The 70856-nt window shown below is 41.0% G+C and overlaps 1 protein-coding gene across 1 annotated transcript; it reads right to left on the bottom strand.

The window, feature by feature from the left end:
- Positions 1 to 36107: 36107 nt before the first annotated feature.
- On the bottom strand, positions 36108 to 43205 carry KIAA1551 (KIAA1551 ortholog; the record flags this gene model as incomplete). Its single annotated transcript, XM_026863562.1, has 3 exons — positions 36108 to 36754; positions 37918 to 37992; positions 38747 to 43205. Coding segments are annotated over 3 exons (4677 nt in total), but the record flags the coding sequence as incomplete, so codon positions are not given.
- Between the last annotated feature and the right edge of the window lie 27651 nt (positions 43206 to 70856).

The raw sequence follows: 70856 nt of genomic DNA, 5'->3' as shown, positions 1-70856 counted from the left end.
GTCGCGTCTGGTGGTCGCCGCCGCGGTGCTGCGTGTGCGGGGCCGCTCCCGAAACGTCCCCTGTCCCCTTCCCTGCGCTCCTGGCAGCGGAGCGGGGCTGCCCAGCCGTGGTGCGGTTTTAGCGCCTCTTGGTTTCCCTCAGCGTATCGCAGCGATGGCCACACGTGAGCGGCGGTGCTGGTGAAAAAGCGAAGGGGGGAGGCAGCCCAGTACACTGCGGGAGCGGGAGGACAGCCTCCAGCGTGCCGCTGCCGGGCTGCGAAACCGCGAAGGAAGAGCCACTGGCTCCCTTCCCCGTCCCCGCGGCGTGCCCATGGGGACGGGCAAGGAAACCCGGGTGTGAAACAGCAGCGGGACCGGGGCGCTGAGCTAAGGCCACACTTCCATCACCGTTCGTGCAAGATCCCTGCGCTACTGGTTAGACAGCAGGACAAAACCGATTCAGATCAGATGCGGTCACAGCATTGTTTCTCTGTCAAATTAACCGGAGGACCTGATGCATAGATTATGTCAGTTTTATGCTGGCTTTATGCTGGCTGCAGAAAGACAGATGCTACTTGTCTAGCATAAAATTAGAGTGGTGCAGACAGACAGTAACTGATCTCATACAAAGCCTGCCAGTAAAAAGTTAACACCGGATTATGGGTGTTTTACGTATTTGAACTGGAAGAGTGAGTTCATCCTGGATCAATGTCATCATGTCCCATGTCACAGCCCATGTTGTTTGGTACTAGGAGTCTTAAACCCAAACTTACTGTTTCTTCAAACTTTGGCCTGTAAACAGAGACCTGATCCTATTGCTATAGACCAAGTTTTGCCTTAAGTACTAGCAGGATTGGGTTTTCACACTTTACAAACATTTTTCTTTTTCTTTTTAAAATACGAGCAAAATTAGGTTTTTAAAGTTTAACAATTGAGTTAGGATTTCCAGGAAAAGGAAGGAGTTTTTTTAAGAAAAGTAACTTACATAGAGGAGATGGATATCTCTCCTCACCAATGGAGCGCTGTATTGGAAATCAAAGACATAGATTCCCTTTCTTGCTGAGCTATTATTATGGTTTTAAACAAGCCACATACCCTTTCTACCTCAGCTTCCCCACATCTAAGAAAGGGGTTAAAACATTTAGACTCCTCAGGAAAGTGCCTTGAGATCTGCAAATGGAAGCACTAACTACTTATGCAATATATGCATACAGTATATATCTATTTTATAAACATATATGTGCATGCATACATAACTGACATATTGTAATTTAGCCTGCATAAACACTTTTTCTCGTTGCCTAGAGAACATAAATGGAAGAAGTAAGTAAAGTAATAGATGTTCTGTCAATTCCTAGCTTGAAAGCAGTTTGCAAAAATGCACATTTTAAATAAATTCCTTTGTGGAAGCAAGCATGAATACTAATAGGAAAGAAATAAGTGTGAATATTAATAAGAAGAGTGGCTCTCAATAATAACTGAACCTCAAAACAGAGAGGAAAACACCAGTACTCCAACTGTAATTCCAACTGTACACCTTATCTCAGAATCCGCTTCTTAAAAGGGAATGAAAGATTCCACAAATCAGAGAGAAAAAGAACAACCCAAAACCAAAGTGGGAGCAAAATGTCTCAAGAGCTTTTACAAGTTCTAGTCTAGCTGTCTTCCTCAGCTTTTGACCTAGGCCACTGTGCAAGCAAGCCTTTCATGAACACTCATTCAGGAATGGGTTGGAAAACAAGCAGCTGAAGACCTGCTGAAAATGAGCAGCCTGGGCCAAGGACAGTGTGGAAAATGACTGAAGCAACTGGATGCCTATAGTTAATCTAGCCTTGGTGTAATTACACTTAACATGGTTTCATTGACAATCTCTCTCACAACCCAGGGGCAGCCTCACCATGTCTGAACATCTGCACCCCAGATGGGTTAATCTGGAGTGTTAAAATGTGTCAACTTTTCTGCCATACCTCACCAGAAAGCGAGCAGCACAGTCCAGATATTGTGCACTGTGGAGTTTCCATAAACTGGAGGTCCTGTAGCTACTCTAAATTAAAAGCACACAGCATCCCATGATTTGCAATCATTAACACCCATTTATTCTGCGTCTTGCCTCCTAAACATATGCAATGTCAAATCTGGCTCCTTTGGTGGTATTTGTCTTTGTTTTAAAAGTCTACTTCTTTAAAAGTCTTTTTTTAAAAGACCCCAGAGTTGTCAGTTTCTCTTCACTGACTAGAGAGGACCTGGGGTGGCCAGCGAAGACACAGATGTATACATTCAGACATACACATTTAGTTAAATGAATCCCACCTTTTGCATCAACATAGGTCTTAAAACTAGCACCTACATTCTACTGCCAAGACTTCTCCATCTGTATTTATAATGGATTACTAAGGTTGCTGATGGATCTGAAAAATAATCAGGCTCATTTCTCCAATATAAGGAGCTTTGATTCACATCATTCCTGACTCGGTGGAGATGAGAAAAGATAGATTGTCCCCTATAAATAGCATTGCAGTGATAGGAAAAGACATCCTTAAAGAAGGATGTGTTACAGCATGGCCCCGAGGTGGTCATTCCCTAGTGAGGAGCTCATAACCGAAGCAACAGGACCTCCTTTGATGGAAGTCTCATGCTTTCTGGAGTGCCTATATTAATGTGTGGATTCAAGTGACTGTACAATGGTGCCAGCAAAGTGCTGGCCTCAGTCACAGATCTGGTACCTTTAGGAGCCTACTTATCAATTCAATAGCCCTAAACAATTATACAGGCTTTTTAAATAATTTCATTGCCCAGGTATGCATCACATGACAGTGGTTTAAGTCCTGCTACAATGTTCTTACATTTTCTGCCTCCCTCAGCTCGAAAAGGATGCCCTGATTTTATTAAAGGTTGGCATATCACCCTGCACTGTTATTTCTCCTTCATTTTGCCCTGCTGCACCCTTTTCACATGAATATTTCAAACCAGTCTGTAGTAATTTGTGACATTCAACATACCCTCATAAAACAAGCCTCCTGATTGCATCCATTTCATGGGCAGAAATTGCCCTTTGAATTCCTGGCATGTGATACTAGTGGACTCTTAAAATAAGGATAGTAGGTTCCAGTAACAAAAAATGCTGTTCTGATTACACGTTTTTTTGAGACAATCAGATATTCAAGGACAGCCAAAATGTTACAGTTCAAATCTTGCTCAAGAGAATATTATCCAAATTTCAGATCATTTAAGAAGCATTTAAAGACCCATATGAAATGAACTACTGGTTCTACATCATAGTGGAAATGCAGCTATAAAAGCCACCCTGTACCATATATTGCAGATGGCTGAACCCCTGCGCCCACAGCATACACAGAAATCACTGTGAGTCCATTTGTATGGAGCATCTCAGAGGACCAGAGCCCAAATCTAACAACTGCTAATTAGTAGTGTTTGGCAGGCTTGCCAGAGTGACCAAAGGGGGAAAAAAAAAAAAAAAAGGGGGGTATGAGGACCAATCTGTCATTGTTAGTAAGAATGGGATTGATTTCCTGGAAGTGAAAAGAGGGGAAGAGCGCTGAAGGCAGGCAGTAGGGTAACTGTGCTGGGTCTGGTTTGGAAATAAACAAGTGACTGACTGTTACGCTGCCAAAGCTTCATCTTTCTCGAGTGCTGAATATAAGCACAACATTTGTAATGAAAGACCAGCCTAGAGATAAAAGGGAGGCAGTGAGAAGAAAAGGAAATTTTAAAAGGTATTTCAAGATTTTAGCGCATTAGAAATGGTAATAGGTTTTAAGAAAATTAGTTTATAGGAAACGTTAAGAGAAGCTAAACATAGGAGCTAATAAACAATAATGCATATAATGAAAAGTAAGGATGTTATACTGATTAACATGAGCATCACTATTCAGAAAGAGGCTTTCAAACAGTAGTGTCCTTATGTGAGTCCTCTGAACTACCTTTAAAGGATCTGCAAAGGTAAATAAATACCTTTTTTTTAAAAAACAAAAGCCTATTGTCAGATGTACTTAATTTGTGTACAGGATCCTGGAACCCCACCAGAATAATTCTGGGCCCCAAAACCCCAAGAAGGCAGAAAACCACTCATGTAGAACAAACAGAATCTGAAAGGAAGAACAGGATAAGCCAGAACACTTCAACAAGGAAATCACAAAAAAGGACATAAATGGTTTGCAGGTTGTTTCATGTGTAATAAGCAGGGGTTAGAGAATCAAAAATGAATTTTACAAGAAAACTACCAAAAAATAAAGTGTAAAGACATTTAGAAAACACAGTCAGCAAGAACTAAGTGTCAAACTGATACCTGCAGTATAGAAGAACTACAGACTGTAGCAAAGAATGCGAATTATTATTCTGTTAAACTGAATAATATCACCTCAGCCTGCAAGGATGTTGCTTTCAGCAAGTGTTGCACATGGGTCTTGATTTAGCTCCACAGACTCAGCTGAGTCTTTTAATTGACAGCATTGCCCCCGGGCTCAAGACCCAGGACAGCTCTTCCACTCTATGCAGACACTTACAGTACAAAAAAGAAAAAAATGGTTAAAAGAAGCACAGACAGGATTATGCCTATTTAAACTACTAGGTGCTTTCCTGTGACACAAGAAGACCTGTCCACTTAGAAAATACTTTGTCCAAACAGCTTCTCAGCAGTTTAGCCTAGGTAAATCAGTGTCACAGTGCAAACTGTTCCTTACCAGACACATTTAAAACCAGGAGAAGGGAGAACAAGGTTTATCTCAGATGAACAGCAGAAACACCCATTGCCAAGAGAACCACTACAGTCTGGGCTTGGGCAAACTAAAAAGTAGCCAGTCATCTAGGGCAGCAGATTGTTATGAGGGATGAGGGCAAAATAAGTGTATCCTGAAATGCCTTTTTACTTTTGCCAGGGCCTCGGAAAACCAGGCACCCACTGAGAGGCAGGTGATGTGGCGAGGCAAGGCAGCTTATGTTTGGGAGATTGGATCCTTCCAGCAGCGACAAGTTCAGCTCCGCTTCCCCTCTCTGAGCTTCAGCAGAGCACCAGGACAGTCTCCATTGCTCAATGGCTGCACTTTGCACCTTCCTGCCCCTTTGTATGGTCCCTCCAGCATCTTTGCCTTCCGCTCACTCCTAAGAAGTCCCAAGTGGCTCTGTCTCTGCATTAGAGACATAGAAGGCTAGAAGGCATCTTAGAGGGTTGTCAAGTCAAATCCCACTTGTAGATGGGATCAAATGCATCTAGACCATTTGTGGTTAAGGTTATCTAATATATTCTTAAAACCCTCAGTGACAGATATATAACAAAATGTCTACAAAGCCTTTTCCAGTATTTCACCACCTTCACAAATGGAAACTTTTCTAATGTAGAGTTTAAACTGTTTTCACTACATATCAAGATGATCTATTCCTATCCTTTGGTAGACACCATGCCCTTTTCATCAATTCCTCCAATGTCCAAAGGCTGTTAAGTTTTTTCTTTTCTTCATTAAGCAGATTTCCAGCTTTTCCTCAGACCCCTCAGTCTGTCCTTGTAAAAGATCCCTTCTAATCCCAACCAGAGCTCTGGATGGCCTTTCCTGAACTGTTTTATTTCTTGCTCTTTTATGCTGACCATAGTCCCTCAAGGTGAAGGCTACCCCACTACTGTGTAACAAGGGTCCAATATCTCCCACATTGCCAGTGTACCACTCCTTGTACTCCATCCTATGTTTAAGAAACCACAACACATTATTACTTAGTATGTACTTTGCGGTCTACCATAGCTTCAGGATCTTTTTTTACCCTGATGCTTTTCGAGCTACTTACCTCTTTGCATTTATCTCTGCTGAGGCTCATCCTGCTGACTTTGGATTACTTATTCAGTACATCAAGTTCATTTGAATATCCTCCTCCAAATGGCCAACAGTTGTTTCTCGTACAGAGGCATCAACAAAGTCATACAAATGCGTGATCAATTGCTCCTTGTCTAAAAATTTTTCTTTCCCAAAGAACAGTATCAGATCAGGGAGTTTCTTCACTACACACAGTTGAATTTGCCACATTTAACTCAAATCCAGCATGGTAACAGCATGTTAATTTTTTGCCATCACAACAGCTGAGGGGTTTTTAAGCAGAAATACTCCAAAACCTTCATGGAACTCAAACACTTCTGAGCCTGCCTGCTGGCCACAGTCCCTACCTCTCCCTGCTCAGTAATGGCTATCTCCCTCCTGCCACAGCTGCCCCAGCCCCCACCAGCCCAGCACTGGGCCAGGGTTCTGCCTCACTGGTGCCCCTGGGTGCATGGGGGTCCTCCCCATGGCTGCCGGGCAGTTCACCCACTGCTCCCAGCACCCCTGGGTAGAGCTGTCACAATATCATCAAGCCAACAATAACAACTCCTGAGATGGGTAAGAACCTATGGAGATTAACGAGGGGCTTTGCCATCCACAGCACCTGATCCCTCCACACAACAGCGTTTTTTTCCTACAACAGTGACCCAAGCCTCCTGCTGCAGCTTACTCACTCAGCCAGCTGCTCTCCTTAAAGCAGAAAGGGGCAGTTCCGATGCCCTTTTTTCTTGGCAGTTCTATCCTGGCATCCTCGCACTTTTTTTAACTTTTTTTTTTTTTTTTTTCCCCAGACTCTCACAAATCGATTGTTCAATCATCTTTAGTGTCTTTCTGGGAAGTGAAATGAGGCTATACATTATTCCTCCAGTGTCCTTCTTCCTTTTATTACCTCAAGTCCCCGCCAATATCTTTGGAGTGAGTAGATGTGCAGAGCTGCCCAATTCCCAGGCTTCCTCCTACCACCACAGCATGGGCAAAAACAGCTGGCAAAATGAGATTACTAGGTAGATTTCCTGGTTGAAATGGGGGCTGACTATGAAATAAGAACCAAACTGCAGCTTATTGGTCCCATTTTAACTGATTTTGCTCCTCAAAAGTGATCGGTTCAGGAGAAGAGTGAATTTGTATTTAACAATGTACCTTGTCTTGAAATTGAAAGATTAGGATCTGCAGTGCACCTAGTAAATATAGCTTCAAAAATAACTTATTTCTGCTAAAGTTAGCATATGCCTTAGATTCCTTATCATGCATCAATGACTAAAAACATTTACAGACAATGATGGCTAAGAGAGAGACTGACATTTTTATGTGGACTCTAATTATAATGCTGTGTTGATAATATTAGGAAAATTTGATTCAGATGCTAAAAAAGGCATGCGATTTTGCTTTTTTTAAAAGGAGCTATAAGCCAATATTTCAGCACTCAGGAATAGGTTGCTTGTGGGCTTCTCTCAAATGCAGCTGCTAAACACAATTGCAATGAATGCAGAACACACAACACAAAGAAAATTACATTATGTTTCTATTAAGTGAGTGTGGCATTTGGGAAAGGTGCCAGATTTATGACACTACCCTATAGACTTGGGTTTTATTAGATTTTTGTCAAAACCTAATACAGAACAGGTGGTGTGTATTAAAAACACTAAAATAAAGGCTTACAAAGAAGGCATCTGGATCAAAGCTACAATTTTTTTCCTCAAGTGAGAGAGCATTCAAAGCACAGTTAGGAGATTAAGATCTTGAACTGGAGATTGACTTCAGTGTGAATTTTCCCACTCGTGCTTTGTATGTCTTGAATGAAATGACTGGTCTATCATAAAGCAGGGTATTGCAAGCTTAACTACTTAGAAACCTCTAGAGAACTTTTTTTCAATAATTTATACTACAAATGCTTCTTCTTACAGTAATCACATTATTCAGCACACAGACAAGTGTTGGAATAGCTGAAACAAGTACTGAACAAAATTTTTTCATGTGAATTCTCTATTGTCAAATCTGACCCTTAAAAAAAATTGAAATCCATAAAAAAATCATAAGGGTGGTTTATTTGTGGCTTGTTTTGCCACAATATTTTTGGCTATTTTCATTTGCTTGATGTTTTCTGAGCCAGGTCAAAACTGGCTCATACTTGGTTCCAGTTTTTTCTTACAACCAAGAGTTTTATTTAAAAAAAACACCACCACCACCACCACCCACCCCCCCAAAATCCCCAACAGATGATTGAATGAACTTTTGGGCCCTAGGAGAGATGGACTGTAACTAAATCTGCAAATTAGCAAGACATAATGAGAATGAAGCAGTTGCCAACCCTGACCTTACAGACCAGAAAACACAACTGAATTCCTAGAGCTCTCCCAGTGGGAAACATGCTAAGGTTTTTGGGTGAAGCATTTTTTCAAAAGAAAGTCTTGTCAGTGAGGATATGTAGAAAAGTATCATGTTGTATTTTAACAATAGCTGTCCAAATGTGTCTGGCTGAGAAACAATAATATGGTGTAAGAGTAGAGTAAACCAATCCCACAGTGCCAGAGCCTTTCCTGATATGTACTACCATTTAGCAGGGAGATAAAGTTAATTGGGAGTTTCTGCGAGGTTGTCTCCTGAGGGGTTTTCATTCCTTCGCAGATGATTAGGAGTTTCTGAAAGTGCAGCAGATGGAGCTTGGCATGGGGAGTCTGTGAAACGGCGGTATAACTACCTTTGGGTGCTGAATGTTACTATTGCTTACAGGAGTTCCTGGTATAACCAAGGGAAAAGGCAAGAAGAATGCTGCTATTTGCCTACCTTTGTTTGCCCAACTGGGCAGCAGAGGATCAAGAGAAAATAGGAGAAACAATCAAATTCTTGCCAGCATTGCACAGAACTGGGAAGTGAAATAACAGATGGTAATTCCTTTGATGCAAGGAATGCATCTGCTACTGCTTTCCCCATGAGCTCCTGGAGATATGATGTGGAAAAGCTTCAGAAACAGCCTGTGAATGGCAAATGTGAATGTGGGTTGCATAGGAGAAGATGGAAGAGAGTGTAATTCTGCTTGTGGAAGGGAACATGACAAGAAGGGGAGCTGTACTTCTGCTTGGCTCTTGGTAAGTCCCAAAATAAGCTTGTGAAAAGCCAAAACAACTCGGCTATATAAGACAACATGCAAAGCAACTACTCCCTGATGTCCCACATTGAACACACATGCGTGATAATGCCTTCTCAAAACCTAGTTAAAAGCAAAGTCCACCCAAAGATCATACTATAGCTGTGGTACCAGCCTCTACAGTCCTGCAGAACATCTCAGTTCTGCTGTTGACATCATCTTTGATCACGCATCTCATTCTTGCCTGCTTTCATGTGCAAAGAGGTAATAGATCTTGATGTTATTTAACACTGACACTTGATGATTACCATTTATTATTCATTTTATGATTAATAAGTTCATCAATCTTTCTGGTTTTCAGGCTGTCTGAAAACTCAGGCAGCTGTTATCACCACATTTATCTGTATGATATGAATGGAACAATCTCTGCAAACACAAAGACATAACTGAAAACAAGACAGTACTTTAGAGCATTCAGTATCACCATGGAAAAATAAATGTGGGCACCTGATCATCCTCCTGCTTCTGCCTGACTTCCAGCTGCTCTGATATATGCTGCCAATCACTGAAAGCTGTTGTTGACAGGCAACTGAATGAATAGGAAACATTCTTCAATAAGAAAATTCACCACCATGGAGAAGACAATACAAGCACCCAGCTAAAAGGAGAAAATAGAATCTTAACCCTCCCCCCTACTTTTCTTTAAGAGCATTCCCTCTCCTTAATATTGTGAGAAAATGGCAGCTGCTGCATTTTAAAAGATTTGGCAATTTACTGATGTTAGATGCAGAAAGGAAGGTTAATTTGCAAACTTGTCACAGATTCTCTCTGCAAGGGATCTGTCAAAGTAGAAACATGTTTTGAAAATGAATTTGTAGGATAAGGGACTTGTTTTGAACATGGGATTGCTCATAGGAATGGTCAGGGGATACATATCTCTTGGCTGACCTCTACGACCCTTAGCTGGTGTTCTTTGACCACAATCCATGCAAAGCTGGAAGAGACGCACACTCACACATAAGCTTCAAGGTTATCCAAAGAAAAGGGCAAGCAGAATTTTTTTTTTTCCCGTCTTTTACACAGGGCAGTTGAGATTTGGTGTTAAGTAAATATAAAACAAGATTTAAACACCCACAGGCACACATTTATTTATATACTTGTTTATAAATAATGATATTACAGGAGCATCATGACTTCGCTTTGATCAAGGGTTGAGCATAATGAGCTATAGTTGATAGGATAATGCAAATGACTGAGTGTGATGAGCCCTGGGACAGGCCATGGATCAACAAGTGACTGGAGAACAATTATCTGAAACTGCTGGGAAAGTGGTATCGCTATAGACAGATTTGGCCAGTGGCCTGCGTTGACATCTGGCTGTAAGTCCCCCAGCACTAGACAGTAATAGAGACTGGGTGGGGGGGCATTGATCTGAAGATGACCAACATCTCATGGAAGCAGATTGCTCAAGGTGGAACCACCACGTGTTGGTGCTGAGCTGCTGCCCAGAGCCTGACACAGGGACAGGATGAACAGAACAAGAGTCACATTCCCCTGGTCTTGACTGTGCCGACTCACTGTGCACGGTGAAGGTTTTGGTTAATTCTCTGTGTGCACATGCCCATCTGTGTAGCTTTTCCTGATACAGCATGTCCCTTACTTGGTGAGCTAAGTAAGTTGATCTTGGCAGTATCATGTTGTCTTGTGTTTCTTCTCAACCTGTGACAGATAGGAACTAGAAAAATAGAGAAAAGGAGAAAGAGGGATGGAGGATGACTTTGGCAATATGACAATAAGAAAATAAAATCAGAAAATGTATAGGAAATGTGTGAGACTTCAGTGACTGGCTGAGAAGTGAATTGGCAGATCAGAGACAGAACTGACAGTGGTAAGGATTTGTCCATCCAGCACAACCTTCAGGAATGGCAACCTGCCATCTGATCCTTGTCAGCAGTGTCTGGTGATATGACCGGAGACTGAAATGGGTCCTCCCTTCCTGACCCTTCAGGAAACATGGCCAACAGTAATTGTTGCTCCCACACTCATGGGAAATAGATGTCAGGAAAAGAGCTGCTTGAGATGACAAGCCAGCTGCCTGCTCCAGTGTGTAGCTCGCTCTTCAGTCTGGGGCTTCATGTGCTCCAGATTCTACTGTCTCAGAGACTTGAATAAAAATATCAAGAGAAAACTGACTTAGGTGACTAAGCACTAAAAAAAAATGAAGTGAGAGGCTTATTATAGCCAGCCTGGTAGACAAAACTTGATCTTAAAAAATGAGATTATATATGAGAAAGTTGTTGGCAGCCTAAGGGGAAAAGAAACCTCACTATTAAGAAAATTTTCTTTTAAACTATTGCTATTAATCAGCTGTGGTTCTAAGGACTGGATGCAATAAATGTAGGTAGAGGTTACATTAGCTGCTCTGACACTCCCAATTTTCTTTTTAACCAGTGATCTACTTAAAGAGAAAAGCAAAAAATATTACAGGTGACCAGAATTTCCCAGTGGATCATTTCCCTGACCCTGTTCAGTGCACAGCATCATAAGCTTCCAGACTGGCTCAGGGGGCAGGAAGGATCAGGACTCTGGGAGCAGGCGCTACCCAAATACCCTCCCATCCAAACCTGACAGGCTGTCTCAATTCAGGATTAGTTTAGCATGGCTAAACTGCTTCTTCTGACTGCAGTTAACCTCTACACAACTAAATACTTAAATCTTAGGAACGTGAGGTACTGACTGGCAGTGTGAATTTTAAAAAAGCTTTTAAAGATAAATGTCTCTGCTGCCCTTTGTTTCATTTTCTCCACATCACACAGATTTGATGTTTTGACTGGATGGCCTTGAGTTAGGAATGGCATCTGAAATAAATCAGTGCTTCTCTACACATTACCTCATAGTGAATGTTGCAGACCTGCTGATACATGTAAAAGATCACATTTACCTGTTCCACAGACCACCGGACATCTCATCATCTTAACCACTAAAGCAGCTCCATGCTGACACACAGGACAGCAGAACTGTACAATACCCAGGGTGAGTGTTTGGTCTTTCGAAAGACCAAGGTCAGTTTCTGTGGCAAACTCCAGATGTGTTTCTGCACTTCCTACTGCATCATTTGCAGACATTTCTGAACAACAGGTAACAGCGGGCAGGGACAGCTCATGTCTACTGCCAGAATTATTTGCCATAGGCATAAATGCTTTACATATCTGCTCTCTGTTCTTCCTTGTGGGTTTGTATGTCGATAGTTCCCAAGCAACTTCATTTGGTTCCCTTGGAGGCAAAAAAATCTGCTTGCTTGGTCTTTGAGCAGCTTTCTTTTCCTTAAATCCCCCTTTAACACTATGTAGCATTCTGTTCTGCACATTCCTCTTCTTTTTGTCCTCTCTCCTTCCCCTTTATACTCCCTGGTTTCCTCAGGCTTCTCCTGCTGCCATACCACTGACAATACTTGATTGTCCTGCAAAAGCTATACTTCAGGTAATTTAATTTCATATTTATACTGCATAAAATAAAAGACAAGAAGCCTGTCTTCTGCAAAGCTGTTAATAAAGTGAAAATTCACAGCACTTCTATATATAAACTCTAATCTAAATAATACTGTCATCACTGCTGAGTTCAGCTCCTACATACTGACAGGACACTGATAAAATATACATGTGATGTATCCCCATTCTTAAAAACACATATAAAGGAAGCATATACCAATGAGACCAATTATTTTGCACTCCGTATAATGAAACATGCCAAAGCCAGCAAGGACTCGTTGTGAATGTATCAATTCCATGTCTAAGACTATTCTCGTCACAGCATCAGAGGATATCTCAGACCTCTCATACACCTCCTCTCCCCAACAGCAGCTGTTCTGCCATTCCTTACAGCTGTCTATCTAGCCTGTTCTTGAGAATTTTACTCATGTAGACTCCATAGTCAGGGAACCTATCTGTAGCTTCTGCCTTCAGTTTATAACTGAAGGAAATGGTTTGCCTGACAATGTGGGAGGCAAAGTAATTTGAGAAAAAAGAATTCTTCTATTTATCTTTGTTTCTTTTACTCTAGGCTGCTTAACAACTGGAAGCAAGCACAAGGAAAAAAAAAAAAAAAACCTACTTCTGTGAGATGTGGCATAAAAATCTCTATAATTTGGGCATTTAGGGTTGGGTTTTTTTCCTAGAAGGGCTAGTGCTTCAGTGACATAATTGAGCTTGCTAGCCAGGAGTTACAGAAAGATCTCCCAGTACTGTGTGGCTAACAAAGTGGCAGAAGAAATGCAGCATGGATGAAAGCAAAGCACAGCACATGGTGAAGCATGACCCTAATTCTATGTTCCCAATAGTGAGTTCTCATGTCAGCTTTTATCACTAGGTAAAGTATTCTACATCATCACAGATAGTTCTTTGGAAGATGAAGCTTCCTACTCCCCAACCATCAAAAAGACCAGGAAGGGAATAGAAACTATCATCTGATACTCCATAAAGCCATGGTGTACCCAATCTTGTGTGAAGCTCTTGTCACTTAAAAAAATGAGATTTTACAACTAGAAAGTATACAGATAAGGAGGGTCAGACTGGTCAGAAATAGGCAACAATTTCTGCTGTGGAAGAAAGTGATTTGGCTTCTTCCGCTTGAAAAGAGATTACTGAAGATATGATAAAAGTCTAGAAAGATATAAATCACGTGGAGCAGGTGGTAAGGGAATGATTAGTCATTATTTTTCATGAGACAAGAACTACAGGGCACTAAATGAAATCATCAGTCAGAAGGTCAAAGACAAATGAAAGAAAGCACTTTCACACACAGTGCCTAATTGCATTGCCGGACATAACATCCTGTTTTGTTTGGATGCTCAAAGTATAAATAAATTCCAAAAGCTACTAAATGAGTTCATAGAAGAAAGGTCTGTCAAGGACAGATGGACAAGATGATGTAGATACAATCTGTAGATCAGAAAGTCTCTAAATCAGAACTTGCTGGAAACTGGAGGAGTATCTTGGAAAAAATGAATCCAAGATTGCCCTGGTTTTATGGCTTTTTCTTTACTAACTACCACTGGCTACAGTAGACATATAATACAGCAGATGGGGTGTATGGACATCTGTCCTGATATAGCACAGCTGTTCATCTGCTATTTGGTCAGAATGATTATTTACAAACAATATATAGTCAGAAATGGGAAAACATATTAGAATAATTTATGTTGATTGTTTCACTGAGACCATCAAACATGCAGAAGCAACACTATTTTTCCTTTAAAGAAAATCTATGTATCTTGAATAATTAAAAAAGTTCAAAGTTTTTAAATTGGAGAAGTGGAGACATGAGAACAATAGAAATCTGTACAAATGAGGGAAAAAAAGAAAAAAGGAAGTAGATCTCCTCTCTGAGGTTGAATCTGCACTTAAATGAAATTCTAAGTTTTTCCATTGTTTGCAGCAAGACTAGGATTTAAGGTGGAGGATTACATTTTGTGAGGAGTCAATATGGCAAAATGATGACAACAGATCTGTCCTTTTTCCCCCTAACCAGGGGTAGGAAAAATTAGAATTATTTAAAAAAAACCCAACAAACTGAACTCAGAATTTGGTAGCTAAATTATATGAACTGAGGAAATGCACAGAAATGATAAGATGAATTGAAGACTGGAGCTCCCATGTACACCTAGTCATTTTCTTCACATTATTCCATCACCATAAAGGTGATGCCAAGGAATTTAAGAAAGTACTACCTTATGCATCAGTATTTAACTTGCCTTCCAGCTCACATCCCAGCCAATGTCAAAGATGTATTAGGAAATCGATCAACAAGAGATCTGATTCCCATTATGATAAGTAATGATAATTAGGAGGACCATCTTGACAGATAGGTACTGTTAGAAATTAGTATTACTAGAAGACAAGACTATTTCCTCAGCTAAAATAATAAACTGTTTTACCTCAGTGTCTCTATAACAGACAGAGAAAATATTCAAATAATACATGCATAGGAAAGATTTTAATATTCATCTCCATTCACAGGACACCTAGGATTAATTATTTCAATCTAAAAATTATTTCGGATTATTCAGGTACATACTAGAAATTCTCTATATCCCCACTGAGCCTTGCAACTTTAGAAAGTTGTTTGTTTAAAGAGGGTGATTATTTATCTCTATTCTTATTAAACTTATTACTGAAACTTAATCACATTACCATGTATGGAGACCTAAGTAGTATCTTGATACAATGCAATGTCCACTTAATTGGCCTAAATACACAGGAAAGTTTTGCTTCCATTTAATGTCTGTATTTCTTTAAATACTTTCAGAATCTAAAACTTAGGAGTAGGTGGTAGATGTTTTCTTTGGGGTTCTTTTAGCATATTTCAAATGAAATGTTTCAGCATATTTCCTTGGGAGGGAGGTCATTTATACATTTTTTAGGGAATCCTAATAGATTACATTTTCCTCTTTTCATGGGATTTTCCTGCCCCCATAGACCTGTATCCCTGATGACAGTGCCCAGACAGAATGTACATATATTTGAAAGGTGTGTTGGAAAAGGAAGATGTTCTCTTCAAATAGCTTTTTTTTTTTTTTCAGCTGCATTTTTCTCTGCTTCTGTGATTTGCATTGTTATTAAACCTCACTGGTGTCAGAAAAGCAGCGTGATCAGGTTTTATTTTCCAACATAATTTTCGATATGGGTCAGTCTTTTTGGTCTCATAATATTCTGCAGCACTGGAGAACAAAAGTCAAATGATCATCAAAACATGGAAGCTGGAGATAGATCACTGGAAGTTTCTGGCTCCAATTTTCCTCTTATTCAACACAAAATACTTTATTTTTAGATTATACCACTTTGTACCCCTTCCATAAATACTCTTATCTTTTCATTTGGATCGCAAGTTCATAATTAATTTATATTAACACAGTTAAATCCAGAACAAGCACCCATGTAATGATTTGCAGATTTTAGTAGTTCTTTGCCATCTCTGTCTCCTCTTTTATTTATCATCTACTCCCACAGTTTCTTACCAGAATGAATAAACTTTAATCCAACTAGTGAAGCCCTGGATAAGCTTCATCTTCAGAAGCTACAATGCTGACCCCAAACTTTTAATTTCCTGTACCATGTACAGATAAGTCTAGCTGTTTCTCAGCATTATGTCCTTCGCATCCAGGGCTCTTAGTTCCTATGTCCAGTAAATGCTCTGTAGCCAACAACTTGATTTAGTTCAGCTACCTAACCCAGAAAACAAGTACTGGCTCATTCATATCTTACTGCAGCTTCTCCACACCCAGAGTACCCCAGGCTGTGTCTAGTTTCATGTTCATGGCTGATGTGATAGCATAAGTTACTCACAGAGCCTTAAGAGGAATGTCTAAACACAAGCTTTACTCTAAAGACTGATCAAGAAATTATACAAAGCTAAGGGAAACAGTAAGACCTGCATGCAATTCCTTTCCTCAGCTTTTTTCAACATTCCACCCCTCCAGTCCTCACCCTTCCAGGCAGCCACCTTCTGCTTTGCTCTACTTGATTCCAGGCCAGATCTCCACCTTCTCACTCTCTCCAGAAATAGACCAAAGAAATCCTTTTTAAAAATTCCCTGTCTTCTGCTACCAGATGGCTTTCCCCAAGGACTTCCATGCCTCCCCACTTAATGCAAGGCTTGTTACAAGATTAGATAGCTGGATAGGTTTCTCAGATAGGAGTCAAAATTATTCTGATTACTTTAACTAGCTCTTTGTTTATTTACTCTTCAGAAAATATTAAAGCAAAACCAAAAGATTTAAGGTTCTAGGAGAAAGTAATTCATTATGACTCTTTCTGGTTTTGCTAGTCAGTTTTTCATCAAGTGCTATCAAACTGGCAAGTAATATATTTCTGATTTTTTTCATTGGCCCATTAGAATAGCATAGTTACTACAGGCTATTTTCTGAACCCAGCTGCATCATTTGTGTCATATCAACCTTACTTTGATTTTTCCAGTTCGCATGGGGAATTAACTTTTGATAACTGGGTCAAGAGGAGGACAAAGTTTAATTACAGTTCAGTGTACTTGTGATCATGTGTTTCCTTCTTTCTGATGAAACCCAAATAAGATCGAAGACAACGCGTTATATTTTCTGCAGTATGGGCCCTTTACTGTTAACAGGAACAGTCAACTGCAGTCTTTTGGACACTGAACAGTTAGATCATTTCCTGATATAAAAGCAGCTTTTGAAGAATTAAAATTTTTGATTAGGAAAAACTTGTTTACAATTGGAATCATTGAATTGAAATATTATCTTCATTGAACTCAATGCAGAATATACTGAAGTTGAAAAACAATTCCATATTCTTCAGTGACCCAAGATGTTTCATTCTGAAGCATTTCTACAATAAACTGCAACTGTTGATTGCAGTGCATTGTATGATACAAATTAGAATGCCAATCTACATTCTTTCTTAATGTCTTGGTTTCCCTCACATAATTCAGTGTGGGTTTTTTTAAACAACATGGATGGTGCATTGTGGGAGCCACAGGACTCTCATAGTGCTATGGAAAATGTATCTGACCAAGAAATTCTTTATAGTGAGCACCAGGTTGCTCAAAAGCAACATCCAAGATGTTATGTACAATACTGGAAAAGCTGTATGTGACAAATTACTCTAAGCAAAGCATTTTTAAAATCAAGAACAATTTTTCAGGCAATATGACGAAGTTACTCACATGGTTATTATACAGTGCAGCAATGTTCTGTTATCAGTCACAGCAAAATTACTTTAAGTGTGGTTGCACTAGCTTACCTAAAACCAGAATTTTGTCTGTGTTACTGTAGTTCCATAAGAAGTTACAGCAAAATGTGTTTCCCTTTCAGGAATGTCAGGCTGCTTATTTGATGCAAATTTTTAGCACTTCTAGAACAAAATCTTGAGGGGAAAACATTTCATATTTGCATTCCAATTTAGGTCAAAACTAATGCTGCATTACCAGGTTTTCTTGATCTCTCTTTCATCCAGCTCTAGAAATTACCTCTTAGAGCCTCAAAGCCTGCCATGTGAGTTGGACTAGGGGACTGACAACATTTCTGCCTGCACATTTGCCTCAGAAGCTCCACTGATCCTGAGATCCTAGGTAGCTGTTGGTGTCCTCTTCACTAGAGCAACTTATTTTTATGGGACTCTTCCTCTGTGTTATAGTGCTGCTTTTCTTACCACAGTTTGCGTCATTATTCTTTCTACTGTGACTTAGAAATAAAGTTATTTTCATAAATAGCAATCCAGTGGTTTTTGTTTCAGCACCAAGGAACTGAAGTACATGTAGTTTTATTAAACAAACCAATATATTTCTAAAAGAACAATAAGAAAATCAATAAAAAGTGACCAAAAATTATATAAAGATCTGATGCATACTTAACATGAATAATTTTTCTCTGAGAAGATTACCTAAAATGAGATATTTCTTTAAAAAACAGGATTTTCTAGATACTTAATTCTTTGTTCTGCTGGAAAATTAAAAAAATTTTTGGCAGCATTGTGCAATCCAGAAGTATTTGTAAGTTTATACTGCACTGCAGTGCAAGGTGTCTTTCCTTGCAATGTCCAAGTACACAGAATTAAGCATGTGCACATTCAGAAAGTACTTAACATGACAATTCTTAATCCAGAAGTACCAAGAGGTTTTAAAACATGGCATTTTCTTTTGTTAAAAGGTCAAATTCTGTTCCTGCCTACAAACCACTGAGGTGTGCAGGAGATCAGGCCTTGGCCCAGCCAAGAGGCTGCGACCGATGCACTGAAAAATAAAAGCAGATAAACTTGATTATCCAGGTGGTGAGACCCTAGATTGCCTAATCTGGATGCAGGTGTGCTTTTACCCTTGACTGTAGGACTGCATATATACATATATACACCCCCCAAATTCTGTGTCCAGCACAGTTTAAATGTCCCCCTCCTAGTGTCCTTTGATGTCTCCTTCAACATGGGTAAGACCAGGCTAACTAAAAGAAGACAAATGTTTTGCCTTAAGCATCTATCATAATCTCCTCTCAGATGATGTCTCTCACTATAATTTCAACTACAGTATCTTGTAAAATGTCTTTTACTGCTACACAGTTTTATAAGACAGGCATATATTTATAACTCACCATGCATCGTTCATAGCATAAACTTTCCTGGGGTCTACCACATTCCCTGTACACTGCGCTGACAAAATGAATTTACAGTGTAGGTGTTGGCAGACATCTCACTGGAAAAATAGGAAGAGGGAGCCTGCGACAAGACGAACCCGTCAGGAAAGCTGCTGCAGTCCCAGACTGTTCATTGCCCCTTCCAGAGGGAAGCAGTGTCACTCCAGAGGACTGCTTGCTTTTGGCTTTGTTGGGCTGACATCAGAAGCTCCCCTCCCTTCCCCAGTTTAAGGGTTGTAGAAGCTGACCCCAAATGTTTGACAGTCTAAAAAAATAACAAGGTTACTTTGTTTTCCATTCTAATTTTTCACTGCCTAGGCTGCTCTGCTGGCAGGCAATTTCATGAAGATATGGTCTGATAAACTGACTTTGAACACTGAATCAATTGTGTGATTTAAAGTTAGAGCCCAAACTCAGCCAGCAAGTCATAAAGCAAAAGATTCATTAGAAAGAGCTGCAGTAAGCCACTCTAATAAAGGGCATCTAATAGTTTTTTGTTCAAAGTGGCCTTTAATGATAAATAATACTGTGGTTGAGAAGTAAAGAGACTGAAATAATTGTTTATGAAATTACAATATATGGTTAATTTAGAAGAAAAGGAAGATTCACAGACATCCTGATTTTAAATCCTTCTCTGCACAACTCTCTGATCCAAAGGCCATGAAAGCCTATGGGTTGGTGGTTATTAAGTGAGATCACTCACAGTATTTCTTTTCCTCTTTCTAGATACAGAAAGGGTGGTAAGGAAAATTATACTGACAAATCTTCCCCTACATGGGAAGACAAAACAGAGTAAAAGAAAATCCATCCATTCTCAATCACCGAATTTCATGTTAGCCCATATAAGGACAGGTTTCTGCAGCACATGAATCAAAAATCCTAAAACCCTGGGTGTTATAAAATCCCCAGGACAACTGCCAAATGCCAGTTTCAAGGCATCTGTATCAGGCTAAGACAAGATTCAGGGCACTTTAGGATTCCAGTGAGTGGTAAACTGCACCACAGTAAATGGCACAACAGATTAATATTTCACATCTCTTGCAATAAGGCATTTTTTTAATAGGGGAGAGTTGTGGAGCAGAATGGAAGGAGCTGATCACCTTAGCCCCACAGCTAGCAAGCAGATGGTTTGTGCCCTCCAACTGGACAATTTGTACCTCCCCAGCACTCCTGCCCCAGGGAAGCCATCCCAAGAAGACACCACTGTAACTTGTCTGGGCTGGACTGCAGGAATACAACTGAAAACCATTAATGTTGCAAGAAAAGGGGGAGAATAAACCATGGAACTGGTGTAAAGCATCAGAATATTGGGGTGAAAATGTGTCCAGTCCTATAAAATGACGGATATTTGGGAGAACTAAACAATAAAGATCACATCTATCAACTTAAAGCAAGGCTAATCTCAGCAACCAAGGTTTGCAGACTCATTAACATATATTGCCTGTATACTGATGGCACCTTTTCAGAACAGTGTTGTCATAAAAATTACATTACATATATGTATATAACTTTATTTACATTAAACTAGTTTGCACTGATTTTGATTCATATACAGTCTTTGCTTCCGTTTTCTTGTAGTGTAAATCCCACTTGAGTATTAAATAGTCTGTCATAACTTTTAGGGGTCCTTCACACTGCAGCTACAGTGATAATATCTATACACTGGGTTACACCATATCCTAATTGGAAGGAGGCTGTGTGGAGAAACTAGTGCTATAAAGGGAGACCTGCTGTGTTCCCCAGGTGTTCTTACCTTGCTTTGCTCGTTATCTCATACAAAACTGGAAAAGCCACAGAAGCCAAAACTGTACGGTGCATCTAATCCTTGTCAACCTGCTGTCTTCTAGTCTGTTCTTTACAGGTTTTCTTTGCTGTAGCAGTTGGCAGTCCCTGGGGAACAAGGTTGGCAGTCACTGTCGGAATGCACTGACGCAGCAATGGGAAGAGCTCACAGGGTGCAAAGAACCACAAAATAACAGAATAATTTGGGTTGAAAGGGACCTTTAAAGGTCATCTAGTCCAACCCCCCTGCAATGAGCAAGGACATCTTCAACTAGATCAGGTTGCTCAGAGCCCCATCCAACCTGACCTTGAATGTTTCCAGGGATGGGGCATCTACCACCTCTCTGGGCAACCTGTTCCAGTGTTTCATCACCCACATTGTAAAAAAATTTCTTCCTTATATCTAGTCTAAATTTACCCTCCTTTACTTTAAAATCAATAACCTATGTCCTACTGCAACAGACTCTTCTAAAAGGTTTGTCCCCCTGCAGGATTGGCTGCAAGGCTCAGAAGAGAGATAGTGGCTGTTCCTTCATCCTTTAGCTCACTTTCCATCATCACTCCCTGATTTAATCCAAGCCCCCAGATATCTAGGCTAAGGAAAAAACAGCCAGTGCTGGAGAAGTGACAGTTGATTCTTTCATGTCATTGTTACCTTTACTGTTAGTACTGACCAAGACCGCCATGGACACACGCAAAACCCGAGCACAAGCAGAGGCACATCGCAAACTTTTATTTTCTATCAGAGCAGTGAGACAATGCCAACAGGCCTGTAAAGGACAGATGTTGCTGGGGGATGAATGCAGTCTCCACACTGTCATCTAGTGGATATAGTGGTGATATCCAGAGCTCATCTTAGTACTACACTGTAATTTCACTGGACACACTGCAGCTAAAACACTTTTTTTTCTGTGTGGTTTCTGCCTTTTCTCATCCAGTTCTGTTGGAATTGCTCCTTTCTGAATCCCCTTTTTACAATAATTTCATTCTTTCCATGTGTACAATAATCACTTTTTCTTTGGTTTACTGTAATTGCCAGGCAGGCTCACTGCCAGCCAGTGACTGCAGAATGCATGCCGGCCTGCATTCTTTCCTTCCTTTTAGGAAAGTATCCCTTTTCCTTACAGGAAGGCAGAAATAAGTTTCTTGTCTGTGAAAGACAGATTATAGATTTACTTACAGACACTTATAGATTTAGTCTAAGTGGTGTAGGTGCCCTCTGATACCCCCTCCAGTCTTCAAAGACAGATCTACAGACTGAACACACAGGGTATCTGTCTCTTCACATGGCATCCAGCCACGGCTCCAGTCCAGCCCACACTGTTTGCAGTCTCCTACTCTGAGAAACAGGGGTAAGGAAATTATGACATACAATTATGCCAGCTATGTTTGCCTAAACCTAACAAGTATGTAACCACAATAAACTTAGCAGTATGCAGGTATGATAAATGTTAGCAAAGTGGTGTTATTAGCACAAGCATTCCCAAAATCCCGAGTTCTCCCAGTTCAAGAAGGTCTGCAAGATGCAGCTGTTGGCCCTCAAGGTCCACATTCATGAGGGGTGTCTCATCTCATGCATCAAGGTGGCCTGGAAAAGATGTTAGACTTTGTAGCTGTGGATTCCCACAGTGAGATCTTTAATGCTGATCCTATTCTGCTGAGCCTACCTCTAGGTCTTTAATTTTCCCTTTAATCCTCTCAGTTTCAGTGACCTGTGACCTTCTGTACTTCTTCATTTATGCAGCCAGATTGCTCATTATCCCTGGGGAGTCAGCTCTGTATCCATTCAAAGGCAACCCTTCACTCCATCTGCACCTGCAGCTGCCCCCCTGAGGAGTCAGCTCCCTGAGCTCACCCAGAGACAACCAACTGCTTCACCCTTGCTCTGCAGCTGTTTTTAACCACAGTGGTTTTACAATATCAACCCTACAGTCTACCAGATGTTAAATCAGCAATTACCTAAATATACTAATGCCAGGTCAGCAATTCTATTACTGCTTCTTTGCAGTTAATACTAAGTCAGTGATTTGGCCAGTCGCTGTCCCAACAGAAGAAATGCTAAATATGTTTGTGCTGGTTTGGCAATTTTGCCACTGGCCCATCTCGGCTCAATAGTCTCCTTTATGTAGCAAGTGTTTGTGACCCCCCCACTGCCTCCAGCTTTTCTCATATGAAAACTGAGAAAGGGAAAATGACTTGTCAGAAGTTGCAAAGGAGGAATATGAGGCCACTGACATGCAACAAAGGGGAATAAGACTTTTAAAATTGTTTAGTCTAACAGTTTACAAACCACAAGCTAATAGTCCAGACAAGCTTTTTTTCTCTAAAACTGTGCTTCTGCATTCACATCAGAGGTTCTATCAAAAACCTTTTGTATGAGTGCATTCTGAGGTCATTTGTAATAGAACTCTCCAATTTACTAATGATTTTAACAACCCTCTCCCAAAAATTCCAGAGGCTAGGGCATTGATCTAGTTGGGAAAGGGACTCATTGCCACATCCATGTCTGACTCCTAGACAAAAGCTGTGTGCAGAAAAGCAGAAATCAGGCAACCTGCTCTAGAGAAATCTTTTTCAGCAATTAATTTTCAAGAATTTAGACATACTTTAATGATAACAAGTAAATTAAGCAGGATATGATGCACAAAGGACATAAGGAATTCAGAAACTGGTGTATGTACTAGATACAACTGGAAATTAAGTCTGTGTTAAACCTTGCTAGCAGGTGGCTGCTCTCCTAGAGATGATGACTAACCTGCCCCGCCACTGGGCCCTTACTAGAAATCTGTCCCTGTTGAAAGGACGACTGGAGTAACATAATTCAGGACAGGAGAAAAATAATTTCAGAGCAGAATTCTCCTTCTATAATCTTATCATGAATAAACAGTCTCCCAAGTAAGGCAAGTGGATATTCTTACTTCGTTACTTGTAGTTAAGTTCATTTTTGGGGGAAGTCTTGGTCCATTTCTCAATTTTGATATGGCTCATTTCTGAGCTCTGTGACACTGCACTATTTCCAACTGATATGATTTGGTCTAATTTAGTAAAAGTGTTGCCTCTATAAATTATCATTGGTAAAAATCACAATAGTAGAGTTCTAAATGTCCAATTCACTCTGCTATAAAGCATAATTGACATAGTAGCCATGGTTAATAATGGTGCTAGTAGCCATAGTTACCACACATATGGGGACAATTACGAAGTTTTGAAATCTGGTTGAACAAGACTTTGAATCATGGGTGAGACGATAACTTTGATTATTGATAAGAAGTTTATTAAGAACAAGCTTTGATCTCCAAACCCGAGGCAATAAATAGAACATCCTGGACCATAAAAGTGAATGTCTGGGATTACTTAACTTGGCTATGAAACTAACATTTGAGTGTTCTGAAAGTGAACTACCTTCATTGTAATACTAAAAAACATACCCACAGGTCAAAAAGACCCCTGCCCAGGTTAAGACCCTTCCCCTGAGCAAGCATAGTAGTAGAAGCATTATATAACCTGCATTATAACTGTATGTTAATCACTAACCAATCAGTATCTAATAGGCGTGTATGGAAAAGTACTAGCCTCTGATTTTTGTGTATAAAAGGAGCATGAAAACGTGCTGTTGGGGTGCTTGATTTGGGTAAAAGTCCACTAAGCACCCAGACCTGAATAAATACAGTATCTCTCCTGAGCGTATTAAGATTGGTTTATTGCACACTGGGCGTGAATCTGCTTTTTGGATAACATTACCTTTTACAGGTGTTGCTTATACCACAAAAACACAACAAAAAGGAAACCTCTCTATTTTAGGCATGGTAACAAAAGAAAGAAACTTAAATGCATTGCACACAGGGATAAGAGAATGGAATCACTGAGAAAGATGAGAAGTGGTGCACACAGCCTTGAGAAGAAACCAAGACCCGATACTTCTTTTGGGCTCTTTGCTTGCTGGAAAAATGGACAGTCAACTGCAGGAATAGAAGCTGCCATCCCCTCCCCTGGTAGAGGTTTCTCTACTGCTACATGACAAAGAAACCCTCAAGGGTGTTAAAACACAAACTCATTGTGGGGGATTACTGGGGGCTTTCTGAGCTCAGCTTGTGAAAGTTGAGTTCAACAACCCTTGAACAGATACAATCACATGATGAATTTCTGCATCTGTGCTTCTGCTATCATTTCCCTTTCAGGGAATAAACAGCCCTTTTGCTATGGTTATAGGTAACTTTACACATTGAGCACTGGTGTCAGCTTCTGAGCATCCTGGGATCTAAAGCATGCTTGGAGGCTTGGACATGGACTCCATGGTAATGTAACATCCTGGCCTTGGGTAAGGAGTGGATTTTATGCTCTTCACCTCCTTGTGCCCTACTCTGACAGAGAAGTTTACTGCTCACTCAAGGCATAGTGATTTTCCCCTTTAAATTTGTCATGGACCACCACCTGCTAATTCATTCATCAGTGGGTTGGGGAAGGAAATAGCAAAAAAGAAACAAAAAACTCAACTTGAGATAAAGACAGAGAGATCACTTACCAATTACTGTCGTGGGCAAAACAGACTTGTCTCAGGGAATTTAATTTAATTCACTGACAATTAATATGAATATTTGAGTAGTGATTTGGATTTTTCTTTTGGAAAAAAAACCCCAACATTTATAAATGTGGAAAACACTTTTCCTCCCCCATTCCCAAGCTCAGCTTCACTCCACCAGTCCACGCACCTCTCCTTCCATGTTGTTATCACTGCAGGTACAACTGTTACACTCAGTCTTTTCACTAAGGCAACAGGCAGTGCAGTGGGTTGGGGTCAGGACATAACAGTTTCTCTCTGCTGTTCTTTTGTACGCTCCAGTGTGAGTCCTTCACGGGCAGCAGTTACTTTGGAAATATCTGCTCCATCATGGAGCATCTCATCCTCCAACTTTGGTGTTCCCCCTGCCGTTTCTCACTCGTTTCCTCCTCCTCCCTCTCTTTGGTGTTTTCTAACCTTTCTTAAATATGTTTTCCCAGAGGCACCACCACTTTGGGTAGTGCACTTAGCTGTGTCCCGTGGTGGGTCCACTGTGGACCCAGCTGGACCCAGGGCATCTCCTGCACTCCTTCCACAGGGGCACTCCCTGCAGCCTCCCCACTGCCAAAACCTTGCCACTGACACCCAATACAGAATTATATACCTATTATCAGAAAAAAAAAAAAAAGTGCATTTTATTAACCAAATAAGAAACCACTACCATGCTGTTATGATGTTTTAGCATTCAGATTTCTTCCCAGACTCTCTCATTAAGACACTGCCTAGTCAGAACCAAAAGGACATCTCAGCCTGACTAAACCAAGGAGCCCTCCAAAAACATACCTATTTACTAATTTCATTCATCAAGCAGTTGACCTCTCAGTCACCACTGATCTTTCAAAAGACAAGCCTCAAACTCCTAATGGCATATTTTCACTCCACTTTGTGCTTTCTGCAAATTGTATCCACATCAGAATTAATCATGAATGCGTATAACAACCACGAAACAGTTACAAAGCAGACAAGGTTACAGAAAGACAAGAGGGATTTCTTCTGCTGAAATCCCAGAAGTCCTCTGACCAGCTCGGTATAGGAAAGAGCACTTGCAGCTATAGCCCCATACACCTAGTTATGCATTCGACCCTTCTGTTCCCAACACACAGACCAATGGAGTAAGTGAGGTTCTGAACAAAATACTGCAGAACAACTCTCTGCAGTTTCTTATCTCCCTGGCAACAAAAAAATCCCAGCAGTACAGAAAAACTGAAAGCCATTTGCACTTAACCCAGCACTGGGTTCATCCCCACCAGACAGCAAAGGGACTTCTCATCTTACTCCATTTTTTTTCTCCTGAGAGCCTTTCTTTACACTGGGTATGGAAACCTATAATCTCAGTGATACAAATCAAAAGCATTCTGGGACTAGTGTTCACAAATAAATCTAATACAGGTATCCTCAGTATACAGTCATTACTAAACATCTCTTTCATATTGCTCATTAGATCAGGGTGAAGCTTTTTCAAAATATGTCTATGTGAGAGACAGCAGTGACTTACCCAGAATATTCTCCTATAGCAGCGTATAAAAATGTCTTTTAACATTAGTACTACAATGTGGGAATTAAGAATTGGTAGCAAAATGTAAACTGACCTTGAGGTTAGAAGAACGATAGTGGATACCTGAGGCAACATTACGGAACACCGTGTTGTGAGTGTGAGAAACAGCAGGAAGAAACATCACCTGCAGAGTGTGGAGAGTGTGTAAGCAGTAAACAGACAAAACCTGAAGGTCAGTAGGATGCAGAAGTAAAAACGAACCTATCTCAACAAGTGGTAATAAATTGGGAGCTTGCATACAGTGTGGCAGCATTTGCTTTTGGCAATGCTCCCCCTTCAACAAACTTGAGTGAGTTTGTCATGATTCAGCACATCACCCCAATCCTGGCTGGTCCAAGACTGGCACCACAATACTAACAAAGTTTACAGAGCCATTAAACCCTTAGAACTAACCTTATTTTTATATACAGTCACCCCTAAAATATTAAAACATATCATAATTCTGTGCTTTATTCGACCTCTCTCTCCCACAGTATTTCTATAAGGAGTATCTTTTTGTCATAACAACATTTTACAATCTAAGGTCTTGTCTGTAGCTGTTTAAGTTCTTACCAGAAAATTAATTTGCTTTGGATGTACTTGTACATCAGAACAGGTTCAACCATAGCTGCATGAGATGCAGAGCAGAAATGCTAAGGAGCAAGATCAGGTTTACCTATGGAAAGCTTTTCTTGTTGGCTCTTCTGCTGAGCTGCCCATTTATACTGTAGTCACTGGAAATGCCCACAGGTGAAGCAGACCATACCAGAGACAGTCATGTTTGGTCCTCCGCTATGCAGGTCTCTGCCAAGCCTGCATGACCACAGTAAGAGGTTTGATGTTAACATGTAGCATTTATGCCTGTATCCAGACAGCTTCTTCTATGGAGCAGATGGTCTTCAGGCTTTTTATGCTGTTCCCTGTGGGTAATCCTTGTAGCCATAATGCTGCTCCTTGCAGGTATTTTCCTCTGAGCAGCTGTCTGAATGGACAACAGCCAATTTATCAGTCACAGCAATTTATCAGAGATTCCAATATTGGCAAAATCACTCTGAAATTAATACACTGGAGACTGGAACTGCATAGAGCAGTTCAAGATAACAGCAACTTGCTGAATATGGCATCACTGAACCCAAACCGCAAATTGCATTAAAGGACATTTGCTTATGGAGCTTGACAAATTACAAATGTATAACAACCCCTGACATATCTCAAGGATAACTGCCACTGGACTAATTATTCCCCGTTGCTAAGATCAGACAATTTTCTCTTTGTCAATATGCCTTGGCAAGCCAGATAATGAACAGAACCTGCGTTTTTTTCAACCTGTATGATTTTTGTTGTCTTGCTGTCATCTTTTTCTCAGTGTGAGGATATTTGCTCATATTTGGAAATAGTTGATCTTTGCTGTTTTACTGGTTTATTCATAATTCTTAGTATTGGTATGATGATTCCATTTGTCTTTTCCTCCTGCACTAAGAACCAGGTACAGCAAAGAGCATGAACCTCTTACACATTATAATTATGGACAGTTTTGCAAAAGTCTCCTGTAAAGTGTACTGCCAGATCGAGTTAGGACTCTGCAGATAACTCTTTAAAGGAAAACCGCTCTTCCATTCGCTGAGAGCTGTTGTCATGGTCCTGCTAGTTTGTATCAGAAAAACTATCCACCTACAGAATATGTCTGCTACAACTATCAAATACTTTTAATTTTTTGATTCTAATTAATGAAGAAGTAGTTCTAGAAGATGAATTTGCATGGTGGGCTACAATCTATCTCCTGCTAGGGTCTAAGAAGAGCATTCTTTTCTCTTGTTACTCGCAGAATGATTGCATGCACAGGTATTTATCTTAGTCTTCACTCATATCCATTGTATTTATAACCTGTTATTTCCAGTCTATATTGTTTTGTCTGTCCATTGAAGTCCTCCTGAGAGAACACTATGGACTAAACATCTTTCAGGTTTGTATTGGTCCTACTCTTTCTAGTTCCTTATGTCTTTGAGCATGAACAAGCACCTCCCTATGTCAAATTTAATTCTGGTTCAGTTTAAAGGTGAATCCTGCGATAAATTCTCCTTGCCTTGGCTTCTTCTATTGCTTCTGGCAACACTATATCTTGTTTCTGCAGTGCCTGAGATTCAGGACAGTCTTTGGACTTCTAAAGCAGAAGAGACATTTTTTTAATCGATGTAGTTAAATCATTAAAGAATCAGACAGGCAGAGAAGTACTGTAAGCAGTGCGATTGACAGAATGCATCCAACACCTCCAAAGCGATGCTGCCCCAACTGCTGCCATCAGCGGCTCTCTATGGTATCCCTTGTTCAGACCCATATTTTCCCTGACTCAAACACAACACCCTAACTTCATCCCACATTGTTTTCTAGTAGGGTGCAAGTCAGCATCTCTTGTGGCTAGGTGGGAACCACACATATGCTAATTTGTGGGCTACCTGAGGACTGAGATCTCCTTGCCTCTACTGCAGTGTTGGGGGAAGGAAGGACTCATTTTTTCCTTATCTCAAACCATCCATCAATGTTATCTTATATGGTTTTTGCTTGATACTGGTCAACAGAGTCAAAAGTTACTGGATGAGAGCACAGTGGCAGGCTGATTCCTTTCTGAAAAATATCTAATGGGATGTAAAGGAAAGGCAGGCACTATGAGCCAATTAACATACAGAGTATTTTTTTTACTCCTTATTAGCTATCTCTCCACATTTTGGTCTGAAGACCATCCTCTGTGATTTACTGTGGGATCTTTTTTTTGCAAAGATTATTGTTTCTGGCTTTCAGTTTGTAGTCTATAGAACAAGTGTTGCTGTGGCAGAGGGACTTTAATTTTTAATTTTATTTTTAAGAAGAATGCTATTTATGACTTTTAAAATAGCACTTATGATTGGAGGTGTTGGAGAACAACTTGCAGAGAGCAAGGCCATGGGTCTCTGCAGGAGCTGATTGCAGCCATTGGAGGTAAACAAAGGAAAAAACCCAGGGTACAGTTATGCTAACAAAGGACTGTTATGTTAACAAACAGAGAAACTGAGGTACATTATGGCCTTGTGTATGATAAAGGAACATCCCGGGGAGAAAAACAGGTTCAGAAGAGGGAAGATGTTGTGACATGCCTGAGATGCCACAAGGGGCTGGGATATTATAATGTAGCCTTTTACATGTATCCAATAGATTTGTGAGTAGTATGCATGATTATTGTAGAGTGCTTATATAAGGTGTGATTTCTTTCAATAAAGTTGAAGCTTGCTCTATCATTCACATTGAATCAGCTGCTTGCTTCCTCCACCCGCCGCTGGAGGAAAGAGGATAGTCTCCAGGGGTAAATAGGAGAGCTTGACAGGCTCTGTTTTACAGTCCTAACACCCTTTCAGACACAGATTTATTTCCCATGCACTTGAATTATTAGTGCCATAGCAATGTAAAAATGAATCAGAAGCAGGAAACCTCTCATTTTTTACTGAGGTGTAAAAGTTTATATTTTAAGACTGAAAAAAATTGTATTAATAATCAAAGACAGCTTTATAAGATCAAACAAGAAATGTTCATCAGTTAGCACTGCATGGAGAAACACAAGGAGTGATATGAACTAATCAGTATTGCAAAACCCTTATGCATGTAGCCATAGAAAACAACAGTACAGAAACCAGATACCTTGGCAAACTCCACCATTACAGTGTATGAACATCTTTATGCCATGACATAACCACAAAGGTAGGTATCTTTCTCTTCCTACTGTTCGTTAAATGAAAAGACTGATGCGAATTTTACTTTTAACATTGAAGACTGCATGGCCCACATTCATTTGAACTTCAACAGACACCAGCTTCCATCATCACAGCCTTAATGTTAAGAAGGTGTCCTCAGTCTCAGAACTGGGACTAAGGCACTTGCAGAGAGCCACATGGATCTTTTCTTTTCCCATAACAAATGTTATAGTATTGGACTGAAAACTTCAGTCCATCTTTGATTATGTACTGTGCCTGGTTGGGACAGAGTTAATTTTCTTCATATGGTGCCAGCTTTTAGATTTGTGATTAAAATATCATTGATAACATACCGATGTTTTGGCAATTGCTGAGCAGTGCTTGCAGAGCCTCAAGGCTTTCTCTGTTTCCCACTCTGCCCCCACAGTGAGTGTGCTAGGCAAGAGGCTGGGAGGGAATGCAGCCAGCACAGATGACCCAAACTGACCAAAGGAATATTCCTGGTCTGCTGGTTGAAGGTGATGAGTAATTGTCTTTGCATCACTTGTTGGTTTGGGTTTTTTTCCCTTCACTTATTAAACTGTCTTTATATCAACCCATGAGCTTTCTTACTTTTTTTCTTCATCTCTTCCCCATCACACTGGGGGTGAGGTGGGAAGCAAAGGAGTTGGTACTTAGTTGATGGCTGGGGTCAACCCACCACAGACTACCAAACTTGAACTGCCTCATCTGAAAAGCCACATGAATAGAATAACCTTCAGGTTGTTTTTAAAGTTTTTTTTCAGAAATAGATCAGTCATTTCAAAGAAAAGGCTAAAAAACTGTGCTGCATTCACTGGGAAATTCCAGCATCTTTCTACTGACAGTGAAGGGCTGGAAACCTGGGCCAAGGAGACTTACTGAGACTCAGAGCTAAGTGCTCCAAAGCCCCCAGTGCCATGGACATGCTCCAGCCCAAGCCTGCAGGAAGTGAACATTCTCAGTTGCTTTTCTTGTCAGCTAGAAGACGTAATAAGCCCAAGAGCTGGAAGCAGGGAATCATTTTTCCCTTGTAGTCTTAATACTGATGAACAGACAACAAAGTAAAAATAAAAAGTTCCCTGGCTTAAACACATAAGTATAAACATGAGGTAGCCTTTGCATAGTTGACCTGGTAGCACTAGAGCTAGAGCCCAGGAAAAGATTCAAGACTGAGCTTTGCTGGGATGAAAACAGGCTGGGGGCTTGTAGGCAGAAGATGACAAGTTGGGGCCCAGGAAGATGAGAACAGGAAAAGATTTTTAAAATCAAGGTTGCAGTGGCAACCTTGCAAACTCAACAAGTCCCAGGAGGGAAGAGAGGCAAGGTTTCCAAAAGGAGGGGCAAAATATTTAGGCCTAGGAAGGCAGATAAGGACTGAGATAAGGTGGTCATAAGTGTAGCCACTACAGCCAAGTTTAAAGGAAGACTTAAAGAACTATTCTAGGTTTCTAGAACAAAGGCTGTATTCTAGATTACAATGGACCCATGTGTCACCAAGAAAATCAGCACACCTGCCTAGCACTCAGCTAATGAAGCATCAATAGGAAAAAAGATTATGTACACTATCTGGGAAGGAAAATACTGTCAATACTAAATGTAGCAGTAACATTTTTCCAAGTTCCCAAGCCCAGCACTTTGTAATGCATGTTTTCCTGCCTTTTTTTTTTTTTTTTCCTCTTGATGACTGGCTCTATTGTCAGTTTGCAAGGACCAGGTCGCTGTATGACTGGACACGTGGCAAGACAGTGGCTGTGATTTATAACATGTCATGACAATTATGTGAAGGAAATGGCCACTGAATTTATGCCATCTACGTTCATACCCAGTCAAAGAGTGTTGTGGTTAACCATGTCAAATTTGTTATCTTGCTGTTACACAGACTTCCACCTTATTGATCTTCTCAAACAAACATCACTTCACTAGATGGTTAGGGTAGGGGCTCCTTATCAGGTCCTGGAGCAGATGCGAGCCCAGTTTCTACACAGGCAGCACTGCTGAAGCTGAAGATAGGCATCTGCTGGACAGGCCATCCTTAGGGGCCATGGCCTCATCACACTATTATAATGACACCAGTTCTTGTATCTCTAGTTTCACCTGTTGGAAGTGAGAAGAGGCAAGTGTTTTGGGGAGACACCGTGTGCCCTTTCTGAACTTCTACAGTAAGTTACTCTTGAGTTTCCTGAGGAGCCCATTTCTCCATGCAAACCTGCAAAGGTTCATTACATCCCATTCTCCAATTCATTAATGAAGATGGTAAACAGTGACAGTCCTAGCATCAATTTCTGAAGAATGCAGTAGTAAACTGATCACAGACAGTATCCCTCCAAGCCCAGCTGCTCAGCTAATTTTCAACCCACTGTGTAGGTCACTTATCCAAACCATCTCTCTCCAATTTGGCTATAAGAATACTATGAGAAACCATATCAAGAGCATTGTTAAAGGTAAACAGCATTTTCTACAGTCTCACTGTCCACAGAATCTGCCACCGCATCATAAAAGGCCATCAGGTTGGTCAAGTGTGATTTACCCTTTATAAATCTACACTGACTGTTCCAAATCACCTTATCCTTACCGTATTTGGGTAGTGATGGCTTCAAGAACAATTATTCTATATCTTCCTGAAGAAATGGGTCAGGCTGGCTGACCAGTCTCCTGTAGTTCTGTGGGTCATCCTTTTGTCTTTGAAAATGGGTGGCAAATGACATTTACCTTTCTACACTTACCAGGAACCTCATCCTGACTCTCTTGGGGCAAAAAAGTGAGAATGATAGAAGTAACATCTCTTCCTACTGATACAGGAAGCTTCCTAGAAGAGAAATGGGAAGAAGAGAGAAGACAGACACCAACAGGACAGGATGCTGCACACCCACATCCTACAGTTCTGTATTTGTCAGGGCTCAGCAAGGACCAGTGACTCCCTAAGGGCCAGAGACCAGAAGCTAAGGGAGATACCATGACTGGCAAGGCAAGGGCCTCACCAGCCAAGGCCCAATCCCCACAGCACCCAAGTGGCAAGGCAAGCAGGACGGGGATGGTAACCATGGTCAAGCCAGAGTTCAGATCACCAGACAAACCTGTAGTGATGAAGAAGAGGCAATGTGAAACCAGTAAGTCAATCTACAGGCCAGGATCAGATCCAGTGACAGTAACCAGGGTCAGACACAATCACGATTGACAGGCAGCTTCATAGTAAGCTGACATACATCTGAGTCCAGGTAGGAAGACCATCCATGGGTCTGGATCAATGAGCAATTTTCATATCCACATATAAGCATGATTGTAATGGACCTAGAGATGATTAGACCTTGAGCATCTTTCAGGCAGGGACTGAAGCCCTGGCTGGATCTTAAATACGAGTTCCTGGGTCCATGAGCAGGGGGTGTGGGTGGAGGTCCAACATATAGATGATCAGGACCATTAAGACCTATTAGTGCTCTCAGAGACATGACAAGATCTCTGGTTTGTACAAAGTAACCCCACTGGTGACATTCATATTACAAGTCCTTTCAAGTTCAGGCAACACACATCCACATATTTGAATTCACTTCAAGCCACACAGCACTAGTTTTTTCACAGTAGCCACATCTAGGTGGATGTCAGCATCTTGCCTGTCCAAGGCCAAGGGCGTGCGTAGTATCATGGCTTCAGTCAGCACCATAAGCAGCAGGAGAAATGGCAACTGAGTAAGAGCCTCTGGCACAGTCCTCTTAGTATGCAATTATGCAGTAAGCATAGCAATGGCTAGAGGCCAGCAACAAGCACAAAGTACTTAAGTGCACAGGATTACCTCATAGTTATTGAGCCAACACGTGAACCAAGTAGAAGGGATGTGGCCAGTCTATCCCAAAGATCCTAGCCATACTAAAGCAGTGTAGGGACAAGTCACCATGTAAACATGGTCACAGAGCCAAGATTCATTCCTTGGTATAAGAGAGGAAGAAGATGTAGCTGTATCCATTGGGACACAAAATTGGCAGTCTGACTTATTGGGTGCACAGGGTCAGTGAGTAAACTTCTCCAACTATTTAGAATATAATTGTCATGGGTGAATGGATTGAATAATTTCCCATATAAAATAATTCATTCAAGCATTTAAGTCAGCTTCATGTATCATTATGCAGAACAAAACCCAAAGTAAATTCTTGACAGGAACTATGTGTTGTTTGTACTGGGTACACTTAAGGCTACAATGAATCCTCCTTAATGCAGGCAGTATAAATTCAGGTGCTAAACTCCCAAGAAAATGCAAAATAAAACCTTCTCACAGTTGCCAACATTATTACAAAATGCTCCAGTGGCAACATTCCCCACAGACTAATAGTTGGGTATCCAGCCAGAAAAAAAAAAAAAAAAAAAATCTAAGTTAGTAGGATAGCTATGCCAGACAGGAAGGGAGTTAAAAACCTCCTGAATAGTTCCCTAGTTTGAGAGAAGAAATATATACATGACGGAAGGGGTGGACTTCTTTCTCCCAGAAAAGCCAATTTTTAATTCAGCATACAGATAGAGCTAGGAAATTATAATGTTATGCTTCACTGGGCAACTATATCCAAGACGCCTACAAGCATATACCTTCAGGAATGGAGTAGTACTGAAGGCTTTTTAAGTACTCATGACAACCAATTCTCAACTCCACATCAGAGCACGGAAAACAAAGAAAAAAAAAAGATGCTAAGGAGAAAAACATACCTGATAAGTTTTCTGAAGTATAAGTACATGCTGTTAAGAGTTCATTAGAAAAAGCTTGGACTCAAGTCCACTTCTCACTTGCTGCTATGAAACCTTTTATGAAGGGAGATCTGACACTTATTTTAAAGCTGCTTCTCATCTACAGGAATATCTTCAATGACTATTTAACTAACTGAAATAAACACAACTTTATACTTTTAAACTAAAAGTCAAGGCATAGCCTTTAAAAGTTTATTTCAAGTATAAAAACCATTCAGTGAAGTATCTACAGAGTTTTTACTTTCAGTACAAAGGTTTAAACAGGTAGAAAGAATCAAGTACCAAATTTCTGAAAAATACGATTAAATTCAAAATTCTTAACAGTGAAAAGGCGCATTAACAGGATATCCAGCAAAAAACTATAACTCTTATGTCACAGTGCATGTGTAGTCAAACATTAGCTAACACCTTATAAACAAAGAAATTAATTACAGTCTGGTTAAAGCAAGTAACACAGTCCAGACAAGAGTGAATTCAAACTCCCTGCACTTCAGTAATCACACTTTTCTTTCAAGTGTAAAGAAAGCAGAGAGAGAGAGAAAAACAAGAGAAGTCTTCAGTTAACTATCAGCTTACAGCCCTGTGTTCAGATTAACTCAAGAGTTCAATTTGCACAAGTTCCACAAAAAAGAAGTGTAAGAAAACTGGGTAGCAGCATACGTACTTAATGGTATCCCCTGAACTGTATGTTTAATTTGCACATTTTATATTTGTATTCCCAGTTTTAAAAAAAAAAAGTTTCTACAAAAATAAAAAGCCTTGTTAGAAGCACAAAAATCAGACTAGTGTAAGTAGAAAATAAAGGTGTAATGCTTTGGAATCCACTGCAATCTTTTTCCAGTAAGAATATTTTTCCACTGCCAGCAGTGGAAAGTACAAGTAGAAGTTTTACAGAATCAGAAAACAGATTATGACAATTTAAATGAGTTTTGAGTTTTTTTGGTCAAGTTTCAACTAACTCTTGTATCGTTAAAAAAAAGATTAAAATATGCCAAAATGAAACAATAAATTTGACAATGGCATTCTCTGCACCAAACCATATTTGTGCAATAAACACAGAATAAGATCTCAATCACTCACAAATATGAGAAATAGGGGGGGAAATTGCCAACACTCAAATGTTTTTTTAAACCATTATTTAGAAAGATGAAATAAACAGGAAAAATCATTCTAGTGTTGGAAATTTTTTTCCCAGTGATATTAAATAAGACCTATGATATAGGAGTGCTATCAAGGCTTTTGCACCTTTTTTTCCAGATACATTTTTCTGTAGGTCTGAAATATCTCTTTTGAGTCTTTGCTTGGAATGTGAAGAGCCTTGCCATCTCCATCCAGGATCTGTATAGCTGTATCAAGTGGAATACTGTCCTCAGCTGAAAGACAGACAGAGAAACACATTAAAGCAAAAGTCTAAGAGCCTCAGATTACTCTGCTTATGCACGTGGTACTTAAGGTCACCCAGTGTCAAAAAAGATGCCACAAACTTCCTTCCTAAAGCACTAGGCACTTCTGATTTAAATCAATCTCCAATGCATCTTTAAGCACAAAATGGTCATTTGGGTGTCTTCATAAGAGATATTTCTAAAGAATATTAAGAAAGGTGTGAATGAAAATGTGCATTTGTGAAAGAGAAGAAACATGAGGAAGGGCTAAAAGAATGTCAGATACCAATAGCCAAGGACACATTCAATAACAATAGAAGACGTAAACACCGCAAAACGTGTTGTTTGCATCAAGACCTCAACACAAATAACTTGTCAGCAGAGGACTTACACCCTGATAAGAAGAGGATGGCAACAAGATTACAGTATGTTGAATGCACCATTTTTCTTCCTGACAAGTAGGAAAACAAGACTATAGCTAGAAAGATACCTAAAGCAAAGAAACAAAGACAACAAGGAGCAACCTCATCTAATATTTACAAAGGATGGAACAACCAAGATCCCGAGATGAAATATGCCACTGTTCTAACTGTTGACTCCTAAAGGGTACAAAAGACCATCCAAAAAGTAATTTGCCAATCAAGAGAAACAAGGAAGATGTAGTAGTAGCACTGTTCTTCCTCTGTGTGTCATACAAGTAACCCTGTCCAGACTACCGGGACATACAGGTCCTGATATTTGTGAGAATGTGTTTACATGCAGACAGCATCAACTTACTCCGAAAGCCAAATAAATTTAAAACATCAATTCCTGGTTTTATAGTCTCACACTAGATTTTGTCATATCGCTTCCTTGAAGTGGGAAAGAGCTAGCTTGGTCTTTACCTACAGTTTAAATCTGTACTTGAATGTCATCACCAGTGCTACCCCTGATTCAACTGCGCACACATATGCAGGCAAATTCCAACAACATATTTTTATGGCAATAAAAATCTCCACAAATCTTTGAAGCTTGTATGTCTACTCTACAGTATCCATTTCAGCAGCAGAGCTAGTAAAGAATAAGTTAGAATACTTTATTAAGATTTGCTACTGTAAAGGAACACTTAAAACCAAGCAAAGAATATTTAATTTATATTACTGAAGTCATTTCACCTGTAGAGATCTCTTCCAGCTTTTTTTGCTTCACTGGATCACATTTTAACCAATCTTCTTTCTTACTCTTGACACCTAAATAGAAAATTTAAAAAAAAAAATGGTTTTGAGCTTCCTAAGACATATACTAGCACATGCAAAAAGAAATTTCCTTTAGGTGTGAAAATGACTGCAAGGGCTGGTATGTACAACTTAAGATCTGGTTTTATTTAAAATCAAATACAGCATTTGACACAAATATGCTTCACAAAGCACCATGTAAAATGTCAAAAGACTGGGGACAGGGAAGAAGAGGAAAAAGGCAGCTTAAAGCAAAGATGGCAAAGGTTATGGAGACCACGTGCAGCGTATGTCTGGTCCACGCCCTCTCTCTTCCTCAATGCTGCAGAAGATCTCTCCCTCCACTGTCTACCCAGCCAGATTTACACACCACCAGGTGAGCACTGAATACAAATCAGATCACCTTTGCTAACTACATCAAGGGAATCTGCTCTCTATGAACAAGCCAAGCTATCTTCTACAGGTAGGTTAGAAAGACTTCTTGCAAAGTTACTTGAAACTGCCATACTCTAAACTACTCTAACTTTATTCTGTAAAACTTAAGGAAAAAGAATAAAACATTAAATAGAAGGCTAAGTCTCATGTTCTTTTTTTAGTTTAACACACAGCTACAATATGTCAGAAAGCTAACTAAACTAGTTCAGCCTTCAGCTTCTAGAGTCCCATCTTTTCACTGTCAGTAGTTGTGTGTAACATGAATTTAAAAAGTACATACTTTTTACTTGCAAATTAATTTACTTACAAACTAATAATCAAGATAGCATCATACCTGCCACAATGACTTTCTCTCTTTCCAGGGAATTCTTTGCACCTAAGCTTTCTTCATCAGTGGCTGGATTTCTGAACAGTATCTCTGGACACAGCTTAAATTCAAGTACTTCCAGTTTGCATGATTTCTCAGATTCTGAGACAGGAGCATCTCTTTTCACATCTGGGCTGTTTTGTGATGCTGTGGACTTCATATGCCAGATGGGTCTGACAGGTGATGTCTCTAATTTTGTCAGATATATGCGTTCCTGTGTTGTACGCTTAAATGCAACTCTGTTCAGGTAGTGTTTTTTTGGTTCCTTTTGAATATGCAATTTTAATCTGTTATTTCTTCTATTTAAGTACAGCAGGTTTTTTTCAGAGCACTTGTCTTTGTGTTGACCATCAAGACGTCTCTCTTTGTTGGAAAAGTAGTTTTTAGAGATGTTAGAAGATCGAGCCCTTCTTCTCTGTAGTTTAAGCACAGAGTGATCTGCTAATGAACTCTTCGGTTTCCAGCTATTTTCTCCATGCAATTTTTTACCTCTGTCAGTATTTATCATGCAATTATGTGAAAGCTGCTTGGAATTCTTTTCTTCAGATTGTTTCAATCTTTCCTCTTCCACCTTTCTTTTCTTAAGATCTCTCTTCCCAATCATATTTTCCCTCCTCTTTCGTTTGTATGACTGCTCCTGTGAAGGATGAGCTTTCATAGATTTATGCTGAGAATATTTGGAGTTTCTTGACTTTAAGTCTACAGTGCCAAAATTTGGGAACTTTACAGCATCAGCACAGTAACTCTTCAGCTTTTTATCTTTTGTTTCCACTGATAATTGGGCTTTCTCTTTTATGTTAATTCCTACATCTTGCCCAAGTAACTCCTTTTGTTTCCTCCAGTCCTGTTCTTCAGCTGAGTTCTCTTCATAGGTTTTATTTTTTTGTCCTTGATTGACTTCAGCATGCTTAATTTCAACAGTTCCTGACTTGGTAAATTTGTGAACATCTGTTCTGGATTTCATGGCCAAACCTAGTTTGGTTTTATCTTTTGAAAGGGGGCCCTCTTTGAAAACTCTCTTTTTGGATGACTTTGTCTTGTTGTCTGCACCTGTATGACCAGGTTCCTCTGAAAACTCTTCTGAGTGGGTCTGATGTTCTTTTTTGGCAGAATGAAATTCTCTGCCTAACAGCTGGGTTCCTCTGTCGATTTGCGGCTCTTCCTTCTGGCTGTTCCTTTTAGATTTGTCAATATCCTGGTTTTCAGAGGAATTAAGTGGTCCCATTTTTTCCTGTTGTGTTGTAAGCACTTTGTATTCATTATTCACCTTTAACCTAGCTTTTTCGTTTGTTACAGACATGTATGTGCAAGTATCTTCTTTATTTTTACTAACACTGTTTTGGATTTTTTCAGAAATTGGCAGGTTTCCCACTGCACAGCTCTTTGTTACGGCATCAGATTTACTGCTGTTTTCTTGTCTCTCTATAGAGCTAGTATTCTCATTTTTTGCAAGTTGATTATCATTTTTCTCTGAATCAGACGTGCGTGTTAGAGACAGACAATTTTTTATTTTTTTTTTTCTGGGCTTGGAGGTTTTTTGTGTTGTTGTTTTCTTCTCACATAGACTCTGACTGAGCTGAATACTGCCTTCAAGGTTCCCCTCAGCTGAACTTGAAGTCTTTCCTGGCTCTTGATCCACAACTCTCTTGCTGTCACTAGACGAATACCAGCTATGTTCAGGAAACAGTTCTTGCATCTGATCAGAGCTTAACACTGCAATTTTCATCTGATCTACTGGGTCCTTCAAATGAGAATTCTTGTCACAAATTTGAGTCTCTTTCTGAGGTTGATTCTCCCTCTGCTCAGCCACTGAATTGTTTTGTACTGGTTCTTTTGTTAGCATATCAGCACCTTCAATGCCATACGGAAACTCTTTCACTAATTCAGACAGCTGATTGTTTAGACATTTAATAGGTTCCAATCCCAAAAGATTAATCTCTTTCTCTCGGCTATTTTTACTGGACATGAAGTTTTGTTTACTGCTGTCTCTTGGAACAGTGAATGCATTTGTTTCAGCAGTTACACTGATTGAGCAATCTAATGAATTTTGAGCCAACTGCTCATTCATACTAGCAACAATTTCCAAGTTATTTTCAAGTTGCTCAAAAGATGCACTGAATGACATTTTTTGTTCTGAGGTAGAAATTGTTTTAACAGGACTACCACTGCTTTCTTTCTCCAAATGACTAGCTGTGACACCATCCCAAATCTTACCTGCTTTACTCATGGAGCTTGATGATTCTTCGATTTTATGCAGCAGGTTCTCTCTTCGGGGAGTGTTATTGCTCAGCTCATTATTATGCAAATCTAGATGTTGTTCCTTCTGCCTTGAGTCAGATGCGTTTCCTTCTGATGAGGTACCATTTAATGCATGTGTCTCAGTGACTGACCTGAAGATACTTGCTATTTGTGGATTATAAGATGTATCACCTTCAACAAGAGAACATACAGCAGAAATACAAAACATCTGTTCTTCCAACACAGCTGTGGATGTATCTCCTGTCTCTAACACAGCTTGCTTGTCTTTATGGTTTCTTATACCTTCTTGAATGATTTGACTAGAAGAATTTAGGCCCAATTCAGGAACGGAAGGCTTGTTTTCTAATCCAAACTGCAGATTTTCTTTGGTACCTTGTGCAGATTGACTAACTTTCCTTTGTTTTTTGTCACATGAATCATTTGCACTCACATTGTTTTTCACTATTTCATTTCCATCAGCTGATCTGGTCTGTTGCAAATGTGAGTCCTCTTTTTGTACCAGAACATAATCACTGGGTGACAACTGAACAGTTTCTATTGTTCCTTTATTTACCACACTTAAACCATTTTTCCCCTCTTCTTGCAAGCTACATGTGCTTCCCGAGTCAATCACTGGAGAGTTTTTACCTACAGATGTTGGACATTTGTCTGCCAGCTCACTCTGTGTTCTCTGTTCAGAAAGTACTAAAGGAGAGACAACTGCAACTTGGAGTTCAAAACTTTTTATCAAATTGCAAGCCAATGTATCAAGTGTTTGTGCTACAGAAGCAGTTACAGGCAAAACGGCTTCATCTGTACTAACCGCAACATTATTTTGTTCTCTATTTTTTGTGGTTTGGCTGCAAGGTGAAATCTGATTCGCTGTGGGGCTTTCATTTGCCTGGCTATTTTGCACACTTACAGATTCTGATGGATGCTTTCTCCACAAGCCAAGGCATGCAGTTAGCTCTTCCACAGAATAACTACAATTGCTCTGTTTAAAAGGTGTATTTTCAGTAAATGACATTTTTTTCTGAGGTACATCATTCTGCAATTTAGCTTCACTAGATTCATTTTTTTCTGATACGGGAGAGTTTTTGTAAACCATACATGCCTGCTCACCTTTCAAATTTTCTATCTTCTTCTCACTAGTGTCTTTTAGTAAGCTTTCACCTGAGACAGATGTATCCATCAGTGTTTTTTCACTACATAAGAGACTAGTCAGTATTTTATCAGCAGTAGCACCAGCAGTCTTCTCTTTCAATATATTGGTGCTGCTCAATACAAACCGTAAAAATGATGAGTTCTCAGGGTAAGTCGGCATATTTTTTGATACAATTCTGGTAGAGCTATCCACTTGACTCAAACACGAAGCATTGTTCAAGGATGTTGCAGTTGTTTGAGAAGAGTCCACAGCATGTGCATCCCTTTGTTCCAGGACAGGAGCGATCTTGGGATTATTTAATTGAGCTGGGAGGTTGCTCTGAGAGGCAACAGGAGCAGAGCTTGATGAAAGGCTTCCCTGCTCCACCTGAGGGTTGCTTTGAGTCACCTCTACTCCTCTGTTATCAGCACTGGCTACGTTTTTGTCATTTCTTTCTTCAGGTGAAGAGTTAAGTATTGGATGCTCTGTCCTTGTTGTTTCAGATGGGGAAGGTGGTACATTTTGGTTGGGCACCCCTGGAAGACAATTAGCAAGAGTAGCTTGACAATTTGGAGGAAGTGGGGGAGTACTTTTGTCATGTTCTGAAGCTGCTAAGAGTTTTCTTCTATAATGATGCAACCTTTCAAGCAGGACACATTTTTTTTTAATAGCGAGCAGCTTTTGAGCTTCCCAAGCTAATCTGTCCTTTGTAAGTGATTGTCCACCTGCTGCTGCTGTAGGAATTTGAGAATTAACAGGCCTATTCATCAAACTATTAGTCTGGCTTTCTTGAACTGAAGCAGGATCATTCAGTGGCTTTGAAGCAGCCACCGAAGAAACAGTTTCCCTTTCTTGCACAACATCATATAGCTGCTTGGAAATGTCAGGGGATGGCACAGACATTTGATTAAAAGGCTGATTTGCTGTCACATTTCCACTTGAATTACAGACATTCCGAACTGATTGACTGACTTCTCCAGATTGCCATTTCTGATGGTGTTGCTGAACACTGTTAAAACCAGAAGCATTTTTTGGATCAGATGAAAAAAAAAAAAAAAAAAAAAAGAAACAAACCAAAACCCAAACCTTAATTTTTTGATCAAAATGTTTTTCAATTTCCAATAAGGGATTTAGAAGGCATTATAAACAGAACCACTGAACATAAATTGCTGGGTAGAAGAGCAACTCCATTGGTACATCCCATGGACATCAATGTTTTCAATGTTAAGTTTCATAAACTACTAAGGTACAAAAATAGCAGCAACTAACAATTCTATTGACTGTCTAATGAATAACAACACTCTCACATTATTCTTCTAATTCTATTATTGTTTGTTTTTTTAATTTAACAATAGGTTGCTATATGTACCTCCTCATCCCAAAACAATGGAAAAAATCCAGTGCATTTTTATAACATGATACAATAAGCAATGCTTAAGAGCTGAGCATGAGAAGCACCTACAGAATATAATACAGGTCAGAGCTTTCAGACAAGAAGACTCAACTTCAATGATACCTTCAAATACAACAGAAGAAAGGAGAAAATGCATTTGGGTTCAGTAAAAATCTCTCATAATAATGTGGACCACTTGTTTTTATTTCACATATCATTTGCTCTTCCCTGATACTGTGGGCAGTTAATAACTTTTGAGAAACACAAATCTGTGACACTAGTTAACAGCATATGTAGCTACAAGCAAACCACTCCTAATTCTTTTTGGTAGTGTTAACTCAGCTGGCTGATGGCATGAAGCATGGAGATGACCTCTGCTACTACAGTAAGTATACCTCCAGGAGGTGACAGTCACAAATCTCTAACTCTGAGTTATATTCCACAATTTACACTGATTACCATCAAGGCCAACTCGGTGAGCATGTTACTTCTGAAAGTTAGAGACAACATCTTCAAAGCCACACACTATTTCAGTCTTCAAAAATGAAAAAAGAACAAAAAACTCATGACAACCTACAAGCATGAATGCTGTTTGCATCTTGGTAAGTTCCTCTCAGCAAGACCACCCAGGTCAGAACAAACACCTCGACAGTTTATCAAGTAAATATTTCAGGTCATTTCTCCCAAGATTACTTTCTTTCATGGGCTCTTCTAGATTTTGAAGATTCTCTTGATTTCAAACTTAGGAATTAGAAGCATCACTCAGATCTAGCCTGTAAGAGCCACAAAGTTATAATTTTCCAGGTGTTATTATCAAGATTCAAAGATAGCTCTCTCTTCCTTCCCTCTCTCTTTTACTTTCTCTGCTCTCAAAGGACAAAAATAAGAAAATAGGAAAACAAAGTCACACATGAAATTTGTAAAAAACATCGACAGTATTAAGGCAATACTTACAGTGATGCAGGAATCTTAGATGAGAAAACAGGCTTTTGCATCCAAGCTACAGATTTCAGACTGCTTATGTTACGCTGGGTATTTCCTGAAAAATAATAGGGGATAAAATAATCATGTCTATGAATTCGATAACTGCTGAAGAAATTTAAGACATTTATATGTTTCAGAAACATGATTGAGATATGTAAACAAGACTAAGATGCCAACTAGCAGTAATTGTAAAATCTTTGCTAAACAGTGGAAAAACTTTGACTACATGCAACACACAACTAAGCCAAGAGTAAAATCCAATTCTTGTCACTGTCAAAACCATAAAAATGAGTACAATCTTAGTTTACCATTATTATTAGCTGGATTAAGAAAACTAAGTTTGCAACTGTGATCACTTGTGGTTTGAGCTCAGAGGGTAACTGAGCACCATGCAGCTGCTTGCTCACTCCTTCCCCCTCAGGAATGGGAAGGCGAAAATACAATAAAAGCCTCAGGAATCAGGGTAAGGACAGGAAGGGATGACTCACCCATTATGGTCATGGGCAAAAGACAGACTCAGTAGGGAAAAAAAAAAAAAAGAACGCCAATTTAATTCAAATGCCACCACCAATGACAGTGAACAGAGTAGGACAGTAAGAAGTACAACTGCATTTTAAAAACACCTTCCCCCACCCCTCCCTTCTTCCAGGGCTCAGCTTTGCTCCCAATTTCTCTACCTCCTCTCCTCCACCAGCACAGGGGGACAGGGAATGGGGGTTGCAGTCAGCTCATCACCCATTGTCTCTGTTGTTCCTTCTGCCTCAGGGGGAGGACTCCATGCCCTGTTCCCCTGCTCCAGCACAGGGTCCCTCTCACAGTAGACAGTCCTCCATGAACTTTCTCTGACATGAATCCTTCCCATGGGCAAGCAGCTCCTCCTGAACCGCACCAGTTTGGTTCCCTCCCACACACTGCAATCCTCCCAAACTACACCAGTGAGGGCTTATCACAGAGTCCCAGCCTTCTTCAGGTGCAGCCACCTGCTCCAGCCTGGGGTCATCCATTGGCATGTGGGCATCTGCTCCACCGTGGACCTCCATGGGTGACGGGGCACACCCTGCCCTCTCACCACAGTATGCAAGGGAATCTCTTCTCCAGTGCACCACCCCCCCTTCTCCTTTCTTCCACTGACAGTATTTGTAGAGGTGTCTTCCTCACAGTCTCTCCTCCCTACTCCAACTCCTCCTCCCAGATTCCCCTTACATATGTTACTGAAGAGGTGCAGCCACCATCACTAATTGGCTTGGCATTGGCCAGAGGCAGGTCTGACTTGGAGCCAGGGGAACTTCAAGAAGCTTCTCACAGGGGGCCACCACTATAGCCCCCTCCCCCGTTACCAAAACCCCCCACCACACACACAAGCCCAACACAATCACAACCTTAAAATTTTTTATAACTTTAATACAAGAAATACCACATTAGAAAGTGGTATTTGACAGAAAGCACTTGTCTTAGGAAGAACAGTTCAGGATCAGTACTGAGAAGTTCAGTGTCAGTACAAGACTTCGAAAGACAGAGAAGACTATTTCTCATACATAACTGCTTCAATTCAAATACTACTTTCTCACCTTGACTGCAAGCCTCAGAAATCATCACTAACTACATAGGCAACTGCCAGTTCTTCATTGACAGTGCATAGAAAGGGAATGGAGATACATCCCCACTGAATGCAGAAGTAACAGCACAGCTCTTCAACAAATCTATCATGCAACTAAAATGCCTACACCTAGACTTCTCTATCAGATAATTTTAGACATGTCTCTGGTCTCTGTCTTATATAACGTCCCTGAACTGCTCTGTGGAAACACCTCACATTCACTTCACAGAGACACCTGAGGAGAATTTGGGCCATCTATTTGAAGACTAGCCAGTCAGTTTCTATGATTCACCAGGGAACACAGACAACCAATTCAAATGTAGTAAGCAAATGCAGAAGGCAACAAGTTGCTAAAATTGATGGGTATAAAAAGACAGCTCACCAGCCGTGGGCTAAGACCAACAGCAGAGGATCTCAACATTGAAGATCCCCACCACCTGAAAAAATCAACATTTACAGAAGCAAACATCCTTCTCCAGAACATGTCAACGCACAAGGATAGCTGTCACTTAAGTCTTTTAAAGGCCCATACAAGGATCTTGTGGACCATTACAGGCTTGGAGAACTTATTCTGGGGTTTCTCCCATCATACCCCGTTCCCAAGAAAATGCAAGCAGGGAGACAATAATTCTCTCCTTCCTCAGAGCAGCACGGTTCACTAACCACCAATAGTCAGGCTAGTCATACAGAGGAAATCAAAACCAAATTTTTAATAGTCTCTTTCTTTATCCAGTGTCCTTTAACAATTGCAATCAATACATATCAAACATACATAATGATATAGAAATTAACAAGGCAAAGAAGAGGGTGGGAGAGAGAGAGAGAGAGAGAGAGAGAGAGAGGGGGAGAGATAGGGAGGGAGGGAGCACAGGTTAAAGAAAGATAATGTGACCTGTCCAATGATCAGGGCAGTAAACAGCAGGGGGTCTCAAGCCAGCTGAAGGGAATTCCAAAGAATGACTTCTGTCCCTGCCTTATATCCTACATTACTACATAGTCACAGCACGTGTAGCCTTATGACAAGTTTCTTTAGTTTGCCTACTTGCATTATCATAATACACGTAAATTATAGATAAGGGAGGGCTGGCTGACATAATATAGCACAATGACAGGGGAAAGGAAACTCCAGTGGTTCAACAAACACTTTTAGTACTGTAATTTTTAGGGACCTATCAAGTCTAGCTTTTGGCCACAAGTAGTTATGGTATAGCTTAATATAGATGATAGTTCTCAACTTGTTAATAGTACAAAGCTATTGTAAAATTATAAAGTGTGCATTCTGTTGTGTGTGCTGAAGACTAGTTTATCTGGATGGCGTCTGTCCAAAACTGATCAAGTCAAAAGGTAAGATGGTCATCAACCACCAGCTGATGGTGTTGAAGAGCAGTACAGTCATCACCTGAATTAAACAATAAACAGAGCAGTTCAAAGACACTTTTAAAACAAAAAAGGATTGATAGAAGTACAAAAGCAGCATGAATTTTTTAACGAGAAAAACACTTTGGAGTGTTAACAGCAGTAGTCAAGACCTGTGTGACACTGCCCAAAGTCATCCTGCCAACATCACAACCTCTACCTGTGCCAAACAGAGCATCTTCTCTATCAGATGCTGTAAGAAGCCCAGCCTGTATGCAGATAGGGACTGACAGAGCAGGGTGCAACAAGTAGGGACCCACCCCTCAGCTGTGTGCGTGCAAACTCATGGGATGCCTTCTCATCAGCATGGGGATCAGCAGGTTATAGGGAACAGTTGTCACATTAAAAGGTAAAGTAGTCTGGCAGAAAACAAACCCTCTTGCGTTCCAGCTTATCCTCAGATGTCAGAATGGCTGGGGGCAGCTAGGCTTAAATTCTGAGTGATATCCAGTTTGTCAGTATTAGTCCAGTCACATTCAACTTACTGAATTATCACGATTATAGATGCACTAACAGCACACTGCCCTTTCAGCTTAGTCGCGCTCCATGGACTCACATGGCCAGACTTAACAGGATTTGGTGGTGCCCAATGAGAAACTTTTATGGCTAGTTTAACAAATAGTGCAGCTTACTAAAACAACAGAAGTACACGTTCTTATGGATTGCCAGTGATAAATACACTGTCTGCAAAAGCACATGCAAATACTGAGATTATAAATAATACAGCATGCGAAATTTAAAAATTACTCTATATATTGATTTCCAAGTTTTTCAAGCAAGCATTCAGGATAGTCCAGATCCTACCCCAAAGGTGTCCCGGAGTGGGGAGAGGTTCAGCCTCCCAACTAATCCCAGGAATAAGAGACAGTTATCTTCCCTGACTTGTTCACAGTGGTATCATCCTCCAACATTCCTTCTTTCTCAGGCCATTTTTATGCCATTTTTTATCTTCAGGGTGGAGCTTGAGTGATTCTAGTCATACATACCTTTAATATGACTGGTGTAAGACTCTCTCACTTCACTTTTAAAGGTACAGATTAACAAAAATTCAGGGTGCAAGCTCAGTGAGGGATAGTTACACTTTGGAGGTGGGTAGCCTTTGGGATGGAAGTGTGTTTTGGTATTATAATGAGACTATAAACAGCAAAGTTCACACAAAGGACAGCATTTTGTCAGAATGACAGACTACTGGCCCAGTGTGGCAAATATGCAGCTTATCAGTACCATGGCACCATGAAGTTCCCATCTCTGCCGTGATTCACGGAGCCTGGACCCTCCATGTTATTTTGCAGGCAGCATAGCCCAGGGAACCACTGTGGAATAGATACCTTGCATACCAATTGCACTCCACCCTGGAAGCTTCTTCAATGTTATATCTTTCCTTAAGGAGTGAACAATGCTGTGCCTTTAATACAGGCTTGATTTCTAAGTCACCTCCAGTAATTATTCCACAAAAGTCAATGCTCACACAAAGCTGGAGCAACCCCATCTTCCACAGAAGGTGTGTGCAAGAAGAGGGCTTGCGTTTGTAACCCATACAACTGGGTCACAAAGTGGAGTGAGAGGGATGTATGTCAGAGAGAGACTAGAACTTTCTGAGATAAAAGAAGGGTGTTTCAAAGCAGTGGGTACTTCCAGAAACTGTAGATGCCTAACATCTTCTGAAGATATAGGTGAGTGATAGCTAGTTAATTACATGTTCCTATATAACCTGCTTCAACCTTGAATAAACTACATGAATAGAATAGTTCTCTACTAGTTTACCACAACTGTATGTTACTGTATTTGTGCATATTTTTTTTCAATTGTATACTGTAGTGTTCGCAATATTAAAAAAAAATTATCACTGTAATGTTTGCATAGGCATGGTCTCTATCTTCCGCTAGGTAACACTACTATATATTTATTGCTGCTAACAGACTGACCTTAAGCATGATTAGTCAAAGGAAGTAAACCATTTTCATCTGGAGATTAGTGACATAAGTAACACAAAAGTACCACCAAGAAGTAACCAGCAACAGAATATGAAAGGAATAATGACAAATAAGGAGTATTTGATTGGATGACCCATGTAACACTGGGACCAGGAGACTAGTAACATAAATTACTAATCAAAAAGCACAAACCCAACCCTGTGGACGATCCTTTGATCACTCTGGAGAAACAGCCACCAGTAGACCTCACTGCATTTTAAAAACATTGAAGTTTACTTCATCCAGGTCCACTGATAAGGAAGAAGTTAGCATTGTACCCTGATTTGAACTATGGTCAGCAAAACCTCATTTTTATCAGTCCGACAGCCAATATAGGGCTGGCCTCCCCCCAGTTACCTCTCAGGATAGATCCGTAAGTGTTTGATTCCTGTAGTGTAACTGTAGCAGGGCTTGTGGCAGGTTGACCTCAGCCAGCAGCCAACCATCCATGCAACCACTCACTCACCCCCAAGCAGGACAGGGGAAAAAGCTGAAGGACAAGAAGTGAGAAAACTCAAGGGTCAAGATAAAGAGAGTTTAACAGGTAAAGGAAAGGGGAGACAAGGGGTGGAAACAAGCAACACAAAGGAAATTACCACAAGCAGACCAGTGCCAAGCTAGTCTCTGAACAACAGCCACCTTGGAAGACAAACCCTGATTCCTCCTCCACATGTTTTTATTGGTGTGAATAAGGTTATATTGTATGGAATATCGCTTTTTGCTGTGCCCCTTTCCCAGCCTCTTGCCTACTGTCATGACCTGGACTGAAAGCCCTAAGAGTCACAAGGGTTCTCTGATCCCCTTGGGTTAAATTAAGGTGAAATGACACCAAACGACCGATTAAAATGCTTTACTTGCAGCAGAAAACAATTTAAACTTGGGAAAGGATAATAAGCAATGGGGGAGGGAGACAAGGGACTCAAAGAAAATGAGGAGGGGCAGGTATTCCACAAACTCACTACCATGAGAGACAAGGAAAAAGGTAGACCATCATTAGAGTTGGTGGTCATACTCACCCTGCCCACCTTTGGCTCTTCCCCTGTTCCCACAGATTTTTCCTGACTTCATGCTTCCTATCAGTCATCCCAGAAATGATCACCTCTTATCAGTTCTTATTATCACTTCAATGGTGAAAGTGCAGTCATTAGCAAGGCAAGCATGGTGTCTGGCTCACACAGTATAGCCACAAAGTATTGGGCTAACACCATAGAGCCAGTGATTAGGGGTACTTGTGCTTGAAGGGAAACATTTGGTTTCACTCAGTCCAAGTTCCCTGCTTTGAGGCTTATCTAAGGAGTTTGTCAATGCAACTGCAAGGGAGTGGGGGGTGCATCCTTCAATACACTCCAGCTTCCTTGGGTGACATTCCTTACTTAAGACTAATCCAAAGGCCACAGCTTGTCCTTGAGGTTTTCTGTGCCAATGAAAGTTTGAGGCATTACTTCTCTCAGTTCCTTACACCTATGCTCACCCCACTTGCTGGGCAGGCAAGTGGGAAACAGAGGCAGCCTTGACACTGTGCAAGCACCGCTCAGAAATCACCAAAATACTGGTGAGTTCCCAGCAGCACACAGCTGATGTGAAGAAAATTAATTCCATGCCAGCCACACCTAGTACAGGGCTGCAAACAGCATCAAACTGTAAAGCTCATGGCTGATATGCTTTATTTAGAACTACTGTTTTATTAGTTTTAGGTAACAGATACTTGAATTAAGGGCTCATCTTTTTCCCCGGCATAACCACTTCTGTGCTAATCAACTGACTGTCCCAGCACACCGTGATGAAATTCAGCATGATGAAGGCTGCTACAAATTGATCCCTGTGCTCCAGCAACAGGACTGTCCTGGGGCAAGCTGGTGGAGAATGCAGACAGCACTGAGGCTGTCCTACAGCAATCTCCCCAGAGCACACAAATATAAATACATTAATCAGGGACATAAATACTCAGGAAGCAGTGCATGACATAGAAAGCACTATGAATAAAAGTAGTTAATCTATCTCAAGTTTGGAAGATGACAGTTTAAATGTAACAGTTAACTAATAAACATACTAATTTCCATGTAGGCATTGAGCCTGGTCTGTTTGGGTCAGACTGACCTAAGCTTGCTCTGGGTTCTTAGCTGTCCATCTGACTTGAGCCTGGAGATAACTGCACATGGCATCACATTCAAGTCAATATGCTTTGCTGATAATGGTGGTATGCATTTCACTTACATGTGGGAAGTTGAAACTGTGATTTGTGGTTTGAGCTCCCATTTTTTTTTCTTAAACCACTGCACATAAAAATTTATATATACTTATTAAAAAACTAGGAATATAAACTAAGAATAAGCATCTTCAAATTAACTTTTCTGAGTTTACTCATCTAAACTGTTAACCTGAACACCCAGTCCAAGAGCATTTTAAAAACTAGTCTCTCTCTAGGCACTACTCCTACATGTAGGGCTCATGTACATGATTAAGACACAGATACACTCAGAGAGTGCAAAAATTAAACTGGTGTGGGGAAATTAGCTCAAATGGTGTCGTGGTCAGACCTTCTGCTGCTATCTACCCCTTGAAGGAATAAGATTCAAGGCACAAAGTAAGGTATACTGGGACAAGGCACTCACTGAGTAGGTAATTATGCCACCACCCTGCAAGTGAGGACTATATTGCTGCTACTCTAAATTCCTTACAGTCTACCAAATAGGTATCACTCAGTTCCCAGCAAAGTATCCTCACCCATCATTCCAAGTAAGGGGAAGATGACCAAGGTACAAACCTGTATTTTCTCTTCAAATCAGCAGCTAACAGCTCTTCCTAGCTCGCTTCAGGCACGTGTCCCCAATGGAGACCGTGGTACACTGCCTGGAAGGAGAACTGCACCATGATGCACCCCCAGTTCATGCCCAACAAAGGCGCTGGGATCCCTGGGCTGCCAGGGAAGAGGGGTCCAATTGATTCAGAAGCACTTGAGCCTGACTGCCCATCCAGCCCATTTACTTTCTTTATTGCCAAAGACTCCTGCCCACTCCCTCTCAGATAAGGCTGGGCAACACTTCCTGCTTAACCCTTGCTGCTTTGAATCTGACCTTCTGTGAGTCAGTGGACTGCCCAGGAGCCAGCTGAAGCTCTGCATAAAACCTCACAAAATATACAGGGCAAAAAATTCCTGCAATGCACTTAGTTGCATCACTTTTCTATCTTACCACCAGAATTCTGTAGCACAGGCAGGAGAGAGATCAATTCTCTGGGTTAACACAGTTTTAGCCCCACAAACTCCCCTTCCACACATCCAGTTTTAGCCCTACAAACTCTCCTTCCACACTTTTTCAGTTTCAGTCATTTGAGATTTAACAATATCCTGGTTTCAGCCTTCCCCTGAGCTGGCAGGGAGCACAGCTGGAGGGCCAGGCCCAGACTGGCCGCTGGAGTATTCCATATCATGGGACCTTACACTCAGTATATAAAGGAGGCAGGTTCTCTCTCATTTTGACTTCCAGTTGGTGCAGCTGGATCTTTCTATCAGGATCACTGTCAGAGGGTAGCCTGCTTACCAGTCCCTGGGTGGTGAGTAACCACATTGTGTATTACGCATATGGACTTCCTATTGTTACTGTTGTTCTATTACCACCACTATACTGTTTTAAACTGGTTGGTGATTTTTTTTTTTTTTTGATACAACCTATGAATTGCCTCTTTTTGTCCCTCCCCTATTTTACCAAGGGTGTGTGTGTGCGTGCACGCATGGCAATTGGCTACCAGTCGAGTTCAAACTACAACACACAATTTCTGAAAAGATGACAGTATTTCCATTTCAAAAAGAAACTATGGACAGAAATACTCCATGATCAAACTCTTCTCTGCACCTGACATCCTTAGGTGGGTGTGTGGCATAGACATCAGTCCTGGCATTGCACAGCCAGGACACATTGAGCACGTTTTCCCTCACTGAGTCACTTAAGGAAGGGGTAGAAATGTGGGTTAGTATTGTATGTATTACATGGTATTTCCTAGCACAGAAAAGAGTAACACAGAAGGGAGCAGTGGTCAGATGTGATGCCTGGTCAGCAAGTTCAGATAGCACTTCCATGACTCAACAATAAAAGTGGGACAGCCTGAACAGAAAATTTTTGGCTGGTTGAGTCGTTCATCTGAAGAAGCCCCGCCCTGCTTCCTGATGGCCTGCCTGATAACCATGCTCATGCAAGTCTTTGCAGACCCCAATATTAAGTTTTGGATTAAGTTTAGCCCAGTATTAGTGAATTATGGATTTACTGTCATTTTGACCCAGATAAGTGTATGGCTGATTGATATTTACTGTACTGTTATTTTGAGATAAACTGTTTATCCCTAAAGCTGTTGGTCTGGTGTTTGTTACCATATCCTGAATCTTACTCAGCCAGGCTGCCTCAAGCCCCCTCCACGGCAGAGTCAACAGAAGGATGCAGTACATGGCCTCATGGCTGGCCCCAGCCTTGCAGCAGGTACCTGAACTGTTTCAGGGCCTTACCCTGCCTGTGGGTACCAGATGCTTTTACAGGGGGAAACTATCTGTTCCCTTCTATGATTAGAGAAAGTTAGAAAGATCAAAACATGAAGGGAAATTACCCTGCCTATTTCTCTTAGCTCACAGTCTTAGAAATACTGAGCACCCTTCAAATGCAGATGAAACTCAAGTTGTTTCCCTACAGAAAGGAGTATCCCAAGCCCAGCAGAAGACTTGGTCTGGGATACATAAGACTCTTGCCACTGCCTGTGTTAGAAGCCTTCAGGCGACTGTGGAGAAATGAGAAGGCCACATAGTCACCATGGTGGCAGTATCTGCCCGGGAAAAACTTGACAGGCAGCTGGAAGCTGCCTAAAAAGGAGTTTCTGAAACAAAAATACATAAAGCTTTATATACTGATCAAGAAAACTGGGACAGAAATATTTGATCCAATTTGAGACAATTATATGTCAAATTCCTCCCTTCTTGAAGCCTGACTGGGCTTCAGAATTAGACCAACTATTAAAAGTGAATAATAGTAAGGGAGGCATCGCAACTGTGTCTCTATGTGCTCTTTCACAGACACAGCCAAAACAAGTGAGTGCTCTTGCAAATCTGTTACTGTGGGTTATTTAACCTATCTTGCAAATATGTCACATCACAGAGGAATACCATTTGAATTTCAGAATCAGAAGTCCAGACCCTTCTTTAGGGTCTGGAATCCACTTATTAACTCCAGCAGAAAATACAGACTCTATCTTTCAGGCATCATTAGAATATGTTCAAAGGTAAAGGCTCCAAGAAGACCGAGACCCCCTGACTATTCTCTGGGCCAGTCCCACAAATTTGGGATGAAGCACAGATAGGCTGCTTATCAATCATGGTTTAGATGTAGTCCCTGCACCAGATGAATCAGAGAATCATAGAATGGTTTAGGTTGTAAGGGACCTTAAAAATCATGTAGTTCCAACTCCCCTGCCATGGGCAGGGACACCTTCTACTAGACCAGGTTGCTCAAAGCCCTGTCCAACCTGGCCTTTAACACTGCCAGGGAGAAGGCACCCTCAACTTCTCTGGGCAACATCTTCCAATGTCTCACCACTCTCACAGTAAAGAACTTCTTCCTTAGATCTAATCTAAATCTACCCTCTCGGTTTAAAACTGTTACTCCTTGTCCTATCACTACACTCCCTGATAAAGAGTCCCTCCCCATCATTCCTGTAGGTGCCCTTTAACTACTAGAAGACCACTATGAGATCCCCCTGAAGCCTTCTCTTCTCTAGGCTGAACACCACCAACTCTCTCAGTCTGTCCTCATAAGGGAGGTAACTCCAGCCCGTGATCAACTTCATGGCCCTTGAGCCCTCGACCCACCTGAGCAGGTCCATGTCTTTCCTATGGTGGGGGCCCCAGAGCTGGACACAGGACTCCAGGTAGGGTCTCACAAGAGCAGAGGGGAAGAATCACCTCTCTTGACCTGCTGGCCACACTTCTCTTGATGCAGCCAAGGATACAGGGCCCTATCAGGCTGCCATCCCTCTGAGGCCCAGGAACACCTACTAGTCAAAGAGCGTCCTGGTCCACTCAGAGCCCCTCAATATCAACAGATACTAGCTTTCCAGGCACAGTGCCCAGCACCACATGGTCCCAACCATTACTAAAGTTACTTTCCGCTATGCTCATTCTGTCATCCTCCCTCCACTGTGAAGATGTGGCTATAATTACCACCAAGTGCCTTTGTGTTATTAAAAATCCCCCTAAACCTGTGCAAAAGAGCCCTGATCCAAAGCATCTTGAAGCACGGACAGCCTTCTTGGCCCCAGGCATTCCCAAACAGGCAGTCTGCAGAGTACAAACATCTATTTTACTAGCTTTTGCCAACAACCCCTCCATACCACATCTTTTCCCACCAGAGCCTTAGCAAGGGCCATAATGCCCCTCCCACCACTTCTTCAGCTGGAAACCAGAAAATCCCCAAGCCCTTGGTTACCCAGACTTATCAGACATACAATTAGCACCCCAGGGGAGCTGGTCAAAACCTACTGATCCCTCTCAGGTGGCACAAAAGGTGCAGTTTACAGGGACTTCCCATCCAGAGACAGATGGCATCATCAATGTATCATTATTTGTGTGTCCCCATGGGAACTCAAAATTCTGCCTTCAGTTGATCACACTGGAGGGGGCCACTTCTCTCACCTTCTGCAGTAGTCCACACGTTCACAGGAGCCCCTTCAGGCCTTCCCAGTCAACGTTGCAGTCAAGTGCAACTTCCTTAACAGACAGACTGTGGATCTGCAGTTTTTGGGAAGTTCTAATCTCCACTGCAAAATAACCAAAACACAATTCCAGACAGGTCTGAGAAGCAACAGTTTATTACTGTAGCTACAGGGTACAACACAGAGCAGTGGAGTGACAGCCTCTGCTGATATGAACTCTGCCCAGCTCAGGTAGTGACAGACTATATATAGGTTATATTACTTGTTTTTCACAAAAATACAGCTATGTATTAGATAAGCAGGATGGTAACATATGGATTACTTCAGATAAGCTCCAGAAAGTACATCCTTTTACAAGTATTTCACTCCAATAATTGGTTTGCTCTTAATCAGTGAGGCCGTTAGGTAACGCTACAGATATATTTACCTAGAAAGGCCTGCAAAGGCCTATGAGGCATTAGCTATTTTACTTCTTGACATAAAAAGGCCTGAACCATAGGCCTCGAACCAGAGTTAACTTCTGACTGAACCTCCCAACCAGCATCATATCAGCATTAAATATGACCATGGTAATCTCTGAAAACTATAGATAAAGAATATATATTTTTGGACCCAACACCAGCTTTTTCCTAGAAGACAGAAACTCCTCAGATGCCCCTGGGATCCTGGCCAGATCCAGGACGTGCCCGAGTGAAGCCAAGCCAATCTACCAGATGTTTACATGTCTTTTTTTTATATAAATTGTTGTTAAACTGGATAAAAGCAGGACCCTCTCAAAGAGAAGATGGAGACCTCACCTACGAGTGGACGCACTGTGTAGGACTTCCCAATTGCCAGGAACAGTTCTCTGATCCTTAACTGTGATGGGGCTCTCCAGCTGAAGCATGTATATAGATGATTGTAAAATATTAGGGCAATTGGTGATGTATCTTAATCACTATAGCTAACTTTATTTAGTAATGATTAGTTGCATTACCTTGCTTATTCTTTCTGCTGCTTTAAAGTAAAATAAGCTTATCTTTTTAACTTGGTGTCGGTGTCCTTTCTGTTGACCCCATCAACTGGCAAAACACTTGCACATATGGAACTACTCAAGATACCAGTCCTTCCATGTGAAGTGCTAAGGCTTGGACAACCAGCTCAAGCCAGAGTTGACCTATAGATGAATCCTGTATATTTTATAACTGATAACCACTGTGCTAGAAAGTATTATGCTAGGTTATAACAAACCACCTATGCTGATGTAAAAAGAGCTAAGGTGTTGAAGTACTGAGGCCTGAACAACAGGCCCCAAGCCAAAGCTGCTAACTTAGTACGTGATCATTAACAAAATATGTATGCTCATTAATGAAAGATGTAACTTAGATATCATATACTCATTACTGAATACGAATGTGATAAAAACATATTTATCAAGTTAACAAGGCCATGGAGCCTGCTGTCCAGCCTTGGGACCAGATGTGTGGCCTTGTTTTGAAAGGAATGTGGTCAAAATTGGATAAACAGGGAAACTCCCTTAGCTTTCTCCTGGAGGCCTGGCCAGGCTTTAGGGGAATATAACTGGAGAGTGAAGCCAGATGTTTACCACATCATAGTCAGGTGGACTTGTTTATTCAATTCTATATAAACCTATATCCTCTTGCAGCAACTTTGGATGCCTCACCTACGGATGGACATATTGCATAGGACTTCCCACTTGCCAAATCCTCCCTATAACCAGAGCTCCCCAGCATTTGCAGATCTGGATGATGGTAACATACAAGTTGTGATATATCTTTCTTAATCACTATTCTCCCTCCCACATAGTAATGATTTGATGCATTACCCTGTATTTTCCTATTTGTTTGCTTTAAGTACCTTATTCTGTCTTCTCTTACAACATGTTTTCTGTATTACTCTATTACATTATTTGGTTATCACCAGTAAAATACACCTACTCTTTTCACTCTGGTGTACAAGTTTAATTAGTATCCTTAATCAGCAAAATACCATGATGCTCAAAGAAGGGACACTCGCCTGGTACTTCTGAACCAAACTGCCCCTAGTTAGGGTACTCCAAGAAGCACTTCCCCTACCTCCAGTGATCCATACCGTTAACACCATGTGAACCTGCAAGCCCCAAAACTCACACATCCCTTCTCACAGAACTGGAAAAACAAGGAGCATTCACCTGCACCCAATCCCCTTTTAACAGCCTCATCTGGCCAGCACACAAACCCAATGGGTCTTGGCATCTGACCAATGACTCAAGGCATAAATTCTGTCTCATACTGCAGTCCCAATAACTGCCAAAGTAATCAATGCCATTTACCTTTCTTCTTACCTAAGTATAGCAGATTTAGACATTAAAGACAGGTTCTTCCAGTGTCCCACCCATGTGAACAACCAAGCTTACTTTAGAATGGCATTCATTATACCTTTACTCATTTACCTCAAGGTTATTGCTAGAGTCCTCCCCTTGCTCATGGTATCTCAGCATCAACACAAGCTGAAATTTCTCCCACTCCTGAAGTCTTTCATCACCAGTATACTGACAACATTTTCCTAGCAGACATTTTTGGAAATCTGATGCACAAGATATGATCCTCAATTTCAGCCCTCAAAGAACACCAGGAACTTTATGTTCCTCCTGGTAAACGTTAGGGTCCTGCCCAGAATGCAAGGTCTTTGGGTTCTTTTCAAAGGAGTTATCTTGTATACCAGTACCAAAGATATTCCTGAAAGTGTCTTGCAATCTATTTCCTTTACCCAACCTACTGTCTCCTCCAAATGCAAACATCAGAGTCTCCTAGGCTCTTTAAACTTCTGTCCTGACAAGGCCCAGGTTTTAGTCAACTAGGTCTTCAAAATACAAAGTGTACTCTATTCTATGGTACACAAATTTAGACAGCTCAAACTGGGTGCATCCACAGAGAGACCCCAAACACCGAAATCCCCATGCAATTATAGAGATCCTGCCCTCACATAGTCTGGTCCAATAGTAATATTTGGGTCTAGGGTCATTATCTCTCTCATGGGGTCCTTTTTCTCATCTCTAGGCAGGTTCTTTCTCCTTCCTGTTTTTTGATTCATCATTCACCAGATGAATCAGAGAATCATAGAATGGTTTGTGTTGAAAGGGACCTTAAAGATCATCTAGTACCAACCCCCCCTGCCATGGCCAGGGACACCTTCCACTAGACCAGGTTTCTCAAAGCCCCATCCAACCTGGCCTTGAAGACGAAGGGATCATCCACAGCTACTCTGGGCAACCTCTTCCAGTGACTCACCATCCTCACAGTAAAGAATTTCTTCCTTAAATCTAACCTAAATCTTCTCTCTTCATCGGTTTAAAACCATTACCCCTTGTCCCTCCCCATCTTTCCTGTAGCCCCCTTTAACTACTAGAACACCACTATAAAGTCTCCCCAGAGACTTCTCTAGGCTGAACAACTCCAACTCTCTCAGACAGTCCTCATAGGGGAGGCGTTCCAACCCCTGATTGTAGAGGAGTTTTTAATATAACAAGGACATGGCCAAGTCTGGGACTTATACAATGCAGGCTTTGAGACGCTCAAGGCCAACCTGGCCTCGGGCCCAGAGGAGCACTCAGACTTCGGCACGTAGACCCCAAAACCATTATGAAGACTTCTTATCAACAGGATAAGGAACAAGATACAACTAGAAGAACTGCAGACTCTGCAATGCCAAGAAACTGCTTAGCAAGGCTTACGACTTGGAACATGATCAGTACATTTTCTCCAATCGCAAAGCAGCTTGAGCACGTGGACAGCAGCAATTAGCCAATCATAGTAAAGGTTAACCTCATGCATTACTAACTACAATATAAATACATGCTGTAAGCAATAAACGGTGGAGCATTCACCATAACTCTATGAGTATTGTGTGTTAGACTCTGGTCTCCCCGCGCTACCTCAAATGGTGACCCCGACGTGATATTGTCTATCGTCTTAGAGACGCATCCAGCGTTGAAAGGCGGAGCCCCTCGACCTTACGTGGAATAAGGTAAGGCTGGGCTGATAGCGGGAGAGAGTATACGCCGGCCGGCATATCTGAAAAAGATGGAAGCGGAATACGCTGCAGCAGTTAGGCTTTTAATAACGATTCTCTCTAAGAGAGGTGAAGAAGTAGCCGAGAAACAGATGCAAAAGCTTGTTTCCTGGGTGAAAGGGCAGGGTTATTTTTCAAACCCCACCGACACTGTTTAATTATGAAGATTGGCGCCAAGTGGGCGACCATATGTGGGATTTGACTATACGGGGAAAAGACCGTGATGTGAAAGATATCCGAACACCATGGCAATTGACTATTAATGTTTTGAAAGATATGAAGGCTGAAGGAAAGGTGGCCGCTGCAGCCGTACAGGCATTGTCTCCCCCGCCAGTGCAGTCACAACCGCGCTCATGCTTTTCGTGTACGGGGATTAGAGACAACACAACTATTCCTGTACGAGGGCTTACGGCGAAAACATGACAGTCAGTAAATGAACTATTATCTGGAACCCAACAAGCGTCATCTTTGCCTGTACTGCACCCCCCGATGTCTACAGTAGAGACAGCCACTCCTACTGCTCCCCCAGAGGAAGATGTTGTTGTGCGTCTGCAGATTACTCAAGGTGGAGCGGATTGCCGTCCAAAAGAAATGGGCCAATTAGGCATTGATCCCAGCCAGGTGCCTTTGCCCCCTGATATTTCAAGACAGTCAGATACTGTTTCTGCCCAAGAAGTAGTGAACGAGCAGGTACAAGCTGCCTTACAAAATTCAGGGACACTAATTAGTTTACCTCCCGATACTAAAGGAACTGTGACTTCCATTGGGCTTCAAGATATTATTCAAGGCAAAGTAGCCATTCCATGGCCCACAGGCATAGCAAAACCTAAACGATGGTCTGGAGTCATTCGTGATGCTATTTTGGAGGGGGATTGGATTCCTACCCGACTGGCTTGTCCAATTATACGCAATGAGGAAGGGGGTGAAGCACATTATGAGAAACATGAATGGAAGGTTCATGGAAAGTTCAGAGTTCATGGAAAAGACACTAGGAAACACCTCTTCAACAACCACTAGGGACCACCACAGAGCACTGAAAACCCCATGGAAGCCCCTCAGAGCGCCTTCCCCAAGCTTGCGCAATATATTAACATATGCATTAGATTCTCTGGAAATAAGTGTGTACTTCTTGGAAACTACATTAATATTAATTTATTTTATTGTATATAGTAAGTGTGCTTTTGTCTTTCAACATGCATGTTAAATGGAATGATCTCCCATGCATCCAGGGCTGCAATACAGAATGGCTGCCTTGTAAAACTTCAAACTAAGTCATAGAGGGTTCTGTTGAGACCGAATTTATGGTAACACATGATTTGGAATAATGATATGCAACAGCTACTTTTGGATCCTAACTGGTCCTTAAAACATGCAGAGTTAACACTGCTAACTAATGTATCTAGACTGAACTACTGATACCTCACTTCTTGTCTACCACTTTGAATTTGACATTACATTCAGGTGCAGTTTTGTTAGTTTTGACTTCATGGTGTTTATTACTCATAATTATTCTTTATATCAAAGTTGGGCAAATAATGAAACAAATTATGTTAATCCAATATGTAAAACATATGCAATCAACTGATTCTGTATGTGCAATGGCATATAGTTAGCTTTAAATGTAATGCTTAGCAACTCATCAAGTAACTGTATCCTCAGAACTGATCTGCAATACGCCACATATTTATGTCAGAGGCAAAAGGTAACTGTACTACCACTCTATAAGTCAATGAAGTGGATTGACTGTAGTCATAGGGTAGAGTGTGCTGGATGCACTCCACTCCTTGACCAAACTAGTGATAGTTTGGTTCAGGCTTCCAAGGAAGTAAAGGCCTAGGCCATGACCAGGTCAAGAACTTCCCTAGTTCCAAGATTTTCTTTGAAAACCCACACAGGAACAGAGTGACATGGTGAGCTTTGATGTGTATGAACTGGGAAACCAGAACACCAATCATGCGATTAACGCATGAATAGCGGGTAGTTCTTCCAAGACTAATTCATCAAGGAACAAATGAAGCTGTGAGTACAAGGAGTCTCATGCTTACCTTCCCCATTGCACCTAATTTGACTATGAGCCAACCACTTTATTCCATAAATACGACAGCCTAAGTAATCTTTTGAGCTCTCCCTGCTAAGCAGCTGGCTGCACAGTGGTGATCTCCCCTTGAGCTGGGACACCTCTCAAAGTTACTGCCCAAGTTTGAGAGACCCCTTACCAACTGCAGGTCTTTGGTAAATGATTGATATCATGCATAAACTTGTATCATAGGGCATTGATATCTTGTATTGGTATTTTTGAATTATTATTATATCCTCTGTACAGTAAATAATAATTAAACCTTGCCATCAGACTTTATTAAGCCTCACTTTTACAACACCTTACTTCAATAAAACCACTTTTGGTGGTGGTTCTTTAAGAGGTCTAAATCTCCCAACTCAACACATGTAACTGAAGAACTCACAATAGTTATAAAATATTCTTTTTCATTATTAAAAGCTTCCTTTAACTGGACCAAAACTCTAACACCAAACATAGGTATTTCAACGCCAACCACTCTGATTTCAGTTGTTTCCCACTTCTCCAGGACATGGAGTTCAGCAAACACAGGCTTCCAAAAACTGAAAGGACAAAAGTTCAGCTACAGGCCAACACAACTTTGCTCCCTGGTTTCAGTTTCTGAACTTCCAGCAGCCAGTTTCAGATAACCAAAATAATTCAAACTTAATTCAGTATGTTTGACATAGAGTATCATAGAAAGGCTAAAGCAGCTTGGCAGACCTGCACCTGTGGTACAAGATGGCCTGAGAATCAACCAAACACATGCCTGAAGAGTACATACACATCAAGAACTATCATTTTCTGCAATTTATAACTATATTTTAGATGTCACAGCAGCACCAGCACACAGGGGGTTTCTTGCCACAAGGATTCTTCACAGATATGTAGGAGATAATTTGATAGAAGTTACCTGTATCTCAAACTGACAGTAAATCACAGGGTAGTTACAGTAAATTTAAGCATATGAAGACTTGTCGCTTCTCTTCAAAGATTCCCATTCCACCCTGCTGGAAATGGTATTTCCCACTTTCACCTACCAGCTTTGCTGTCCTAATGCCATCTGCTGCTACAGATGAGCATTAAAACAGTCCCATCCAATAACCATTTTTGTAGTTTTACACCCATGAACCTCACGTTGAATGCGGCTCTTCCTCCCAGCCTTCCTTTGTGTTCTTAGCATTGTCTCCTCCAACCACCAGGACTTTTAAAGTGACTTTTTTCAAGCAGTATTTCTGAGTCAGTTTGTTAGCAGGTTTTTTTGTTTGGGGATTATTTTTAAGTGAACACACTTCATTCTCAAAGTCCTCAGGGCTCAAATCTAGCACAGCAGGAAGAGCGCTTAGAACAAGCAGGACCTTTTCAAAACAGATGAAGGAACAGGACAGAGATTTTTCAGTTCAAGCAACAGCCATTAAAACAAAACCCATCAAAATTATCCTCTTCAAATTACCTCATTAGCATATCCCCAGTGCTTGTTAAGGGATGCCTTAAGTGACCAGGAGCTCTGTGGCCCAGGGGTTCCTCCTGACCTGAGGCTGGAGCACAGCCTGGAGACCCAGGTGTCTCCACTGAAGGCTCATGGACACAGCTGCTGCTGCTACTTTTCTTGTTTGCAGGTTCAACTAGTAGCAAGGCTGAGTATACATCCGAGACACACACAGGACACTGACAAAGCCAGCCACAGACAAGGTGCTTCCTCCAATAGTACCTACATATATGACTCGCATAAAACAAGTATAGACAAGTCCCTTTCCTCCTTTTTGACTGGCCAGGATTAAATTTCTAAAAACCACCCCCCCCACACCACTCTCTGCAGTCACAAGCACACACACATTCACAGATCTGTCAAGTACCTGTACAGCCCCTCTGCCCATCCAACACTCCTGCATGGATCTCAGGCCCTCTTACCCACTTTGAAGGATCTCCTACTGACAGCTGGTCCAGCTCAATGCTCACTAGCAAACAGATGCACACACTCATACACTTGTTTCCATAAGCACTCCACACTCACAGATCCCCCTAAACACCAGCATGGACCTCTCTACCCCTGCCTGGACCCAGGACCTCCTACCCACCAGTTCACCTTGAAGTCTGCTAGCAAATTATACAGGCAAATCCCCCACACACAATTTGAGGAACATATGTCCCACATACCCTCGCCAGCACCAGGCACACAGGCTGTGACCCACAGTCCCATTCCAGCCACCAGCACTGAGCCCCTCACACCAGTGAGGCTCCCCACTCACTCTGTTAGCATTGCAGGCCAGGGGTGCCTACACCCCCTGTCTGACCCCAGTTGCTGGCACCAAATCCACTCACATCTGTCCCCCCAGTAGCTGGCACTCCAGACAGAAAGCCTGTGGAACCTGGGGAGATGCTCCCGAGACATATGGTCCTTCCAAGCAGTGACACAAGACAACCTTTCACTCCAGTTACCGGCACCATGGCCCAGGGGTTCCTACCTCTCCATTTTGACTTGCTGGCCCAGTTATCAACTCACACTGGTCTCCTCAGTAGCTGGCACCTAGACCTTGCAGCACTCACACACAGGGGATAGACTGAGACTCAGCAGAGAGATAGTGAATGTTGGAGAATGGCTTGCAGAACAAGACCATGGGTCTGTGCAGGAGCTGATTACAGCCATCTGATGTAAACAAAGGAAAAACCCAGGGTACAGCTATGCTAACAAGGAAGGAGATTCAGGGCACAGTTATAACAACAAAGGACAGTTATGCTAACAAAGGAATAAACTGAGGTACAGAGCGGCCTTGATTATAATGGTAAACAACTGTGGGGAAAAAAACAAGCCAGAAGAAGGAGGATGTTGTGACATACTCGAAATATCACAAGGGGCTGGGATATTATAATGTAACCTTTTAGATTTATCCAATAGATTTATGATTAGTATGCATAACTATAGTTAGTGCTTATATAAGGTGTGATTTCTTGCAATAAAGGTGGAAGCTTGCATTATCATTCACATTGAATCGACTGCTTGCTTTCTCCGTGTGTCACAGTGAAGAAAGGACTTAAGATAAGACTGGCTGCTGGGATCAGGCATATGGCTCAGTCAGACCGACCTCCTAACTAGCTACGGTTCCCCCTCTGCATAGTTCCACCATCCTCTTCCTCTCACCCACCGCTGGAACTCCTAGGTTTATACTCTCACCAGTTTAAAAGTCTAGATTTGCCTTCAGTTTCACAATGGCCCATCAATTAGTGAGACTGATGAGGTTTGTTTCTTCTGTTTTCTTACATTTGACTGTCAGGTTTGTCTCTAAATTTTCTTTATTGCTTTCCTCTTTTCCCTGTAATCCCATTTGACAAGGTCCATGATCAGATAACCTTGATGAAATAAACACTCTCACATCCCACACACTCTTATCCATTAGCATAGCTGTGAAGGTTTGCTTCCTGTTATTGTCCCAAGTATTGCCTGTCCGCCAGGTATGAGGCTCTGAACATTTAGTTTATTCCTTCCCCCTTACTGTCTCCTTTTGCACTGAAAAGGTCCTTGAGCAGATAACCTTAATGAAGCAGATGCTCTCACCTTTCACATACCCTTACACTCAAGACATTCTCCAGTTTTATTGCTGGAAACAGTGTCCTGGAAATGGGGCTCCTTCAATGCCAACGCAAGTCATTCTTTTAACTCTTGATCTGCTGCCTTCTCACACATTCCTACTGATGTATCAGTCACGGAAATTTTAATACTTGTGTCACAAATCTGAAATTACGTTTCAATGGGGAAATATAGGCAGGGCTACAGCTGCAGATTTCTACTTCTCATCACACTCCATGAAAACAACAGTGAAATGCAGAGAAACCACAAATGCAATCTGATCTCTGAATGTGCCTTAAAACTTGGAGGGAAAGTGGAAATTCTGCAGTTGATAAATTAAACTATATAATTCAATTTTAAAACTTATTCAGAGATAGTACAAAAACAAATTAAAAAAAAAGAAAAAGCACTCCATGGCACTTGGCAATGAACCTGATCCACAGTCCTACAGCTATAGAATTTCACTCAGCAACACCATCACCAAAGTCATGAGAAATGAGGTCTCAATCAGAAGGGCAGCAGGAAGGAGGCCATTCTTCTCACTAGGAATGCAAGAATATAGATAAACACCATACCATATATCAACAACTGGAAGTGTTAGATACAGAAAAAATCTGAATTTGTCATAAGCAGCATCCAAACTGAGCTCAGAGAAATTATTCTGTAAGATAAAAGTGCATTTTCTGCAGACATTTGGAAGAGCCATGTTTCACAAGGAGTTTTAAAATTCTAGTTCTCCATGATACCAAGCAACATACCAACAACAGCAAAAGAGATGTCACTGTTCAGAACAAAACAAAAACTGCGAGATTGTATTTGACCGCTTGATGGTATCCAACCAAGCATTTATCACTTATGCTCCTCAAGAAAAAATTATGTTCACTTTTGACTAACAGCCATAAGCATGAGAAAGTAATTTTTAACACAAAAATCAGAAGATTCTCAGGGAAAAGGCTTTAGTAACAGGAATTGGATTCAGCACACAAATTATCACCTCCTAATAGTCTATTCAGAAACCTAGAGAGGAAAGCTTTTCTACTACTAGCATTAGACTCCTTTATATGGGAATATCCTTGCCTCTGTACTATATAGTTCATGCATATAACAAATATATATACCTGTAAGTATACATCTATAGTTCATGCTTTTCTACTTTTGAGCATTACTGTGATGGAAGAGGTCAACTAATGATAAAGTGGAGCCCAAAGTTGCTTTTTCTTGGATGGAATGTTGTTTTAGAAAATACATACACCCCTATGCTACAGCTGCAGATTTTATGGTGTCTCTACATTTCACTTTTGTTTCCATGAAGTGTGGTAAGTAGAAATGTGGTTCAGTCTCTGAAGAATTTCCAAGTTCCCTCCCAGTTTTAAGGCAGGCACATTCAAAGAACTGTCTTACATCTCCAGCAGTTGTAGATACCTCCTTTTAAAAGTATTGCTTTCTAATCATTTAACACCTAATGACTAATTGAAGAAAAGTTTGCAATCTATGTATGGAATACTGGCTGAAGTGCAAATTAAGAATTTAATTGAATTTCAGCCATAGAGAATAATAGTAATCTTTCACAAGCACATACTGGAAGAGCTCTTTGGCATATTTGCACTTTATAGAGACTATTTATACCAGAACAAGGCATATTACTAGCTTTTTTAAAACACTAGAGTGTTTTTTTAAAAAAGTATAGCTGTGACATCTGTCTGCTCTGCTGATTTGCGAGGTTTCCTGTACACTGTAAGTTACCTTATCAACATTCCCACTCATTAAATGATGTTCCTTGCAATTCTTCCAAGTATAAAATGCTACATCTTTTTTGCTTTACATTTTCACTGCCCTTTGCAGTTTCAAAACTGTTGAGAATTTACAATTCTCATGTTTATCAGAAACACAAATAATAGTCAGAAAGATCCTAGTAGTGTCTAGCAATCAAATGCGTGAAAAAGCAAAAATCCATTCCCTGTCAGCAACAAGTACTAGAGTCCTTTGAAAAACTATGGATGTAACAGTATGAAGTATAGCTTAGAAATACTTCGAGTGGCAAAGACAGGTTGAGAAGTTTACATTTTCCCCAACCCCATTTTCTTCCCCATTTCTACATTTTCAGTTGCACCAATGCTGCTACTTGTAGTGCTTCAGTATGAATGCAACTACAGATAATAAAATAGCTTCCAGATTTCTGATTTTTTTAAAGAAAAGATCACTTCAGCAATCTTGTTAGTTTGTCTCATCAGACAGATGTCTATCACACACTGGAAAAGCAGGAGGCTTCTTACTGGTCTTTGCTCCTAGAAGAGACAATAGTCATTAAGCTGCAAGTGCTACGTTTACCAAAGTAGCAATGACTTGTACCAATAATATCACTAGACAATCTCCTATGTCCCTGATTACTAATAATACATCAGAATACCTCCTGGCAGGTTTTAAAGTACAATTTGCTCTGAAGAAACAGCTTCCTTTTATTAGTGAGTAGTATCAGTTCATTAAACCAAAGAATAGCAATTGCCTAACACTAACAACTATAATGTGTGTTTTCCTTGTCTTTTTCTTTTCTTTCCTCCTCTTAAGAGTCACCAGCAAGCTCTACAGTTTCTCACAAGCCCTCATAGTCAGGCTTAGTAAAGCATGAGCTGCTCTAGGAATTAAGATACTTAAATGGCACCAAAGAAAACACTCTTTCTTTGCTGTCTTCAGCCTTCTCTCCTGACCCCTTTTAAATTAGCTGGTGGGGAGTATTGATCTCTCTCCTGTGCCCACTTATTAGTCAACAACAAAGAGAGGGAAGCATCAACATGAAACTAAGAGGTTAATTATTGCATTGAGTAGGACTAGGGAGAGACCACAAACACTGTGACAAAGTCACACATCTCCAATATGTTGCTCATGGTTGCAGCATATGAAACTGAGCAAGCTCAGCATGTACAGGATTTAAGAAACCACTTCCTTTGTTTGCAACCCACAGCCAAAAGTCAATAGATACAGGTGGTGGCTCAGAAGGTCATAGTAAGAAGCTCAGCTGGTCCATTATGGGCAAAAAGCCTGTCAAAAAGGACTGCCTAAGGAGTACAAACCCTCATCTGGCCAGGTGCACCATCACACCTCTACTCCACAAGAGGTGACTACGCAAACACAACAGGCCCCCTTTTGATAGTTATTCCTCACACATACACACACACACACACACACCAAAAAAAAAAAAAAAAGCTGGGAAACACTGTTTTGTGTCATTTTTAGAAATAGATATTAAAATATTCTACTACCAAAACACATTTGCCTGCAGAAAACACATAAACCAGTAACTTTCTGGCTTTTTAAAAAGCCAGTGTTTGAAGGAAAGTCTCCTGCAGATCAGAGTATTTTACCTATCTACAATTATTTCTGTTGGAGTGATAGGAAGCAGGATGCTGAAAAAGCATCTGTGTTCTAAGTAGAAAACAGAACCAGAACGACAAAATAAAAGTTCTTCTAAAAACGTGGCAGACCAATGAACAGGAGAAACAGTTTTAGCTACTATTAAGCATGAAACCAAAACACACCATAACAGACTTGATATGAAGCATGCTGTATTGGTTTTTTTCCTACCATAACATCAGACAATATACTATTTCCTGGAAAAACGAAGAAAAAAAAAAAAAAAACAACAACAAAACAAAATACTATTTAAGCTTGAACTACAAAGAGGACTTCAGCCTTTTACTTTGAAGCACTACCCGACTAGCTACAGTGAGCCAAAGATGGTGAACTAAAAGGTCCTGATATGACACCTTCAGAACTGCCTCAGCACACTGGCGAAGGCTTTGCTTTGAGACTCAGGGGAACTTTTATACTGGCACAACTATCCAGAGAAAGGGATTTAATTTTGTGGACAGTAATATGGAAATTATCATTAACACTAGTCTGCTTTCTCTGCCAAGGCTATCTAAATGTTTTGGGACGCTGGCTGTTAACTCAAGGAAATCGAGCGATAAGAGCCCTGTTCAGAGCTTTTGATGTTAGTGACAAGTTTTACTCCCATCATTCTCAGATGCAAGAGCCAGAAAATATTTACCAGGAATCATGATGAGCTGGGTTTGTTTTTTTCTATTTTTATGTTGTCCCAGGAGGCTAGTTAAGAGAATATTACCACAGAGCTCCTAGAAAGAGTTGAGTCAACCTCATAACAACTTCTAGGAAAACAACTTCCAGCATTCCTATGGGCTTCTGAAGCATATCTATGGCTTCAGAGGAAAATCTACTCACGTTCTACCTGATGTGTCTAGTTCTGACCAATACCAAGATCATATGAAACATATTTCCCAGAGCATATGAAGAAGCTTGATAAATAAGTGTTAATGGGGTTCTTGCCTTTTTTCGTCACATTTCCATCTGCCTTATCAGATGGAATAAGCTAGGTAATTCTTTCAACTACACTATTCAGACAACCCAAAGCAGAAATAGCAACCCATAACTCTTTAAAACCGTTTTTTTTTTCTTTAGTTATATACACAGGTTTGTCAGTTCAACAATATTCGACTGCAGGTGTCCCTCTCACACAAGGCCGAGCACTGGCTCTTTACCGTGTACCTCAGGATCTGAAAGACTGAAGCAAAAATCACTGACAAATTATGGACTTCCGTCACAGAGCTTAAATACAGGGGACTTAAAACACCCAGTCTTGCCCACGCCGCGAGCCCACAACCCTAAAAGCTATTACCTTTTTTTTTTAACCATACCTTTCAGTCCTATCTCCCTGGAGTGCCACACCCTACGGAGAAAGGCGGTAAAAAAACTTCTGCTTAAGGTGACCAGGGCAGGGGATGTTTCTGGAAACAAACAGCTCGGCCTAAAAGCGCGCCCGCAGGTCTCATTGTGACTGCTCAGCCACGAGCAAGACGCTTAATTGATGTTAATCAGTTCCGCGGGATGAGCTGCAAACTACCTGCCAGCCACCGCCCGTCAGGATGCCCAGCCCGCTCCCTACCGGTACGGCCCGCCCCC

This window comes from Athene cunicularia, assembly GCF_003259725.1.
Source record: "Athene cunicularia isolate RWA chromosome 1 unlocalized genomic scaffold, athCun1 chr1_part2, whole genome shotgun sequence".
In the NCBI taxonomy this organism is placed as follows: domain Eukaryota; kingdom Metazoa; phylum Chordata; class Aves; order Strigiformes; family Strigidae; genus Athene; species Athene cunicularia.
Note: the sequence above shows the minus strand (reverse complement) of the source record. Positions and strands in the feature narration are given on the sequence as shown.